Source organism: Lepus europaeus, chromosome 5 (assembly GCF_033115175.1).
Source record: "Lepus europaeus isolate LE1 chromosome 5, mLepTim1.pri, whole genome shotgun sequence".
NCBI lineage: Eukaryota > Metazoa > Chordata > Mammalia > Lagomorpha > Leporidae > Lepus > Lepus europaeus.
In genome coordinates this window covers 34,638,903-34,710,991 of record NC_084831.1, presented here as the reverse complement: position 1 = coordinate 34,710,991, position 72,089 = coordinate 34,638,903, and the positions used below count along the sequence as shown (strand labels likewise).

Below are 72,089 nucleotides of genomic sequence, written 5' to 3'. Positions count from 1 at the left end.
CCTGACAGGCACCTTCTGCTCTCCACCTCCTGAGCTCAGTGTTTCAGATTCCACCTGTAAGCGAGATCAGGCAGTGTGCACCTTTCTGTGCCCAGCTTATTCCACTTAACGTAATATGCTCTAGCTCATCCGTGTTGTCACGTGTCACAGACAGAACTTCATCTTTGTGCAGACTGAATAGTACTGCATTGTGCATATATGTCACATGTTCTTTATCATTCATCCACTGATGGACCTAGGCTTGATTCCGTCTCTTGGCTGTTACGAGTAGTGCTGTAACAAACACGGGACTGCAGATTTCTCTGTGACATACTATTCTCGTTTCCTTTGAAGATACACTGACTGGTGTGACTGCTCGGTTATGTGATTCTCCCACCTGTAACTTTTTTGAGGCGCCTCCAAACTGTTTTCAATAATGGCACTGTTAGTTGACATTTCCACTGGGAGTGAACAAGAGTCCCTTTTTCTCCACATCCTTTCCACCTAAGGGTAAAGCTAAAAACTTGCCATGGGACTCCAAATCCCATTCAGTTGGCAGGTACTAAGCCATCGTACTAGCTAAAGTGATTATTTTAAGTGCATAACTGTTCATAAAGATAGGAATTGGTGTCAAAGGGGTCACATAAAGAAGACCAAGTGTCTGCTAATAACAACCCTTCTTGTCTTTTATCTTTTTGATAACAGCCATAGAGTTCACATTGAGCTTCTTTTGGGTCATAGGGCTTATAGTTCTAATCACATTTGGAAAATTTTTAAGACATTTTTTCAAATATTTTTCTTTTTCCTCTACTGTCCTTTGAAAATTTTTGATAAACATTTATAGGCCATTTGAAATTGTTCCAGTGAAGTAAGCCAGTCCCAAAGACAGACACCATATGTTTTTACCTAAAACATAATGTATTGGACTGAAATGAACGTTTTGAGATTCGATGATTTTTTACAGCCCTTGTCTCTTCTACTGAAGAACAGTGTTTTTTTTTCCATGCTATTTGTTGAACTCTTACTTAGTATAGGGTTAACTTTATGATCATTAGGTAAGCTCAAAATAGATCTTTGTAAAAATTAAGAGTGGGATTGGGAGAGGGACGAGGAAGAAGGACTGAAGTGTGGACAGGAGGGAGGGTAGGTTGGGAAGTATCACTGTGTTCCTCAATTTGCGTATATGAAATATGTGAAACTTGTATAACTTAAATAAAATTTTAAAAAGAAAATATAAGAAAAGGAGGAGAGGGTTAGGAAGTGAAGTATCATTATGCTCTTAAATATGAAATTTGTAACATGAAATTTGTTCACCTTATATAAATAAAAAAAGAAAAAATAAAAAAAGAAACTGTTCCAGTCATGGAAACAATTGTCCATCAGTTCACTTATGCTTTGATCACTTTCAAAGTCTTTTTTCTCTGTGTGCTCCATTTTGGCTAGTTTTTGTTTTCATGTTATTACATTTATTAATATTTCTCATGCAATTTCACCCAGAGAATTTGTCATCTAACACAGTACAGTTTTTATCTACATCTCTACATATAGTGTAAGTCTTATATTCTTCATATTTCTTCTTAGTATGCTCAATTTTTCCTGTAACTTCTTTTTTTTTTTTTTTTGACAGGCAGAGTGGATAGTGAGAGACAGAGAGACAGAGAGAAAGGTCTTCCTTTTGCCGTTGGTTCACCCTCCAATGGCCGCTGCGGCCAGCGCATCATGCTGATCCGAAGCCAGGAGCCAGGTGCTTCTCCTGATCTCCCATGCGGGTGCAGGGCCCAAGCACTTGGGCCATCCTCCACTGCCTTCCCGGGCCATAGCAGAGAGCTGGACTGGAAGAGGGGCAACCGGGATAGAATCCGGCGCCATGACCGGGACTAGAACCCGGTGTGCCGGCGCCGCAAGGCGGAGGATTAGCCTGTTAAGCCACGGCGCCGGCTTCCTGTAACTTCTTAACCATATGGGATATAGACATAGTAATTCATATTTATTTATTTTATGTAGCAGGCAAACAGACAGTGATAGAGAGATACAGAAAAAAAGATCTTCTCCTTACTCGTTTTTTCCTACCACCAGAGCTGGGTCAGGCCGAAGCCAGGAGCCAGGAACTCCATCCAGGTCTCCCATGTGGCTGGGACCCAGGTACTTGAGCCATCATTGGCTGCCTCTCAGGGTGCACATTAGCAGCAAGCTGGAATTGAGAGCGGAACTGGGACTCGAACCCAGGTACTCCACATGGGAGGTGAGTGTTCCAGGTAGTGCCTTAACAACTAGGCCAAATGCCCACCCGGCTTGGTCAGTTTTAACTGAATGATTTCTCTCCTCACTATGGGGTGTATCCTCTTGTTGCATTGTATTCCTAATGATTTTTTATTTTTGACAGGCAGAGTGGATAGTGAGAGAGAGACAGAGAGAAAGGTCGTCCTTTACCATTGGTTCACCCTCCAATTGCCGCTGCGGCCGTACTGATCCGTAGCCAGGAGCCAGGTGCTTCTCCTGGTCTCCCATGCGGGTGCAGGGCCCAAGCACTTGCGCCATCCTCCACTGCACTCCCAGGCCACAGCAGAGAGCTGGCCTGGAAGAGGGGCAACCGGGACAGAATCCGGCGCCCTGACCAGGACTAGAACCCGGGGTGCCGTTGCCACAGGTGGAGGATTAGCCTAGTGAGCCGCGGCGCCGGCCCCTAATGATTTGTTATTGGATTCAATTAAGTTGGCTGTGTAGGAAGTTTTGGATTCTTAATAAACATTCTTAGTAAATGTATTATGTGCATATATTTTTATCCTTTTCAGTTCTGCTTTTAAGTTTGGTTAGGCGAGACCAGAGCAGTGAAAACTGGAAACGTCTCTGGTCCTGCACAAGCTCTGAGGATGGTTTCCCTGAAGTCACTGGCTTCCCCTCTTGTCTGTTCTTTGGTAGTTTTCCCACACATGCACAGAGCAGTACCAAACAGGAAACTTGAATGGGTTCCCTGCATAGCCCAGGGTTCTTTCCCTGTGTAGCTCTCTTTTTCCCAGCAGCCTGCTCTGGGAACCCTGGCCACTCCATCTCTTCAACCCAGGGGGATCCTTAGCTTCCTCAATGTCATCAACCCCTGTGGCACTCTTTCCAGCCTGCCGAGATGCCTTATTTAAGAGAACAAGTGACAATCTTAATTGTTAAAAGTATAGGGAGACCTTAGCTGAGGGAAATTGTAGGGCTCAACTCATTGGTTTCCCATTTCTCATGAGATCATTGTCTCCGGCTGCCTGAGATCCAGTGTACAGAAAAATATTTTTATCATATATTTTGTCTATAATTTTTTGTTATTTCAGATAGGAGGGTAATTCTACCACCACTTACTTCATCGTGGTTGGAAATAAAGTTGGAAACTGTTATATTAATATTTTATAAGTCTAATTCAACTCAATAAACTGTTGTATCAAGAAATCTGCTATATAGCAGTGGTATCAGTTTGGTATTCATTTGTAAAAGGGGGGAAATTAAACTAAAACTACATGTCAAACAATAGGTGAACAATTACCTGAAAATAATGGTTATAAAGAATATGTAAGCAGATAGCAAAATGTTTATCATATAATATTACTTTTTAAAAGGCAGAATCCTTAATCCATTAAGATTTCCTTGGGGCTGGTGCTGTGTGTGGCAGGTAAAGCCACCGCCTGAAGCACCAGCATCCCATATAGGCACCAGTTTGAGTCTAGGCTGTTCCGCTTTTGATCCAGCTCCCTGCTAATGCGCCTGGGAAGGTAGTGGAAGATGGCTCAAGTGCTTGGGCTCCTGCTATCATGAAGGAGACAGGGAAGAAGCTCCTGGCTCCTGGCTTCGGGTTGGCCCAGCCCTGGCCGTTGTGGCCATTTGGAGAGTGAACCAGCAGATAGAAGATCTCTCTCTCTCTCCTCTCTCACACTGCAACACTATCTTTCAAAAAAATAAAAATAAAAATCCAAAAAATAATTTCCTGACAACCAAAACAAAAAATCCAGCAAATTGTAGTTTAGATATATAGGAATTATTTTTCACATAAGAAGAAGTCTGGAAGTAAGTGGTTATTACACTGTTTCAAATGAACAATGTTATAGGAGAACCACTGTGAGTATCTGAGCCTTTTCCTCATGTATAGTGGTATTCATAGTGACGTAACAGCTGAGAGGAATCCCGGAACTTGCTCTTCCTGTGATGAAGAATGAAACCAACGAATGCACGAGAAAGTGATTTTAGCACAACAGTTTATTAGAAAGGAAAGATACTAAACTCCTGGGAATACAGTCAGGAGGGGAAGTGCTCCAGGCTTTCTTGTGCTGGGGGTTTATGTGTGTAAAACATCAAGCATTTCTCACAGAACACAGAAAAAGCTCTATTTGAGGGCCTGTTGGGGGAGCTGCTTATCTTCATCATACTCCCGAAACTGGCCACAGATAACTCCAGCCACCTACCCTTGTGTATGTCCTTGAATCCAAGCCTGCTTTTCTCCCTACTAAACAATGAAATTCTTTATGTCTCCTTCAGTATCAGAGTTGTTTCCTAGCTCAGGCTGGTTTCCCAGATAGGTTATGAAAATTTTCCACGAGATGGACTGCAATACAGTAATAGTGGGTGACTTCAACACTCCACTCTCATCAATGGACAGATCATCCAGATAGAAAATCAATAAAGATACATAGGAGTTGAAGCAATAAGCAAATGGACCCATCAGACACAGGACATTAAATCCAACAGTTACAGACTACATATTCTTCTCATCAGAACACGGAACATGTTCTAGGCTAGACCACACAAGTTTCGGCAAATTTAAAAAGATTGAACTCATACCATGTATTGTCTCATATCATAAAGGAACAAAACTAGAAATCAACAACAAGGACAATAGATCTCCTGGAAATTAAGCAACATGCTACTGAATGATCAATGGGTCATTGAAGAAATTAAAAATTAAGCCAAAAACATTCTGAGACAAATGAAAATGAAAACACCACATATCAAAATCCATGGGATACAGCAAAAGCAAATTTAAGAGGAAAGTTTAAAGCATTAAGTGCTTGCATTAAAAAAGAGAAATGTCTCAAATTAAAGATCTAATGGTGCATACTGAAGATTTGGAAAAACAAAAACAAACCCAACCCAGGGGCGGAGCCAAGATGGCGGATAGTGAGGACGTGCGCCGATAGTTTGGGAAAATAAAGTTTCATAAAAGTGGAATTACTGTAGCCTCAGGAAAAGACTCAAGAAAAAAACTGCAGAGGAAACACTTCCGGATCTAGTGGATGTGACACAGAGGACCTACAGGGAGCCCACTGCGTGGAAGCCCAGCCGCGGGAGCCCAGCCACAGAATCTCGCCAGCGCGGGAACTGGAGGGAAGACAAAAACCTCAGAAACCCGAGACATTGGTGGGGAAAGGCAGAAGCCTCTCTCTCCACTCACCTAAAAAAACCAAGCAAAACAAAGAGCAGGAGCCATTTTACATATGTAAAGCGGCAACGAGTACACAAACTCAGTAACTTTGAGTCTATGGTGAAACTTGAGAACACATTGAGGGCTGCATAAACTCTTTGTGTGGTCCCAGGGGTAGATCAAATGAATACTCACAGAGGCCAGATTTCGACGACCCTCAATTCTACTCATCTGTCGGAATTACTTCCCAACTGAGTCAAAGAGAGAGAGAGAGAGAGCGATCCAGCAAGGAGCAAGGGAGAGAACAATCTGGGTGAGTCACTTTTTGCACAGTCTTAAACCTGAAGAATCAAGCAGAGCTCTCTGGCCACACCCATCACAGCCTCTAAGGATCCATCGAAGCAGATAGCCCACTTAGAGGCATAGTATAACGAGAAAAAAAAAAACACCACAGCAAAAAAAAAAAAAAAAAAACATAAATTATCTCCAACATGCCAAACAACAAACGTAGAAACCGAGGTAACAAGAGCAAGGAAGATGCTATGATGCCCCCAAATGAACAAGACACCCCAATGCAGGATTATGAAGATGAAGAGATAGAGGAAATGCAAGAAGTGGATCTCAAAAAATTGATAAGAACATTAAGAAGTTCTCAAAAACAAATTCTTGAACTACAGAAATCCTTCATGGACAAGATAGAAAATCTCTCTCGTGAAAATGAAATATTAAGGAGGAATCAAAATGAAATGAAACAACTAGTGGAACAAGAAACTGTGATAGTGACGAGAAATCATAATGAAATGAAGAATTCAATAGATCAAATGACAAACACATTAGAGAGCCTTACAAACAGAATGGGTGAAGCAGAAGAGAGAATATCGGAATTAGAAGACAGAGAAAAGGAAAGGAAAACAGTCAAATCAAAGAAAAGAAGAAGAAATCAGAAATCTAAAAAATACTGTCAGGAATCTACAGGATACTATTAAAAAACCCAACATTCGGGTTCTAGGAGTTCCTGAAGGCATGGAGAGGGAGAAAGGATTAGAAGGCCTTTTTAGTGAGATACTAGCAGAAAATTACCCAGGTTTGGAGAACAGAGACATCCTAGTACAGGAAGCTCATAGAACCCCTAATAAACATGACCAAAAGAGATCCTCACCACGACACGTCGTAATCAAACTCACCACAGTGAAACATAAAGAAAAGATCCTAAAAGGTGCAAGAGAGAAACGCCAGATTACTCTCAGAGGATCTCCAATTAGACTCACAGCTGACTTCTCATCAGAAACCCTACAAGCTAGGAGAGAATGGCGAGATATAGCCCAGGTACTAAGAGAGAAAAACTGCCAGCCCAGAATATTATATCCTGCAAAGCTCTCATTTGTGAATGAAGGTGAAATAAAGACCTTTCACAGCAAACAGAAATTGAAAGAATTTGTCGCCACTGTCCAGCCCTGCAAAAGATGCTTAAAGATGTGTTATATACAGAAACACAGAAACACGGTCACCAATATGAAAGAAGGTAAAGGAAGGAAACCTCACAGCAAAAGATCACAGGAATCTCAAACCATATATTAGAAAGTATCTTTGGCAAATGGCAGGGCAAAGTTACTCCTTCTCAATAGTCACATTGAATGTTAATGGTCTGAACTGTCCAGTTAAAAGACACCGATTGGCTGATTGGGTCAAGGAACAAAACCCATCTTTTTGCTGCTTACAAGAAACTCATCTTTCCAACAATGATGCATACAGACTGAAAGTGAAAGGCTGGAAAAAGATATACCATGCCAACAGAAATGAAAAAAGAGCGGGCGTAGCCATCTTAATATCGGACAACATAAACTTTACCACAAAAACTGTTAGGAGAGACAAAGAGGGGCACTATTTAATGGTTAAGGGATCCATTCAACAGGAATTTATAACGATTATTAATGTATATGCACCTAATTACAAGGCACCAGTTTATTTAAAAGACTTGTTAAGGGACTTAAAGGGAGACTTAGACCCCAATACAATAGTTCTGGGGGACTTCAATACTCCACCCACAGAGACAGACAGAACAACAGGACAGAAGATCAACAAGGAGACAGTAGATTTAAATGACACTATAGCCCAAATGGATCTAACAGATATCTACAGAACATTTCATCCTACATCTAAGGACTTTACATTCTTCTCAGCAGTACATGGAACCTTCTCTAGGATTGACCACATACTAGGCCATAAAGCAAGTCTCAGCAAATTCAAAAGAATTAGAATCATACCATGCAGCTTCTCAGACCACAAAGGAATGAAATTGGAAATTAGCAACTCGGGAATCCCTAGAGCACGTGCAAACACATGGAGATTGAACAACATGCTCCTGAATGAACAATGGGTCATAGAACAAATTAAAAGAGAAATCAAAAATTTTCTGGAGGTAAATGAGGATAAAAGTACAACATACCAAAACCTATGGGATACGACAAAAGCAGTGTTAAGAGCAAAGTTTATATCAATAGGTGCCTACATCAAGAAATTGGAAAGGCACCAAATAGATGAGCTTTCAAGTCATCTCAAGGATCTAGAAAATCTGCGGCAAACCAAACCCAAACCCAGTAGGAGAAGAGAAATAATTAAAATCAAAGAAGAAATCAACAGGATTGAATCCAAAAAAAAAACATTACAAAAAATCAGCCAAGCAAAGAGCTGGTTTTTTGAAAAAATAAACAAAATTGACACCCCATTGGCCCAACTAACTAAAAAAAGAAGAGAAAAAACCCAAATCAATAGGATCAGAGATGAAAATGGAAACGTAACAACAGACACCACAGAAATAAAAAGAATCATCAGAAATTACTGCAAGGACTTGTATGCCAGCAAACAGGGAAATCTATCTGAAATGGACAGATTCTGGCCGGCGCCGTGGCTTAACAGGCTAATCCTCTGCCTTACGGTGCCGGCACACTGGGTTCTAATCCCGGTCGGGGTGCCGGATTCTGTCCCGGTTGCCCCTCTTCCAGGCCAGCTCTCTGCTATGGCCAGGGAGTGCAGTGGAGGATGGCCCAAGTCCTTGGGTCCTGCACCCCATGGGAGACCAGGAGAAGTACCTGGCTCCTGGCTTCGGATCGGTGTGATGCGCCAGCCGCAGCGGCCATTGGAGGGTGAACCAACGGCAAAAGGAAGACCTTCCTCTCTGTCTCTCTCTCTCACTATCCACTCTGCCTGTTAAAAAAAAAAAAAGAAATGGACAGATTCTTGGACACATACAACCTACCTAAATTGAGCCAGGAAGACATAGAAAATCTAAACAGACCCACAACAGAGAGAGAAATTGAAACAGTAATAAAGGCCCTCCCAACAAAGAAAAGCCCAGGACCAGATGGATTCACTGCTGAGTTCTACCAGACATTTAAAGAAGAATTAACCCTAATTCTCCTCAAACTATTCAGAGCAATCAAAAAAGAGGGAATCTTCCCAAATTCTTTCTATGAAGCCAGCATCACCTTAATTCCTAAGCCGGAAAAAGATGCAGCATTGAAAGAGAATTACAGACCAATATCCCTGATGAACATAGATGCAAAAATACTCAATAAAATTCTGGCCAATAGAATGCAACAACACATCAGAAAGATCATCCACTCAGACCAAATGGGATTTATCCCTGGTATGCAGGGATGGTTCAACGTTCGCAAAACAATCAACATAATACACTACATTAACAGACTGCAGAAGAAAAACCATGTGATTCTCTCAATAGACGCAGAGAAAGCATTTGATAAAATACAACACCCTTTCATGATGAAAACTCTAAGCAAACTGGATATGGAAGGAACATTCCTCAACACAATCAAAGCAATATATGAAAAACCCACGGCCAACATCCTATTGAATGGGGAAAAGTTGGAAGCATTTCCGCTGAGATCTGGTACCAGACAGGGATGCCCACTCTCACCACTGCTATTCAATATAGTTCTGGAAGTTTTAGGCAGAGCTATTAAGCAAGAAAAAGAAATTAAAGGGATACAAGTCGGGAAGGAAGAACTCAAACTATCCCTCTTTGCAGATGATATGATTCTTTATTTAAGGGACCCAAAGAACTCTACTAAGAGACTACTGGAACTCATCGAAGAGTTTGGCAAAGTAGCAGGATATAAAATCAATGCACAAAAATCAACAGCCTTTGTATACACAGGTAATGCCACGGCTGAGGAAGAACTTTTAAGATCAATCCCATTCACAATAGCTACAAAAACAATCAAATACCTTGGAATAAACTTAACCAAGGACGTTAAAGATCTCTACGATGAGAATTACAAAATAATAAAGAAAGAAATAGAAGAGGATACCAAAAAATGGAGAAATCTTCCATGCTCATGGATTGGAAGAATCAATATCATCAAAATGTCTATTCTCCAAAAGCAATTTATACATTCAATGCAATACCAATCAAGATACCAACAACATTCTTCTCAGATCTGGAAAAAATGATGCTGAAATTCATATGGAGACACAGAAGACCTCGAATAGCCAAAGCAATCTTGTACAACAAAAACAAAGCCGGTGGCATCATAATACCAGATTTCATGACATACTACAGGGCAGTTGTTATCAAAACAGCATGGTACTGGTACAGAAACAGATGGATAGACCAATGGAACAGAATAGAAACACCAGAAATCAATCCAAACATCTACAGCCAACTTACATTTGATCAAAAATCCAAATCTAATCCCTGGAATAAGGACAATCTATTCAATAAATGGTGCTGGGAAAATTGGATTTTCACATGCAGAAGTATGAAGCAAGACCCTTACCTTTCACCTTACACAAAAATTCACTCAACATGGATTAAAGACTTAAATCTACAGCCGAAACCATCATTTTATTAGGGAGCATTGGAGAAACCCTGCAAGATATAGGTACAGGCAAAGACTTCTTGGAAAAGACCCCAGGAGCACAGGCAGTCAAAGCCAAAATTAACATTTGGGATTGCATCAAATTGAGAAGTTTCTGTACTGCAAAAGAAACAGTCAGGAAAGTGAAGAGGCAACCAACAGAATGGGAAAAAATATTTGCAAACTATGCTACAGATAAAGGGTTGATAACCAGAATCTACAAAGAAATCAAGGAAATCCACAACAACAAAACAAACAACCCACTTAAGAGATGGGCCAAGGACCTCAATAGACATTTTTCATAAGAGGAAATCCAAATGGCCAACAGAGACATGAAAAAATGTTCAGGATCACTAGCAATCAGGGAAATGCAAATCAAAACCACAATGAGGTTTCACCTCACCCCAGTGAGAATGGCTCACATTCAGAAATCTACCAACAACAGATGCTGGAGAGGATGTGGGGAAAAAGGGACACTAACCCACTGTTGGTGGGAATGCAAACTGGTTAAGCCACTATGGAAGTCAATCTGGAGATTCCTCAGAAACCTGAACATAACCCTACCATACAACCCAGCCATCCCACTCCTTGGAATTTACCCAAAGGAAATTAATTTGGCTAATAAAAAAGCCATCTGCACATTAATGTTTATTGCAGCTCAATTCACAATAGCTAAGACTGGAACCAACCCAAATGCCCATCAACAGTAGACTGGATAAAGAAATTATGGGACATGTACTCCATAGAATACTATACAGCAGTAAGAAACAACGAAACCCAGTCATTTGCAACAAGATGGAGGAATCTGGAAAACATCATGCTGAGTGAATTAAGCCAGTCCCAAAGAGACAAATATCATTTGTTTTCCCTGATCGGTGACAACTGAGCACCAAAGGGGAAACCTGTTGAAGTGAAATAGACACTATAAGAAACAATGACCTGATCAGCTCTTGTCCTGACTCTAGATGTACAATGTAACACTTTATCCTTTTTAGTATTTTTTGTTGTTGTTGTTTTTCTAGTCCTAGTGGTTGAACTCTGTAATTAACACACAATTATTCTTAGGTGTTTAAATTTTAACTGAAAAGTGATCCCTGTTAAATTTAAGAGTGGAAAAAGAGAGGGAGGAGATGTACAATTTGGGACATGCTCAGTCGGACTTGCCCCTAATGGTGGTGTTAGAAATGTGCCTGGGGATTCCAATACAATCCCATCAAGGTGGCATGTACCAATGCCATCTCACTAGTCCAAGTGATCAATTTCAGTTCACAATTGATGGCTTTGATAGGTCTAAGAGTCAAAGGGATCACACAAACAAGAGTAGTGTCTGCTAATACTAACTGATAGAATCAAAAAGGGAGAGAAGGATCCAACACGGGTAGCAGGATACACAGCAGACTCATTAATGGCAGATGTCCTAAACAACACTCTGGCCTCAGAATCAGCCCTTAAGGCATTTGGATCTGGCTGAAGAGCCCATGAGAGTATTGTAGGCATGGAAAGCCAAGATACCATGGAAAAGAAAAAAAAGAAGAAGACCTAAATGAAAGATATCTGTGAGTGAGATCCCAGTGGAAAGAATGGGGCCATCAAAGAAGGAGGTACCTTTCTCCGAAGGGAAGAGAGAACTTCCACTTTGACTATGACCCTATCGGAATAAGATCAAAGTCAGCGAACTCTAAAGGCTTCCATAGCCCTGGCAACTCATGACTAGATCCTAGGGAGATTCCTGACGCCATGAACAGGAGTGTCAAATTGTTAAGTCAGCAACAGGAGTCACTGTGTACTTACATCCCATGTGGGAACTGTCCTTAATGTGTTGTCTAATGTGCAGTGATGCTATAACTAGTACTGAAACAGTATTTTTACACTTTGTGTTTCTGTGTGGGTACAAACTGATGAGATCTTTACTAATTATATACTGAAGCGATCTTCTGTATATAAAGAGAATTGGAAATGAAAAAAAAAACCTGGTGTTAAATTGGAAATGGCATAGAAAATTAATTAATTTTTTTTAAAAAAAATATTATGTAGGATCTCTATCTTTAATGTGCTGTACACTGTTATTTAATGCTATAACTAGTACTCCAACCAGTATTTTTTTTCACTTTGTGTTGCTATATGGGGGCAAACTGTTGAAATCGTTACCTAATATATACTAAACTGATCTTTTGTGTATAAAGAGAATTGAAAATGAATCATGAGGTGATTGGAAGGGGAGAGGGAGTGGGAAAGGGGAGGGTTGTGAGTGGGAGGGAAGTTTTGGGAGGGGGAAGCCATTGTAACCATAAGCCGTACTTTGGAAATTTATATTCATTAAATAAAAGTTTAATTAAAAAAAAAGAGGTTGGATCTAGACGGGCTCTGGTCTACTTGGAATGGCCGATGTTAGACACGTCATTGGAGCTCTCTGATCAGCAGTGCCCTCACTGTAGAGCAGGATGAGGCACTTCCCCTGCAGAGTTGTTGGAGAATGAAATGAAATCGCGCACAAGAAGTGTCTGGCACATAGGAAGCCAGCGAATGTGGGGTCCTTTCCCCTTTCCCTACCAAATCCCCAGGAGAATATCCACTGAGCCAAAGCCCAGGAGAGCCCACTGTGCCCAGAAATTGCTTTCTTTGGGTTCAGAGCCCCTTAGTCAATCACCTCTCCCCCCCCTCAACACCTCTACGTGTGACTCTGTCCTTCCATGAGACCCAAGATTCTCGTGGCCCCTTGTCTGGCCTGGCTTGTACTGGATGCCAAAGCTGGACTGAGGCCTGGTTAGGAGCACAGCCCATGCAGTCAGACAAAGTCCCCACGGGCTACTTCAGCTTTCCATTTCTGTGTCTGTAAAATGAGGATAAGAATGCTGCAAGGATTTTGTTCAACGGTACTAAAAAATCCATGTGTAAGTTCTTCTAGTGTTCATTTTCCATGAACTTTTTGAAAGCCCCTCTTGTGCATGTATTTCAAAAATTTTCACACCAAAATAAACTTATCTTTTAGTTCCATTTCCATGAACTTTTGGAAATACTCTCAGATGTATCAAGTGTCTCACTCATAATGCTTGTAGTGACTACTCAAAAGAAAAAAAAAGCCAAGTCCAGGTGTGACCGTATTGGCACACAGCTGCATTTTGCAGAGGAGATGGAGGCCCTGGGGGGCTCTGTGACTCGCCCAGGTCGGTGTCGCTGACCGAGTGTGTCTGCCTGCAGGTCCCCTGTCTTCTGCTTCCCCCAGGGCTTGTTCTTCAGGGTGATCACCCTGGCTGTCGGGGGAGATGCCTGCCATTAGAGCTGCTGGGAGGAAGAAAGGATCCAGCTTGGGGATTGTGGGCGGGGTCAAGACAAGAAGGGCTCATGAAGAGGAGCGAGGGCAACCCAGACAGCCCCACTCATGCTCCCAAGGAAAGGTAAGGGCGGAGAGGGGCTACTGCAAAGTGGTGGAGACTGGGGCTTCTGGTGGAGATGGAAGAGAGGGGTTGGAGGTGGAGGGCAGAATGCGAGGGAGTAGGGTTCTTTAGAGGACTCACTTTTGTTTTCAGAAGGGACCTGCTTGCTCTTGGCTCAGTTAAGAAAGGGCAGAGGCATAGCCAGCTCACTTGGGCTGGAGTGGGTCACCTGTTCCTGATGGTATGTGAATGGTATGGAGGAGCATCTGGTGCCTGGTGGGCTGCCGAGAAGAGGAGCTGGATTCTCCTAAATCACTTCCAACCTCGAAGTTTAGTGAATCTCCGCCATTGTCCAGAGCAGACCAGTGGAGTGTTGCTGAAGGCTCAGAGAGGGACCTGCAACACAGACCAATTGAGAGCAAGACCAGCTGTTCTGATGCTAAGCCTTCCCAGACCCAGAGGCTCCGGGCAGATCTAGGCTCTCCTCTGGGAGGTCAAGGCCAGGGTTGGGGGCTATGGACTGGGGCTGCCTACTCTGCAGGCTGGTTTCAGGCAGCCAGGTGAGGTATGAGGATCATGGGAGGGGGGCGACTGCGCTAACCCAGGGGCCAGCGCCCTGAGCACTAATATCCGCTCCCAGAGCCCCTGCTTCCGGCTTCTGACTGATCTCGATTCTGTCTTTCAGTTTCTATCCCTTTCCAGTCTCTAGGCTCTTTCCTGCCTCTGTGTTGGTCCAGGCCTCCTTGTGTGTCTGTGTGGAGTGATGCTTGCCATCTTGGCCTCTGGGTCTCTGTTTTACCCAATCTTGACTCTGGTCTGTACCCCAGTCCATCCTTGCTCCTCCATGAGCTGCCCCCTGAGAACTCTCCTCCTCTGCCTTGGCTTTTGTTTCCTGGGATTCTCAGGTGAACCCTGGCTCCCATGACTCACCTCATCTATCCCCTGGTACAGCAGACCCCAGGCCCTCAGAGGGGACACCCCCTGCTTCGTTTATGGCCCCACGCCAGCCCTCTCTCTTCCCGACAGCTGTGAGGACTCCTGGAGCTGCCTAGACCTGATAGGAGAAGGAGGTGCGAGAAGGATCCGCTCCAGCCCTACCTTCCCCAGGATGCCGCTTCCCTGGTGCTGAGAAGGACACCCGTGTGTGGAGGCAGGCGGCACCGTGGACACACAGGCTCGGGATGGGTAGCATATGGCCATTCCTCTGTGTGTGGGTGGCACCACAGCCCTGGGAACAGCCTGGCATTATCCCCGTCCTGCACTTTCCTGGTCTGATCCACACCTGCCCAGTGTCACTTCTCCAGCTTTTGGGCCCTGATCTCGAATCCTCCTGCTCCCTTTCATTAAGCTTCAACTCTGGAAGAGATGGGGATGAGTGAGCAAATGAGAAAGTGATGCAGGGAGAGAGAGCTCCTGCTTACAGACAGGTCAGCCTTCCACGTTCCTGCCATTCGTGCTCAGAGAGGTGGTGCAGGATCTGCCTCAGCTACAGCCTGGCAAGATACAGCATCTCTTTCTTTATCTGTAAAATGGGTATAGTAATAAGGCTACCTCACAGGCTGGTTATAGGCAGGAATCCTGCTCAGCTTGCAGGTGGACTGGTGCAGCCTTGCCTGTTTCCTATGGCTAATGCCTATTCTGACTGAAGGGTGCCCATGCTCATTGTTAAATCTTTCAACTGTTATGCCAGTTATTGTGATAAAATAAAATACTGAATATAAAGTACATGTTACAGTGCCTGGCACATAGGCAGCATCTACAATTAGAATTAGTATTTATTGGTTGGCCTTGAAGGAAAGTGTAGACAAGACTCATAATATTTAGCACCATCATTCCCCAGCCCTCCCCAAGGTGGACCTGTGCTTGGTGTCTCCTGGAGCGGGGAGGTGTGATGACCTCCGGCACAGGTGTATTTTTCTTCACCTCTGGGGAACAGGAGGAAAAACCACAGGGAGAAAGAGAATGCAGCCATTCCTCTCCCTTTGTCCTGGCTTCGCAGAGGTCCCCAGTATGTGGACCACGCAGGAAGCCCCTGTTGGTCCCCTGATAAGCCAGGCCCTGTTTTAATTAAGGAGACTGTGGTGGGAAGCAATAAAGTCACGCACAGTGGAGCCGAGTGGAGGTGTGTCTGACCCGCAGAATTTCCAAGTTGGCTCGGGCTTGCCTTGAGCTAGCAGCTCACGTTGCTGACCGCCTTGCAGCAAGGAGTTCTGGATGCTCATTTCGAGTCTGCCCCAAGCTCCCATTGTGACCAGGATGAGTGTCCCACTGTGAGTCAGTCTCCAGTCCCTGGAAACGGACTCCTAGAACGCTGGGCTTTTCTCTGTGTCAGCCCTTGCAGCCACTGGAGATCTCTCTAAAGCCGGGGGTGGGGAACCTTCTTTCTGCCAAGGACCATTTGGAAATTCATAACATCATTCATGGCCCATACAAACCTATCAACTTAAAAATTAGCCTGCTAGACATGGCATGAATTTTGAGTCTCACCTCTTGTTGCCTGGCAGGATGTGGGCTGGATGCCCCCAGCCCTGCTCTAATGTGTTGAGCCCATCAACCTTTCTGGGAAGAAGGGACTGAGGTCACAACTGAGTCTGGCTGTAAGGAGTGAAGCCTGGGTGTCCGTCTACGTGCTTGGATTTTTCCCTGCAGACAAGGGAGCCGGGAAGGAGTGGCTGGTCAGATTTTTGTTTGAGAAAGAACACACTGAAGGCTAGTGCAGAGGATGGACAGGGCAGGGGTCCAGTGGGAGGACCGAGATGAGACCAGGTGAGAGAAAGAGGCTGAGTATCCAAGACGAACAGTACCAGTGGGACTGGAGAGGGCCTGATGAGTGGGAGAGGCATTTGGGAGGTGGCAGCAGTGGAAGGTGGGGATGGACAGGATATAGATGAGATAGGAGTTTTCTCAAGTTTGGGGCAGGTGTGACTGCATGGATCTTACAGATGTCATCAACTACTGTGTGCATGTGGAGGGGTGCGCGTGCATGTACACACAGACACACACACACACACTCACACACACACCAGGGGACTTCAAAGAGTTTATGGCATATGGAATTAAAAGACATGACTTTTGTTATCTTTTTTTGCTGTGGAAAAACTTTGAAATGCATGCATGGTTTTTCCTAATATACATTTCCATGAACTTTTTGAAGACCCTTCTTATTCGTAGATTTAATTTTTGCACCAAAATAAGCCTATCTTTTAATTCCATTTCCCGCAAACGTTTGACACATCCTCACACAATTAAACCAAACCCAACACTCTTTCCCGTCCTGATTTGTCTTTTCCTCCAAGGAAACGTTCCAGGAAGTTGAGGACTCAGACCAACTGCAATTTTGCTGCACGTGGAACGTCCTGTCGCTGCTCAGGAATGAGTTGGCTCTCAGCTCCGAGCTGAATTCTGCTCATCTTGGCCCAGATGGAGCCAGAGAGGCCGTGGTAGGTAACGACTCCGCTCCTTGTTCTGCTCACACGGGGTTTCTGCTGCCCGGGCCTGAGGTTCGCACGGCTGCCCCCTCCTCCTCCCGGGTACTTCATAGAGCTGTTGTACGCTCTCAGCAGAATCAGGTTTGGTGGGTGGGTGGGGGCGAGGCATCAGGAAGCCTAGTTTCCCACCCACGGTCCTGGTTGTGGAAGATCGGCTGTGGACACTCGTGTCTGTTTACGGGCAGCTTTTCCCAGTTGGTCTCAGCTGCCCTCCCGGTGCAATCAGATAAACACTCCTGAGCATCAGACCCCAAAGGGAAGAGCTCACCCTGGGGGCCTGTGCAAAAAGACGAAAAGTGGGAAACAGCAGCGATTTCCTGCTCTAGACCCCCAGGCAGAACTGGATGACGTCAGGAGAATGTGGCTTGCAGAGCAGCTGCCTTTATGCCTGCTGTATAGCTGAGGAAGCTGGGGCCTGGAGAAGTGAGCTTACAGCCCGACTCACGCAGCAGGGAAACTGGAGGCAGCGTTCATGCCGAACCAGGTCTCTCTAACATGCCCCCTTCCACTTGCCACGTGGTCCGTCTCCCTTCAGAGCCCATGGGGCCCTAGCACCATTATCTTTTGTGCAGATGGAAGTAACAGGCCAACAATGAGACCGCAATGGGTGTTTGGTGAAAGGTGGGGAGTTAATAACAACACCTGTTTGAGAGCTACCTCACAGCTCTCACGTAAGCTTTGTGAAGGCCTGGAAAGGTACCCAGCACCTGGGGGGCTCATTCTGTGTGCAGTTGGCCAATATCAAGAATTTGCTTAATGTACTGCTCCGAAAGGAAGCAGACTGGCGAATAAGGAGGTTAGGGACAGACAAACAGGTGCAGGAGAAGGGGTAATACTTATAGAATTGAGACTGCTCCGTTCCCTAAGTGCTGACTGTGCAAGTGACATCTGTTTGGAGATGCTGTCCTTTCCCTGATCCCAAGAAAAACCAGCAGTTCGGGGGTCGGCGCTGTGACATAGTGGGTTAAGCCTCTGGCCATTGTGGCCAACTGGGGAGTGAACCAGCGGAGGAAGACCTCTCTCTCTCTCTGCCTCTCCTTCTCTCTCTGTGTAACTCTGACTTTCAAATAAATAAATAAATCTTTTTTAAAAATGCTTTACAAGAGAGGGGGCCGCTAAGGGGACTTAGAAATCAGCTGGGCCAATGCTTTCATTTCACAGTTAGAGACTGAGGCCACGGTGGGGACTTACTGATGGTTTAGAGGCAGAGCCATGCTGGTTGTGAAGCTCTCTACACGACTTTCCTGGGAGTTGTGGCAGTGGACAAAGGGAGGTAGAACAGGCCGTCTTATTAGGAGGACATCACATAACTGGACAGTGACTACTACCCAACCTCACCAGAACCCCGGTCTAGTAAGTACTTTAGCTGGTCTTCTGTCTGAATTTCTACCTTTCTTTTTCGTTGAGAGGCAGAACACAATGCAAGAGCCTAACTGGACCTTTGTGACTGAATTCATTCTTCTGGGATTCTCCCTGGGCCCCAGGACCACTCCTCTGCTCTTCTCGGCCTTTCTAATGATCTACCTGTTGATTATTCTGGGCAACAGCTTGATCGCCCTCCTCATCTTCCTGGACTCACGCCTCCACACTCCCATGTACTTCTTCATTGGCGTCCTCTCCGTACTGGACCTGGGATATACCACTACAACGATGCCCCACATGTTGGCACATCTGGCCAGTGAGAAGAAGACCATCTCTTTTGTGGGTTGTGTGGCCCAGATGTATATTTTCTTTGTGCTAGGTGTCACTGAGACCTGGCTCTTTGCCATCATGTCTATAGACAGATTTGTAGCCATCTGCCACCCACTCAGGTACAAGGTCATCATGAGCCCTTGGCTGTGTGGGGCAATGGTCATTTTCTGTGCACTTTGTGGTGTTGCCTCAGCCCTTGTCTACACCATCTTTGCCATGAGATTGCCCTATTGTGGCCCTAACAAAATCAATCATTTCTTCTGTGAAGTCCCTGCAGTTTTAAAGCTGGCGTGTGCAGATACCTCAGTCAATGACCGGGTAGACTTCATTCTTGGTTTTAGTGTCATACTGATTCCACTGTCACTCATCCTTGTTGTTTATGTCAACATCTTCATTGCCATCTTGAAGATCCGCTCAGCACAGGGACGGCTGAAGGCCTTCTCCACCTGTGCCTCCCATATCACTGTGGTGACCATGTTCTGTGTGCCGGCCATGGTCATGTACATGAAGCCTGGCACTAAGGCCTCCCCAGAGCAGGACAAAAAGCTGGCCCTGTTCTACAATATCATCTCAGCCTTCCTCAACCCCATCATCTACAGCCTCCGGAACAAGGATGTGAAGAGGGCGTTCCTCAAGGTCGTGGGCTGGCGCAGAGCTCCAGAGTGAGTCTCCAGAAGGCTATGTGGGGAACAGAGAAACAAGACTCGTGGTGCACAGTCACTGCCCTTCTCATTCACATGACCCAGGAGTAGAATGCACACTCCCTCTCGGCCCTCGATCTCAGCTCTGCACAGGTCCTTGAGAGACAGCCCTCTGGGTGATTGACAGGATGAGACACTATGACATGTTTTCCAGGCACATCAGTCCTTTCTTACCCTTTTGTCCTGGAGACTCAGTGTTTAGTAAAGGAGGGGATGTCTGATGCATCAACATCTAAGACTGAGACAAGAATGAGCTTTGGGGTACGCCAAGGGCAAAATCTATGCTCTGGAGACCACTCCCATGGTACCAGGTGCGCTGGAGAGAGGATCGGGGCACTGATGTTGGAGGATTCCTGGCCCAAGAGGAGGAACAAATTTCAGATATGCAGATTAAAGACTAGTTCAGATGGCTTGAGGCTAAGTGCAGTCTGGCCCCACTGACCTTCCCAGACCCATCTCAGGTCAATCTGTTCCTCCTTCTCTCGCTCCCCGTAAACTGGACTTCTATCATGGCCTTGAATGATTTATTTTCACATCAGGACTTCCACATATGCTATTCCTTCTCCCCTTGCCCTTAACCCCACCCCACCTCCATCCTATCCCTGTCAGTGGTAACTTCTGTTCATCCATCAGATCTTCTTAAACTGTAGTTCCTCAAAGAAGAATTTGTTGAGCCCCAAAGAGGTGAGAATGCGTTTGCTTTCCAAAGCATCTTTTATTTCTCTCTCATCAGAACAAAGGAATGTGGAACAACGTCTTCTCTCTTTTTTAGAAAAGATTTGTTTATTTGAAAGACAGAATTATAGAGAGTCAGAGGGAGAGAGAGCAGATGCGGTGGACAGAGCCTAACAAGTCAGGGGAGCACATTTTGGATTTTCTCCACATTTTGGACTTTTCTCCTCTAGAAAAGCATTTCCCAAGGCCAGTTACCCAAATCTCTGGTCTTATAAAATGTTCTGTGAAGCAAAGATTAAAAGAAAGAATAAGAAAGGAAGGAGGAGCGAGGGTGGGAGTGTGAGCAGGAGGGAGGGTGAGGTGGGAAGCATCACTGTGTTCCTAAATCTGTACACATGAATCACATGAAATTTGTTCACCTTATATAAATAAAAACTATTTTTAAAAGATTTCATATCAGATATGCTCAAAAACACCACTCCCTCTTCATCTCAGTGCATAGTACTATATTAAAGACTTTAAAAGGTCCAATAGAAGTAAGTAAATGAACAAGTGAACATTTGAAAACAAGAACACGGTATCTACCAAATTCACTGGGTGACAGAACCCCTTCTTTTTAGAACATTTATTAGTCAAAGAAACTAGTACTTTCTAAAATGTACTTTGAGAAATGCTATGGTACACATGGGCAGATTTGAGGGAGGAGGAGAAGTCAAACTTTCTCTCATTATAAACGTAATACATTCAGAAAATTTGGAAAACACACAAAAAATGAAGTGACTAAAACATACCATAAGTGATTAACCACTCTTAATCCTTTGTGTATTTTTTCACCATAGCCTGTATGTTTCTCATGCACTTATATTTTCCATACTTTTATTTCACTCTGTCTCAGTTTGTGCATGTTCTTCTGACATGATTTCCAATTTTCTAATTCTTCCGTTCAGCTGTATCTAATCTGCTGCTAACTCCAGTAATAATTCTTGGTCTTATTATTGGACTTTTACTACTAAAATTTCAATTTTTTTTTAATTTTTTTTATTTTTTTTTATTTTTTGACAGGCAGAGTGGACAGTGAGAGAGAGACAGAGAGAAAGGTCTTCCTTTTGCCGTTGGTTCACCCTCCAATGGCCGCCGCGGTAGCGCGCTGCGGCCGGCGCACCGCGCTGATCCGATGGCAGGAGCCAGGTGCTTCTCCTGGTCTCCCATGGGATGCAGGGCCCAAGGACTTGGGCCATCCTCCACTGCACTCCCTGGCCACAGCAGAGAGCTGGCCTGGAAGAGGGGCAACCGGGACAGGATCGGTGCCCCGACCGGGACTAGAACCCGGTGTGCCGGCGCCGCAAGGCGGAGGATTAGCCTACTGAGCCGCGGCGCCGGCTAAAATTTCAATTTTATTCTGTTTCAGTTTCAGCTTAATGTCTGCATCTTTTATTTTTTATTTTTATTTTTTGTGTGTGTGAACCCAGAAGTTTGAAACGGGCACCATTTTGTAGAGCTAGGCCTCGGCATTACTCCGAAATTCATGACGACTTGGGAACCAGGTGTGCAGTCAAAAATAACAGCTTTCATTTCTATGCACTTAGAGACAACAATGCTCATTTACATACATTATTTCATTCAATGCTAACAATAATCCTGTGAGGTAAGCAGGACATAAACTATCGTCATTTTCCAGATAGGGAAACCAATGTTCAATTCAGCTATTACTATTCAAACAATGGTAACCAATATCATATAACGTGTTTGGTACACAATGTGTTTTCATAGACAATTACTTCAAAAATTCATGGAAAATGGAATAGTTTGATAAAAAAATTTTGAAATCCAAGCATAGTTCTTCATAATATACATTTCCCACAAACTCTTGGAAGCAACCGCATCTGTTACCTACTTACATTGACAGCCACACTGCAAAGAAGTCAGACAAATCTGATATATGATTTCAATTTTTTTACCCCAAAATAAACATATCTTTTAATTCCATTTTTCCATGAATTGTTTGAAGTACCCTTGTATTATCCCATTGTACCGGATGAAGAAACAGAATGGATCAAGGATCATCTCTGCTAGCAGATATTTCTACAAAGCTTTTTCCAGAACACACCCCATCAGTTGCCCTCGCTCCTGGTGGGTGGCTTGGTGGATGGCTTACTGGGGCATGTTCTACTTGCTGGCTCTAACTCCTTCCCTTCCCTCCCACTCACTTCCAAACCCACTGGTGAGCCTCCACACAGCTGTGGAGATCAACTCAATTAGATATTTTTATTGATAATTTGAATAAAGATTACATAAATAACATGACTGAAATTTTGGAAAATAGAAAAAGAAAACCACTAAGAAGTCCTGTGACCTCTACCTCTGTTAGCATTAGGGCCAAGTTTCCTCTAAGGCAAATGGGCCTGCAGCATATTTGACATCAAAACCCATTTCTCCTTCCTATGATGATCACAAATAGGAGTAAGACAGATGCAAACAGTTATGTATGCATTTAGCTTTGCATTTTCAGTGGACATTGTATCCTAACCTTTTTAATCTTCTCACTACTTTTAATAGTAATTGATCTATCAAGTGAATGGTATATAAGCAATGTATCATTACCCTAGTGGACACTGAGTTTTTCATGTGTATCACATTCCTCATATTTTGGATTGCTCCCTAGAAATAATTCCCCAACATGGGATGGTAGGAAAAGGGCTCATGCTAATTGGAACCTAGGTCATGATAGCACCAATATACATTCCTAAGGATCTGTCCTAATTTAAACTATATGTAGCAAAACATGAGAGATCGATTTCACTTGGATAACAATTGAAATATAATTTTTGCAACTTGCTGCTTACTTTATTATTTTAATCCACGTTTCCATTTACTAGTACATTTCAATATTTTCTTCATTCTCATGCTCTTTTGCCAATGATCTACTCACGGCGGTTAGCCTTTGACAATATAGTTTCATTGAATAGATAAAGGTATTTTTAATTCCCAGAGCATGAAAGAAAAGTGTAATTATAAAAAAAAAATACTTCCATATTTCAGTGACTTGGAAGTTCTCCCTCCCAAGTACATAATGTATGAGAGGTCGATGCACGCTCATGATATGCAGGAATCATATCAAGGTCCATGAATGATCCTAAAACATGTTCCCTGTCTTCACACTTGGGTATTACTGTCATTAATTAGCACAAAAAGAATAGAGGTATTTATCTTAGGATTAAATCTAGACCGTATGTAACAACTGAGTTAACTTATCTTGAGCAAGTCAAGTAACTGTGCTGAGCCTGTGGCTTCATTTATAAAAAGAAAACTAATCCCTACACAGGGCTGCTGGGGGGAATGGTGAGACAGGTTTACAAGTGTGTATGAAGATGGAAGAAATGATCAACTCTGGCTTAGCTTTGAAACATAAAGTACATCTAGTAAGATAACCTTTAACCATAGAAGAGCCAAGACAGATCCTTCTCGGTTTCCCATCCCTGGGGACACATAGCTCAGACATACAAGAGATACTAGGTCATTGTACTTTTGTGTTCAAACTTCAATATTAAGAGATTTTATGAAATCTACTGACCCTCACTGAAGCAACCCAGCAGAGAGTGCAGGTACCAGACAAGAGTGGTTTCAAAGTAAATACCTTTTCTCGATTTTAGACTCTCAATGGGAACAGAAACTATTGTGTCTGCTGTTGAATCTCCAAGGCCTATTGCAATGTGTGGCACAGTGGGCATTCAATAAACACATATTGACTGAAAACAAACTAATTATATCAGAGAAACTAGAACTTATTGATGCCTGCCTCAAGATAAACAGGTTCACTGGAGGAATTTACTTAGGTTGCTCAAGACACCTGCTTGAGGGGAAGTGGGAGTTGAATGACCTAACTTACTGCTGTAATGGGGAAAAAGGACACAGATTTAAACACCAAATATATGCAGTTTGCTTCATGATAGCAGTAAAAGTCCTTGCTCCAGTGCCCTGAGTCCTTCCAAACATATGACAAGTGCAAGAGGCTCTAGCATCTGTTTGAAATCCCATCAGGGTATCCTCCTGAGAGTCTTCAAGAAAAAGTCTTCACGGTAGGGGACCTTTTTCAACTTAAGATGTTAAGCAGAGGCCTGCACCACGGCTCACTAGGCTAATCCTCCGCCTGTGGCGCCGGCTCCCTGGGTTCTAATCCCGGTTGGGGCGCCGGACTCCGTCCTGGCTGCTCCTCTTCCAGTCCAGCTCTCTGCTGTGGCCCGGGAAGGCAGCGGAGGATGGTCTAAGTGCTTGGGCCCTGCACCCGCATGGGAGACCAGGAGGAAGCACCCGGCCCCCGGCCTCGGATCAGCGCAGCGCCGGCCATAGCAGCCATTGGAGGGTGAACCAATGGAAAAAGGAAGACCTTTCTGTCTCTAACTCTGCAGTTCTGGAGGGCGGGGGGCCACCATCGAGCTGCAGGCATCTGGTGGGGACCTTCTGGCTGTGTCATCACTCGGCCAAGGCCATCATGCGGTGAACGGGCACTCGAGAGAGACAGAGAGCCGAGCAGGAGTGCAGAGCTGTCTGCATCTTATTATTCACAGTTATAAACTGTGAGTCATATAAGTTAATAAACTTATGTTTTAATTCTATTTTTCTACCAAGTTTTTGAACTGTTGTTGTATTCCTTCCAAGTGGACTTAACTTTTGCTGTGGGTATTTCTGATCCATTTTACAGTCCCCTGAGGGCTCATACTGGAAGTCTGAGATGGACTCTGGGGCCCTGTTCCTGAGACTGACATCAGTCCAGATTTCATTCTTACATTTCCTCAAGCTCAGCCTCTCTGTCTCTCAACGATTTTGTAGTAGAATCTCATGAGCATTTTCCTATAACATGAATATCTCTTTGACAATGACTATGTAGAGTGAGTTAACAAACCATCCACCTCCTATTTTTTTTTTTTGCTCTCTTCTATTTTAGTGATATAATGACCATCTCCCTGCATGAGTCATTAGCTATATTTTGATTTTTAGATAGATTCTTAGAAAGGAGAACACTCTTATTATTTCAATACCCATTGCCAAAGTTCCTCTAATATTAGAAAGTGATCTTGGGGCTGGCGCCGTGGCTCACTAGGTTAATCCTCCGCCTTGCGGCGCCGGCATCCCATATGGGTGCCGGGTTCTAGTCCCGGTTGCTCCTTTTCCGGTCCAGCTCTCTGCTGTGGCCCGGGAGGGCAGTGGAGGATGGCCCAAGTGCTTGGGTCCCTGCACCCGCATGGGAGATCAGGAGGAGGTGCCTGGCTCCTGGCTTCAGATTGGCGCATCGCTGGCCATAGTGGCCATTTGGGGAGTGAACCAACAGAAGGAAGATCTTTCTGTTTCTCTCTCTGTCTATAAACACTACTTGTCAAAAAATTTTTTTAAAAATAAAAATAAAAAAGAAAGTGATCTACATTTATTTTTCATGTCTTAATGCATTTGTTTGGAATCATATGAGATGCCAGCATTGCAAGAGACTGCTTAACCTGCTGTGCCCATTTCTTATTCTTTTAATAGCTTTATGGCCTCATCTCTACATCTCATCTTTATTCCTGATATTGGTAATTTGTGTTTTCTCTCTTTTTGTGCTTATGAATCAGCTAGAAGTTTGTCATTATTATTGAACCTTCAAAGAACTTTTGGTTTCATTGATTTTGTTCTTATGTTTCATATATAGAGCTTTAATAGCATAATGATTCTCCCTCCCTCCCTCCCTATTGTTTGTACACTCCTATTTTTTTAAGATTTATTTTAATTATTTGAAAGGAATTGTTACAGAGAGAGGTAAAGACAGAGGCAGAGGTCTTCCGTCCACTGGCTCACTCCCCAAATGGCTGCAATGGCTGGAGCTGGGCTGATCTAAAGCCAGGAGCCAGGAGCTTCTTCCAGGTCTCCCATGTGGGTGCAGGGGCCCAAGCACTTGGGACATCCTCTGCTGCTTTCCCAGGCACATTAGCAGGGAGCTGGATCAGAAGTGGAGCAGCCAGGACTCAAAACGATGCCCATTTGGGATGCCAGCACTGCAGGCTTGGGCTTTAATCTGATGCACCACAGTGATGGCCTTTAATTGATTTTTTAAGGACTATTTTAAGTTGTATCCATGGATTTTAATATTTCATATATTCATTATCAATCAGCTCAAAATATTTTCTAATTTCCTTTGTGATGTCCTCTTTGATAAATGAGCTATTAAAAAATGTGTTGTTCAACTTCCAGTTTTTGGGACTTTTCTATTGTTCTTCTTTTGCTGATTTTTAATTTAATTCCATTGCATTAAAATAAAATATTCTGTAAGATTTCAATATTTTGTGGCTCAACTTGTGGTCTACATTGGCAAATGTTTCATATACATTTGAAATATATATTGACTATAATGATTAATAAAAGTCAATTATATCAAGAGTGCTGACATTGTTGTTCAGATATTCTACATCCTTATTGGCTTTAACTTAGTCTATCAATTACTATGCTATCAATTTCCACTTTAATTATGTTAGTTCTTATCATGTATTATAATTCATATTATATTAAGTAAATAATATTTGAAGTCGAATGGGACTAGGGGTCAAAAAGGAGTGACACATAAAGACAGTCCTTAAAAAAATTGGAGAAATCTGAAATACAAATGACATTTCCAATAACCTGATTCAACTTGGTTTTTGAGTTCCCCCCAACCCATTACAAGAACTAGTATCAAGAGGTAAGAATGACTCTATTGATGTGAGTTGCACATAAGCAGAGTTGTAATATCAAATATCCTCAACTTATGTGAAACTTATTCCTTTCTGATATCACATGGCATGTTGCAGCTTTAAGGTCTTTACTAACTTTTTTTTTAAAGATTTTATTTATTTATTCAAAAGTCAGAGTTACACAGAGAGAAGAGAGGCACAGAGAGAGAGAGAGAGGTCTTCCATCCGATGGTTCACTCCCCAGATGGCCGCAATGACCAGAGCTGAGCTGATCTGAAGTCAGGAGCCAGGAACTTCTTCAGGGTCTTCCACACGGGTGCAGGGGCCCAAGGCCTTGGGCCATCTTCTACTGCTTTCCCAGGCCATAGCAGAGAACTGGATCAGAAGTAGAGCAGCTTGGTTTCGAACCAGTACCCATATGGGATCCTGGCACTTCAGGTCAGGGCATTAACCTGCTGCCCCATAGCACAAGCCCCTATCTTTACTAACTTTTCTTCTTTCTAGTATTCAGCTCTATTTGATGCCTCTTGTTTAATTTTTATCTTCTCCTTGGATCTTGCAAGTGTTATGGAACTGGACATCTCAGGTTGTGGAAATATTTCCCCAAACTTTATTTACTCCAGAGATGAGTGGCTTCTTCATAGCGGAAATCCTAAATCTGGGGAGGTAACCTGAGATTTCTTCCTGGGGGAGACAGATGCATGGATAGCTCTGAAGCTAGAAATAACAGCTTCTCTCTACAGAGAAACTGAGGCTCTTGGAGTCAGAATGAAGATTTCTAGACGGATGTCTAGTATCACAGGTAGTATTAAACACAGTAGTGTGTAATACGGATGGGGAGATGTAAGATGGAGGAAAGTTCTGTGACATTGGGGAAAGTTAATTCCAATTCCTGAATATTGGCATTCAGTATAATAAATCTTAGTCTTCTGTAATGTCGAACTTAATGAACATATGTCTGTGTCCACCTTCTTGACTGACATTCAACTTAATGTCTGCTGCAACTCAAATTCAGTGTTTGAAAGGAAACTCATCACCTTTCATTCAAATCTGCTCTCCACTTGGGTTCCCTACTTCAGTAAATAGCATCACCATTCACCCAACAGCCCAAAGCTATTAATATCTCACACCCAATTTAGTCATCATTTAGCATCTTTATTGCTTTCCAATCTTTCCCCACTTCCCCTCCTCACTATGCTGGTCCAATAGGGCCTAACAATCTCTTACTTGGACCACTTTAATAGCATCCATATTGGTCTATTTTCTGTTGCTGTACCAAAGTTCTTGATTATAGGTAATGTATAATGAAAATAATTTACTTAGCTCATAGTTTCCGACACTGAAAGCCAAAGATCTGATGATCCCATTTGCTTGGCCTCTGGTGAGGGCACCTCAGGTACATGACAACATGGTGAAGTGAAAAAGGAAATGGCTACGTGAAGGAGAGATCATGTGGCAAGACAGGAAGCCAGAGACTGGGAAGTTGCCTGTCTTGCTTTTTTATATAACAACCCACCCTCATGGAACTTACTAGAGTCCCACAAGAACTACATTAATCCCTTCCACAAGCAGTTGACCACTCAGTGGTATGTTGGTAGATATTTAACAATCATCTATCTAAGGGAAAGAAAAATCCTTTGTTTACAGTGTTTGTCAATTTCTTTGGTGTAAATATTCCGTCGATGGTCAATTTCAAGCTACCAACATGGTGTCACTGAACTTGAAGCCGGAAACACAACTGGATCTCAATAGCACAACTGGATCTCAATAGCCACTGTGAGCCTGTGTAACATGTCACTCTTGACAAACAAATCCCAGTAGCGCCTTAATGCCCTTGGTACATAATATAAATTCTTTAGGTTGGCCTACAAGATCCTTCATGATCTGGTCCTGATTGGATTTCTCCAACTTCATTTTCTATCATTTGCTGACTCCACCCCTACCTAACACCCATCTCACTCAAACACTTTGTGCTTTTAGTCAGTGGAGACAAAGATGGAAAGAGATTTACCTGGGGTCCATAGCAGAGAGCTGAAAGTGGGTGGGGATGATATAGAAATGGGGAGGGCTTGGTGGCAGGTTTGAAACCATTTCAGCCTTCAGTAGGGTACACCAATAGCTGGAGAGCCAAGAAAACACTACATAGTGGGATCAGTACACTTTAGTCCTAGTTCTGCCCATGAGATTTTCCAGTTACCTCTGAACAGTGAACCTCAGATGCCTCATCTCTAAAGTGTGAGTTTGAAAAGGCAGATTTGAGGTATTTCAAATTTTTATATTATTTTTCAGTGGAGGACCTTTATGAAGTTCAGATAAAGCCAGCAGAACAACTAATGCTTGGGTTCTGATTTTGCTCTCTTTGCCACACTCACCTCTGGATGCTGAAAGGGAGGCCTAACTTAAAGAACCAATTTCCACATCCTTCCTGGAATTCCAATTCCCCAGAATCTTAGGTTTCCTTTGACTCACATTCATCCCTTCTCTCTGTTTTGCTGGCTCCCTCATTGCTGAGCCTTCTCTGAGTAATGGGATCCCTCAGGACTGAAAGGTTCCTGAGTTTACACTCAATCCTATTTGGCTTCACCTTTAGGGACTCTTTGATCCCTAATACCCATGAGCCTTATTAAGAAAGGAAGTATCTTTTTACCCAACCAGGGTATCTCTCAGGGAGCTCTGGAGATGCAAGAGTTTCTGGAGAGTGGCTGAAACAGAGTTGTCTTATAGCCCAGAAAATAGATGTGGAAGCTGCTCAAGGCAGCCACAGGACACGAGTATGAAGGAGGTATGTGTATTAGATCTGAGACCTAAGGGTGGGGGCTAAGTAAGATACATGAAGAACAAAACCAGACACCTGAGAAGGCCACTTCCACTAGTTTACCATCAGCCACAGCTCTTGCTCAGGGACACCTGTGAGGGGTGCAGGAATTGCAGAGACCAGGAAGAGAGGTCTTAGGAGAAAGACAGGTCTAGAATATGCCCTTAATAGCTGTGCAACAACACAGGAGTTACTTATTCACTCTAAGTCTCAATTCCCCCTTTTTCCAAAAATTCAGAATTTGGGGAGGAAAAAACTTGCTATGAGGAATAATAACCACTGTAGCAATACTAACCATTCTTTGTTGAACACTAACTACTCTGCAGGCACAGTGCCAAGAAACATTATATGTAGTATTTCAATTAATAATCCATAACGATCCCTTGAGATGGGTATTACTATTATCATTGGTTTCTGGAAAAGAGATGTCAATACACAAAATTTAGGTAACTTGCACACGATCACTCTGCTACTTAGCAATGGATTCAGAACTAGATCCTAGGACTGATTCTAGTGCCCATGCTCTTAACCATTATCCTATAGTTGACATAAAGTAACTGGTACATACTAGACACTCAATAACTATGGGTTCTACTCCTGCTGCATCCCTCTCCTTCATGCCATTTCAAGAGACACAGACTGGAAGAGAAGCCCTGGAAGATATGGATTGTCCCTATGCTCCTGATTTTGTCTTCCCTACTTTCCACTTAACTTTGTTCATTTCAGTTAACAAATTGCTAAGAAGAGGATTTTGGTTGTGGTAGGAATGGATAATGTACATAGACATTTTCAAGGAAGAAGACATAGATTTGAAAGAGAAAATGTTGGAGAAGACATTGGGCAGGAAGTCCATTCTTACAGCTAATTTACTCTTATACATTTGGTATAACTTCATCAGGTCATTAATTCGCTATTCTTTTTTTGACAGGCAGAGTGGATAGTGAGAGAGAGAGAGACAGAGAGAAAGGTCTTCCTTTTTGCTGTTGGTTCACCCTCCAATGGCCACTGCAGCCGGCACATCGCGCTGATCCGAAGCCAGGAGCCAGGTGTTTCTCCTGGTCTTCCATGCGGGTGCAAGGCCCAAGGACTTGGGCCATCCTCCACTGCACTCCCGGGCCATAGCAAAGAGCTGGCCTGGAAGAGGGGCAACCAGGATAGAATCCGGCGCCCCAACCAGGGGTAGAACCCGGTGTGCTGGCACCACAAGGCGGAGGATTAGCCTGTTAAGCCACGGCGCCGCAGTTCACTATTGATTAGCTTCTACTCATACCCTGTGCTGGGAAGTAGAAATAAAAAGGGTGGGACATGGTTTTTCATCTTTAAGGGATTCTGCTCATCAATGTGTGTACCAGGGTAGGTATGAGTAGTAATAGAAGCACCTCCACATGCTACTAGAACCCAAGGGAAGGAGAAGTGTGATTGGAATCACAAAGACTTCCATGACTAGGATTTAAGCAAGAGGCAAAAACAGAGAAGAACATTTCAACTAAAGGAGTACCTTATTAATGGTAATAATGATAACTGATGCTTATTGTATAGCATTGTGTACCTGAAATTTAATTTAATCTTCAAGGAACCCTTCAAGGTATGTGTTATTCTCTTAGTTTTACAGATAATGAAATAGGATTTTAGTAAGGTTAATGACTTTCTCTAATTTATGCTATTGTTAAGTGGCAGAGTTGGACCCAAACCTACTTTCCTTTGACTTGAAAGCCATTCAATCTCCCTGAAATCTCCTGCCTCAGGGATTACAGCTTTGTGAGAGTACCTGGATTTTTGGGAGGGTGGTGAATGAATTGCCTTGTTTTTTGCCTCAGTCTACAAACTCTTCTTGTAAAGAGTCAGCTAATAAAAACTGAATTTTAGACTTTTAGGACACATATGGTCTATGTCACAATGTCTCAACTCCTATTGGAGAGTAAAAGCAGCCACAGATACAAGCTATACCTTCTCAATGTCTTCAAATTTTCTTATATAATATGGTTTCATGGATCCTTTATTGACAAACTTTCTTCTCCGGATAGATGAACTCTAGTTTGACATTTTTTCTTTTAAATTTCATATCTAAGAATTGAAAACAGTGCTCTGAGTAGTCATTGGACTCTTTAATTCTGATAAATTTCACTTGCAAGATGCATTTAAAAGTAAGTTTTGACTTTGTGGGATTATGATAAGACTATGTATGAAGTATGTAAATGGTCAGGGTCAGTTTCTGTTTATAAATCTGATAAGAGATATGTAAATCTAAAGGAAAGCCCTGGGACAAGGGTAGCACAAAAGGTAGCTGCTTAAGAAGCAAGGTTCAGCACCAAGGATAGCTCCACCATGAGCAACACCAGCGAGTTCACTTATTTACCCAACATATATAGATACCCATTATATTCCAGGCACACTTCTGGATCTGGTGATACACAATGAATCAAGAAGGGAAACATTCCTGGATTCTTGTAGGAAGAAATTTAAAATTTTTGAAATATACAGTACATTGGAAGATGCCAAGTGCTATGAAGAAAACCAAAATAGGGATAGCAATAGAAGTGTGGTGTGTCCCCATTTCAAACAGGATGGCCAGGAAAGACTCAAGTCTTCCCTAAAAAGATTACATTTAAGCAAATGTCACCTTGAGGAAGGTCATAGTGTGACAAATTAAGATATCTGCAGAAAGAGAATTTTCAGTAGTAAAAATAGTAAGCTCTGAAATGGAAGCATGCTTTGACTGAGGAGAAACAAAAGGCAATACAGCTGGAGTAGACCAAGCAAGAGGTGAGAATAAGGAAACAAGATTAGGGAAATGATGGGAGACCACAAAACCCACATCAGGACTTTGGCTTTTCCTCTCCATGAGTCAAGAAGCCACTGGATGGTTTTGATGAGATTTATATGATCTCAATTTTAACAGGACCACTCTAGTAACTGTGCTAAGAAAAGTGGCAAAAGAAAATGGAATCTATGGGACTAGTCAGGAGATGTTGCAATATTCCTGGCAAGAGAGATGATGATTTGAACTAGAGTAATGGTGAAGAAGGTGGGAAATGATCTTTTCTGGGACATAGCTTTGAAAGGGAAGCTGAAATAGTTGCTGATGCATTGTGTATAGCAAATGGGATAAAGGAGAAAAGTTTAAAAGGGCGTGAAGTTTTGTTTTGTTTTCACTTAATTACCTCAAAGGATGAGATTGCCATTAACTATGAGAAGGACAGGTGTAGAGAGGGTGATTGGACATTTGATTTTGGAAATGTTAAGTTTAACTTTCCTATTAGACTACCCAATTTAGATAGATATGAAGTAGGCAATTAGACAGATGAACTCAAAAAAGAAATCCATGCTGGAGATATATTTCTGAGTAATCAACATACAGTTAGCATTTGAAGTCTGGGTTGTATAAATAGAGTGATAATTCCAGTTCAAATACTGATAATTCCTATACTGTTGCATTACCGCTTTTAACTTTAACATTGACATGATGTTCTTCAGCCCTTTGAGCCTATGTTTTGTCTGTGGCCTCATGGGATGTATATTTTTTTTTTGACAGACAGAGTGGACAGTGAGAGAGAGAGACAGAGAGAAAGGTCTTCCTTTTGCCGTTGGTTCACCCTCCAATGGCCGCCGCAGCCAGCACGCTGTGGCCGGCGCATTGCGCTGATCCAAAGCCAGGAGCCAGGTGCTTTTCCTGGTCTCCCAGGCGGGTGCAGGACCCAAGCACTTGGGCCATCCTCCATTGCACTCCTGGGCCACAGCAGAGAGCTGGCCTGGAAGAGGGGCAACCGGGACAGAATCCGTTGCCCTGACCGGGACTAGAACCCGGTGTGCTGGTGCCGCAGGTGGAGGATTAGCCTATTGAGCCATGGTGCCAGCCATCATGGGCTGTATTTTAACTTAATTGATAGCTATCAGCAATTCACTTTCTATGAAATATGTCAGATATTGAAATTCTGACAAAAAGTTTTGGGTTTCCTGTGATAAATACCAACAATTTGTAATATTGTGCAATGTGTAGTTTTCACTCTATAAATCTGTGAAGGAGCAAGTGTTTGATGTGATGGTTAAGATGCCTGTATCCCATATCAGAATGCCTGGGTTTGAGTCCTGGCTCTGTACCTTATTCCAGCTTTCTGCTAATGTGCACCCTGGTACACAGCTGGTGGTAACTCAAGTAGTTGGGTCCCTTTAACTCACATGGGAGACCAGGATTGAGTTTATTATTCCTGGCTTTTCTGTGGGCCAGTCTTGGTTATTGGAGGCATTCAGGAAGTGAACCAGTAGATGGGGGACCTCTCTCTCTCTCTCTCTCTCTCTCTCTCTTTCTTTCTTCCTCCCTTCCTCATTCTCTTCTATCAATTAAAAATAAAGAAATAAATTTTTGAATGCATAGGTCAGTTAAGTGGGCCCATTTAATGTTTGATGTCCTAATAAAAACTGCAGGAAATTTGACAGTGTGGAAGATACATTTCAGCTAATGTGGTGGTAGGAGCGTGGGACTAGTTTGTTCTGGCTTTGCCATTTGCTATTTGTTATTGAACAAATATGAAAATGAAGATAGTAATCTTATCTCAGTGAGTTGTAATGTAATGGGATAACATTTACTGAAACATTTTATACAGTGCCATTTTATAAATGACCACTTCCTTCTTTGAAGGTCTGGAAAAGATGGCATATCCAGGTAATAGTATGCTCTTTCAATAATTTAAGAATCAGAAAAATGATAAAGAGAAAAGGTTTGGTCAGTTATATATTCTCTAGTCTGGGCTGCCAACCTAGGATGAAGGATTGAGACCAGGTCAAACTGAAGATCCATTCCCACCCAACACTCAACTGCCTACTGTAAACAGCATAGCTGTGGAAAATTATTTACTAATTTTAAAGAAAAGCTTCCAAACACAGAAGCACATCATTCCCAGGTAAATATGTTTTATCTTTTTGAAAAATACTAGAGGCACATGAATTTTCTCTAGGTTTTAGTTATTGTTTAGTTATTGTTTCTCTATGTCAACTTATTCTTTACAGTTGTAACCGGAAGGTGGTGATAAAAAAGGATTCTAGGTGAAAAATTCTCTTTCTCTTCTCAAAAGTTATTTTTGAAATTATCTTTTTTCCTAAAAATTTATGGTATGTGATTTCTCAAAGGTACAGCATCAAAAGGAGTAAAGCAAAGAAAATAAATTGGGATTTTTGGCTGGATGTTTTACATTTACACTCTTTTATAGCACCTATTCATCTAGATATTTGAAATAATGACTACAAGAACGACAGATGGGTCAAGAATGTTTTGGTTTACTGTTAAAGATTTTATATTTCTCTAGCCACCTCACTTTGACTGGATTATGGTGTGTGTGTGTGTGTGTGTGTGTGTCTGCACGCGCGCGCACGTGCATGTGCGCTCACATACACCCTTCAAAATAATTCTGTATTATTCTCACTAGGGACTCTTGGAATTTTATCAGAGCTAGTTAACTAGACAAAACAATAAGTATAGAGTTCTTACTAAGTACCTAGAGTTATGCTAGGCCAATTTGGATAGAACATTCTTTGGGCATGGAGGAGGGTATTTGGGCTTTGGTTCCCAAATTTGTGGATCTCACATTTCATTCTCTCACTGAGACTGCAAAGGAGTCAGAAATATGTCTTCTTTCCTCAGAAGGAAGACCAAGGCTGGAGAAATCACAGCTCTGTAACTGAGTTTATTCTACTGGGCTTCTCCAGAAATCCCAGGACCAACTGGATCCTTTTCTTCCTCTTTCTCTTTCTATACTCATGTACAGTCCTGGGCAATGGGCTCATTGTCACTCTAATCAGAGTAGACACACGTCTCCACACACCCATGTACTTCTTCCTCAGCATCCTTTCTGTACTGGATCTCAGCTATGCCACCACCACAGTGCCCCAGATGTTGGTTCATCTAGTAAGCAAAAATAAGACCATCTCTTATGTTGGGTGTGTGGTCCAAATGTACATTTTTCTGACCTTGGGTATCACCGAAACCTGGATTTTTGCAGCCATGGCCTATGACAGATACATTGCCATATGTTATCCACTCCACTATGGGGTCAAAATGAACCAAACCCTGTGTGTACTCCTGGTAGTCAGCTCTGCCCTCTGTGGTCTCACCTGTGCCCTTGTCTACACAGTCTTTGCAATGAATCTGCCCTATTGTGGCCCCAATGAGATCAACCACTTCTTTTGTGAAATCCCTGCTGTCTTGAAGTTGGCCTGTGCAGACACATCCCTCAATGACCAAGTAGACTTCATCTTGGGTTTCATCTTGCTCCTAATCCCATTATCCCTCATCCTGGCCTCATATATCCACATCTTCATGGCTATTCTGAGGATTCGCTCCACCCAAGGGCGGATCAAGGCCTTCTCTACCTGTGCCTCGCACATCACTGTGGTCACCATGTTCTGTATTCCATGCATGATCATGTATATGAGGCCTGGCTCTGAAGCCTCCCCAGAGGATGACAAGAAGCTGGCCCTGTTCTACAATGTCATCTCTGCCTTTCTCAACCCCATTATCTACAGCCTCCGGAACAAGGATGTGAAGAAGGCTTTCCTCAAATTAATCAGAATGAGTGAAGACACTCAATAGGCTATGGACTAAGACTTTGTACACTGTTTCTGGTCTCTGTTCATGCTGTCCACACTTTCACTGGAGTGAATGAGGACTCCCAGGGTAAAGGAGATGTCTAGAGAGAAAAAATATTTTTTTAAGATTTATTTTATTCATTTGAAAGACAGTTACATAGAGGTAGAGGTAGAGGTAGAGGTAGAGGTAGAGGTAGAGGTAGAGGTGGGGGGGGGGGTCTTTCATCTGTTGGTTCAAACAGCCACCAGTGGAAGGAGCTGAGTTGATCCAAAGCCAGGAATCAGGAGCTTCTTCTGGGTCTCTCACATGGGTGCAGGGACCCAAGCACTTGGGACATCCTCTGCTGCTTTCCCAGGCACATTAGCAGGGAGCTGGATCAGAAGTGGAGCAGCCAGAGCTCAAACCAACCCCCATATGGGATTCTGATGCTGCAGGTTGGGGCTTTAACCCACTGTGCCACAGTGCCGGCCCCCAGGAAAACATTTTAACACTAATCTACCAATGACGATATTAGAAAATGACTCAGAAAGCACTATATTCAGGCTGAAACACATCATTGACATTCTGTGGCTTTAGAAAAGCCATCTAACTTTTCTGGAACTTAATTTTCCTAGCTATAAGATTGTGTTTCCTGATATTCACTTTGCTTAAATAATAATAGCTAACTTTTTTGAGCTCTTTATATGCCATAGTCACTGTCTAAATACTTTATATGTCCTTATTATTTTAATAATTATCTCAGTTACACAGATGAAAAAAACTGAGGCACAATAAAATTAACCAAATTTCCAAAAGTCATCCAGTTGGAAAGTAACACAATTGGGGTTTTGAACCCAGACAGCATATATCCAAAGACCAGTCATTCCTCTACTATATTATGCCATATCTCAAGTATCCAATAGAGATTTGAGGCTTAGTTGAGATAATGGATAGGATGCTGTTGAGAAAAGTTGAAAAGATTTAGAGTTATTATTCTAATTTGCAACTGCAGGGACATATTCTTGAAGTTTAGCAGTCCCTTAGGTACCTCAAATATACCTCACCAGGATCCTAGAGTGTAGCCAAACAGCACTGTATGATGGAATATTCACTTCTCAACAAATGTTGAAGGATTTTCCCTCAGCTCCATTTCTGCCCTTCGTATAGTCTTAACTCATATTTCAGATCTTTACTTTCATGGGCTCCTCTCCTACTTCCACTGTATCTATTCCAACTGTGCCTTTTGGGCACAAAGACATTCCTTCATAAGGAAAGTATCTTGTTTCCCACAACTGACTCGCCCCTACATTTCCTCTGCCTCCAGAGAGAACATGGGGACAGTGGGGAAGTCTTGGACCTTAGACTTGACTTAATTTGTCGAGATATTGGAAAAACACCCAATCTCTATTGAGCTCAATTCTCTCATGGGCAAAACGGAAATGTGTATGACTCTGGCTATACCAGAAGATTACTTTCAAGTTCAAATGGAACCAGAACTTAAAACTGAAATCATTACAAACATTAATACAAGTCATTGTGCTCAAAACTAAATATCCTAAATTTTTTATTAAATTATTCATAGCAGCTTGTATTTGTCCATTTCATATGTTAAGATCAGACTTATTGTGAGGTCAGGAAGTATGGACTTGATACTCCCGGTGACAACTGACTGCGTACCCAGAGAGCCCTATCTTCAACACACACACATACTCCAAAATTACTGAGTCAGAAGCACAAAGTCCGCTGCCACGCTAACCAGCTATCAAAACAAACTCAACGTGCAGGACCTCTGTCCTCAAAGAGTCATGAGAGGTAACAGCAAAACTTGTTCTCAAAGAAAAAAATCAAATTTCTATCCCTCTAGTTTCAGTCAACTGTTAAATCACCTTGCAAAAGACGACACAAGATGAATCTTTTAAATCAATTACTTTTACATGTCTTTCTGATAGGATTCAGTGCACAAAATATTCCAGTTGTTCTTAACTTTCTTGAAATAAGTTTTATCTGTAAACCAAGTAACACCTGAGAGTTAAGAAAACCCAAAAGACAAATGAATGCTGAGCACGTGCTTTGCTCATTAGTAAATTTCCCCAAAAGATAAATTTAGGGGACTTGCCAGTGTAGAGAGCTCGTGGCACTAATGGAGTGCCAGCTGTAAGAATATTGGAAACATGAGAAGTGCCGGGGGGGAGCCCTCAGCACCAGAGTTCCCTCCCTAAGGCCACGGCCTCTCAGGAGGCAAACACTGGGGAAAGAGGAGCCTTGGCTTTCTGGATTCAGAAAGAGAATCAGCAGCAAGACCTGCTGATTATATTTCCTGGGGCTTGTTAGGGAGATTGCCCTGAGGACATTAAAGGGGGCCCATTGAGGAGCACCTGCTGGGACTAATGGGGCTTCCTTGTCTGAGCACTTCGTAAGCCCACCTGATTCCCCACCCCAAAACAGGTCCCACTACCCTGGCCAGTCCTGACTTCTCAGGTCTTTACCTAGGCTATTCCACCTGGGATTCGCTCTCCTTTCACTTCCCAAATGTGTCCTTACTCATTCAGAAATATTGCACATAGATCTCTTTGAAATTTTCCTAACTACTTTTAGCCCAGAGGAAAATCTTTGCAGGGCCGGCACTGTGGCATAACAGGTAAGGCTACCGCTATGCAGTGCCGGCATCCCATATGGGGGCCAGTTAGAGTCCCAACTGCTCCACTTCCAATCAAGCTCTCTGCTATGGCTTGGGAGAGACCCAGAAGAAGCTCCTGGCTCCTGCCTTCAGAGAGACTCATGTCCGAACTGGTCCCTTTTATTTATTTATTTTTTATTTTTTTCCCTCTCTCCTCTAGTTAGCCTGGTGAACTTTCCCCCAATGGGGCTTCAAGCCTCGTTCCCTCTAGGCTCTTCATTCTGCTTTCCCGCCAGTGTCTCGGGCTACTGAGGTTTTGCCTCACCTCCATTTCCAGCGCTGGCGCATGGATTTGGCAGCTGGGGTCCTGAGGCGTGGGCACCCGTGCCCTCCATTAGGTCCACCATGCCCTACTAGTTCTGGAAGAGTTTCCTCTGCTGTTTCTTTCCTAACTCTTCCCTGAACCTGCAATATCTCCACTTTTATTAAACTGTCTTTTCCTGGACTATCAGTGTGCTCCCTCCCTATTCCGCCATCTTGCCAGTCCCCCCTCCCCCCGCCCCCCCCAAAAAAAGATAATCCACCCAATCCACCCAGACCAAGTGGGATTTATCCCTGGTATGCAGGGATGGTTCAATGTTCACAAATCAATCAATGTGATATACCACATTAACAAACTGCAGAAGAAAAACCATATGATTATCTCAATAGGTGCAAAGAAAGCATTTGATAAAATTCAACACCCTTTCATGATGAAAATTCTAAGCAAATTGGGTATAGAAGGAAGATTCCTCAATACAACCAAAGCGATTTATGAAAAACCCATGGCCAGCATCCTATTGAATGGGGAAAAGTTGGAAGCATTTCCACTGAGGTCTGGTGCCAGACAGGGATGCCCACTCTCACTACTGCTATTCAATATAGTTCTGGAAGTTTTAGCCAGAGCCATTCGGCAAGAAAAAGAAATTAAAGGAATACAAATTGGGAAGGAAGAAGTCAAACTACCCCTCTTTGCAGATGATATGATTATTTATTTAGGGGATCCAAAGAACTCTACTAGGAGACTATTGGAACTCATAGAAGAGTTTGGCAAAGTAGCAGGATATAAAATCAACGCACAAAAATTAACAGCCTTTATATACACAGGCAATGCCAGGGCTGAGAAAGAAGTGCTAAGATCAATCCCATTCACAATAGCTACAAAAACAATCAAATACCTTGGAATAAACTTAACCAAGGACGTTAAAGATCTCTACGATGAGAATTACAAAATCTTAAAGAAAGAAATAGAAAAGGATACCAAAAAATGGAAAAATCTTCCATGCTCATGGATTGGAAGAATCAATATCATCAAAATGTCCATTCTCCCAAAAGCAATTTATAGATTTAATGTGATACCAATCAAAATACCAAAGACATTCTTCTCAGATCTGGAAAAAACAATGCTGAAATTCATATGGAGACACAGGAGACCTCGAATAGCTAAAGCAATTTTGTACAGCAAAAACAAAGCCGGAGGCATCACAATATCAGATTTCAGGACATACTACAGGGCAGTTGTTATCAAAACAGCATGGTACTGGTACAGAAACAGATGGATAGACCAATGGAACAGAATAGAAACACCAGAAATCAATCCAAACATCTACAGCCAACTCGTATTTGATCAAGGATCCAAAACCAATCCCTGGAGTAAGGACAGTCTATTCAATAAGTGGTATTGGGGAAACTGGATTTCCACGTGCAGAATCATGAAGCAAGACCTCTACCTTTCACCGTACACAAAAATCCACTCAACATGGATTAAAGACCTAAATCTATGACCTGGCACCATCAAATTATTAGAGAACATTGGAGAAACCCTGCAAGATATAGGTACAGGCAAAGACTTCTTGGAAAAGACCCCGGAAGCACGGGCAGTCAAAGCCAAAATTAACATTTGGGATTGCATCAAATTGAGAAGTTTCTGTACTACAAAAGAAACAGTCAGGAAAGTGAAGAGGCAACCAACAGAATGGGAAAAAATATTTGCAAACTATGCAACAGATAAAGGGTTGATAACCAGAATCTACAAAGAAATCAAGAAAATTCACAACAACAAAACAAACAACCCACTTAAGAGATGGGCCAAGGACCTAAATCAACATTTTTCATAAGAGGAAATCCAAATGGCCAACAGACACATGAAAAAATGTTCAGGATCACTAGCAATCAGGGAAATGCAAATCAAAACCACAATGAGGTTTCACCTCACCCTGGTGAGAATGGCTCACTTTCAGAAATTTACCAACAACAGATGCTGGAGAGGATGTAGAGAAAAAGGGACACTAACCCACTGTGGTGGGAATGCAAACTGGTAAAGCCACTATGGAAGTCAGTCTGGAGATTCCTCAGAAACCTGAATATAACCCTACCATACAACCCAGCCATCCCATTCCTTGCAATTTACCCAAAAGAAATTAAATTGGCAAATAAAAAAGCTGTCTGCACCTTAATGTTTATTGCAGCTCAATTCACAATAGATAAGACCTGGAATCCACCTAAATGTCCATCAACAGTAGACTGGATAAAGAAATTATAGGACATGTACTCTATTGAACACTATACAGCAGTAAAAAAAAAAGAAATACAGTCATTTGCAACAAAATGGAGGAATCTGGAAAACATCATGCTGAGTGAAATAAGCCAGTCCCAAAGGGACTAATATCATATGTTCTCCCTGATGGGTGACAACTAACCGAGCACCAAAAAGGAAACCTGTTGAAGTGAAATGGACACTATGAGAAACAGTGACTTGATCAGCCCTTGTCCTGACTGTTGATGTACAACTTAATACTTTATCCCTGTTAGTATTTTTTTCTGTTTGTTCTACTTAATACTATTGGTTGAACTCTGTAATCAACACACAGTTATTCTTAGGTGTTTAAATTTAACTGAAAAGTGATCTCTGTTAAATATAAGATTTGGGATAAGAAAGGGAGGGGATGTACAGTTTGGGACATGCTCAATCTGACTTGCCCCAAATGGTAGAGTTAGAAACATACCAAGGGATTCCAATTCAATCCCATCAAGGTGGCATGTACCAATGCCATCTCACTAGTCCAAGTGATCAATTTCTGTTCACAATTGATCATAATGATAGGACTAAGAGTCAAAGGGATCACATAAACAAGACTAGTGTCTGCTAATACTAACTGATAGAATTAAAAAGGAGAAAAGGATCCAACATGGGAAGCGGGATACACAGCAGACTCATAGAATGGCAGATGTCCTAAACAGCACTCTGGCCTCAGAATCAGCCCTTAAGGCATTCGGATCTGGCTAAAAAGCCCATGAGAGTATTTTAGGCATAGAAAACCAAGACACTCTGGCAAAAAAAAAAAAAAAAGAGGACCTAAATGAAAGATCTCTGCAAGTGAGATCCCAGTAGAAAGAACGGGCCATCAAAGAAGGAGGTACCTTTCTCTGAAGGGAGGAGAGAACTTCCACTTTGAATATGACCTTGTCTAAATAAGATCAGAGTCACTCAAAAGGCTTCCATAGCCTTGGCAACTCATGACAAGAGCCTAGGGTGATTACTGACGCCATAAACAAGAGTGTCAATTTGTTAAGTCAACAACAGGAGTCACTGTGCACTTACTCCTCATGTAGGATCTCTGTCCTTAATGTGTTGTTCAATGTGAATTATTGCTATAACTAGTACTCAAAAAGTATTTTACACTTTATGTTTCTGTGTAGGTGCAAACTGTTGATATCTTTACTTAATATATACTAAATTGATCTTCTGTATATAAAGATAATTGAAAATGAATCTTGATGCGTTTGGAATGGGAGAGGGAGTGGGAGATGGGAGGGTTGCAGGTGGGAGGGAAGTTATGGGGGGGGAAAGCCAATGTAGTCCATAAGCTGTATTTTGGAAATTTATATTTATTAAATAAAAGTTTTTAAAAAATCTACAAAAACTTCAGCTTAGATCACACATAATGGTGAAGGCCTAAATGCTTTGCCCCTAAAATTAGTCACTAAGGCACGGGTGTTTGCTCTCAGTACTCTTCTTCAAAACCCTACTGAAAGTCCTAGCCAGTAAGCCAATAAAAGAGAAGAGAAGATAAAACGGAATCAAAGAAATAAAACTACCAATACTGGGGCCAGGGTTGTGGTGTAGTGGGTTAAGCTCTGCCTGCAATACTGGCATCCCATATGGACATTGGAAGTCCTTTTTCCCTGTCTCTCATTCTCTCTGTCTGTAACTCTACTTCTCAAATAAATAAATAAATAAATAATCTTAAAAAAAACATATGGGATACAATAAAGACAACCTAGAAAGAAAACAAAATTTTTTGAGATTAAAATATGTTTATTTGGGGTAAAGAAAGTTTTTAAATCAATGCACAATTTTTCAAAATACATATTTTCTATTAAAGTTGGAAGTAATCTCGTTAAAATTGTGGCAGGTGTTTCTTTCAGTGAGTTAAACCACTTCCTGGGAAGCCAACAGTCCATATTGGAGTGCCAGACTCAAGTCTTGGCTACCCCATGCTTTCTTTCTTTTTTCTTTTTCTTGTTTTGTTTTTTGTTTGTTTGTTTGCTTTTTTTTTTTTTTTGACAGGCAGAGTGGACAGTGAGAGAGAGACAGACAGAGAGAAAGGTCTTCCTTTTACCATCCTCCAATGGCCGCTGCGGCCGGCACGTTGTGGCCTGCGCACCGCGCTGATCCGAAGCCAGGAGCCAGGTTCTTCTCCTGGTCTCCCATGCGGGTGCAGGGCCCAAGCACTTGGGCCATCCTCCACTGCCTTCCCAGGCCACAGCAGAGAGCTGGACAGGAAGAGGAGCAACCGGGACAGAACAGGCACCCCAACCGGGACTAGAACCCGGGGTGCCGGTGCCACAGGCGGAGGATTAGCCTAGTGAGCCGCGGCGCCGGCCACCCCATGCTTTCAATCCAGCTTTCTGTTACTGCATCTCAGAGGCAGCAGATGATGGCTTGAGTCCCTATTGAGGGAATTTAGATAGTGAACCAGTGGATCTCAGTCTGGGGCTGGGGTTGTGCTGCAGTGGGTTAAGTTATCATGTGCAATGCCAGCACACTACGTTGGAAGGTTGGTTCAAATCCTAGTTGTTCCACTTCTGATGCAGCTCCCTGCTAATGTGCCCAGGAAAGCAGAGCAAGATGGCCCAACTACTTGGGCCCCGTCACCCACATTGGAGGCCTGGATGGAGTTTCTGGTTCCTGGCTTCAGCCTGGCCTAGCCAAGGCCATTGAGCCTTTGGGGAGTAAACCAGCAAATGAAAGATATCCCTCTCCCTCTCCCTCTCCCTCTCCCTCTCCCTCTCCCTCTCCCTCTCCCTCCCTCTCTAACTGCCTTTCAAATAAATAAATAAATAAATAAAACTTTAAAAAAATCCAGAAAGTTAACCCTCTCCTCTCCCTCCTCTCCCTCTCCCTCTCCCTTCTCTCCTTCTCCCTCCTCTCTCTCTCCCTCCTCTCCCTCTCCCTCTAACTGCCTTTCAAATAAATAAATAAAACTTAAAAAAAAAATCCAGAAAGTTAACCCTCTCCTCTCCCTCCTCTCCCTCTCCCTCTCCCTTCTCTCCCACTCCCTCCTCTCCCTCCTCTCTCTCTCCCTCCTCTCCCTCTCCCTCTCTGTGTATACAGGTGTACATGTGTGTGTGCCTTCCTCTCTCTCTCTGTCACTCTGCCTTTCAAATAAATACATCTTTTTTTAAAAAATGAGTAAAAGAATACTATAAATAGTTGTATACTCACAAATCAAATAACCTAGAATATAGGGATATAGTTCCAAAAACTATCACAACTAACTTGAAAAGAGTTAGAAAAATCTGAATAGACCTATAACAGGCATACAAACTTTAATTAGTGGTTTATAAGCTTCCTAAAAGAAAAGGCTGGGATCAGATGGCTTCATGGTGAATATTGCCAAATGTTTTTAAAAAATCAACACCAGTCCTTTCAACTTCTTCTAGAAAAAAAAAAAAGATAGTACTTCCAACTCACTATATAAAGCCAGTATTACTCTCAACCTAAACCACAACAAAACATCACAGGAAAAGATAGAATGATATCTGTTATAAACATAAACACAAAACTCATCAACAAAATGCTAGAATGAACCTAGCAACGTGTAATATCACTATCATCATGACCAAGTGAGATTCACCCAAAGGATGGAAAGCCATTTCAACGTGGAACAATTGATGTAAACACCATGTTAATGGCATAGAAGTAAAATCCACACGATCATGGAGGAAATGCAAGAAAATAATTTCACAAAATCCAAAACCTCTTCATAATAAAAGCTTTTTAACAATCTAGGAATGAAAATAAACCTCCTCACAGCTCACATCATATTTATTTAATAAAAGATCGAAAGCTTTCCCCTTAGACCTGAAACAAGATATGAGCATCCATTTTAATAGCTGCTACTCAACAATGTACTGGAGGTCCTGATAAGGGCAACTAGGTAATAATAGAAATGAATTCTTCAAATTAAGATCAAAGAAGTAAGATTGCCTCTGTAATATATAAACAGCCTAAAGAATCCACACACACAAACAGAAACCTATTAGAGCTAATAAATAAAACTGGCAAAGTTTCCAAATAAAAGATCACTATACAAATATTTTTGCATTTCTATACACTAGCAATGAATAATTTTAAAATGAAATTAAGGAAAAATTCCATTTATGTAGCATTAAAAAAAATAAAGTACCCAGAGAAAAAAAATTAACAAAAGAAGTGCAAGACTTGGGCACTGAAAACTATAAAACATCATTGAAAGAAATGAGATAACCTAAAAGAATAGGAAGACATCCCATGTTCATTAATCAGTAGACTTAATATTACTAAAATGGTAATACTCTCCAAATCTTTCTACAGAGTCAACACATCCCTATCAAAACCTCAGCTAACTTTACTTGTTAAGCCTATTTTGCATCTGTCCTGCACACTGAGTTCTTCCCCAGCCCCTGCAGACAACCATGAGGGGTAGCAGCACCAGCACAAAGGTGCACAAATCGAAGGTTCTCTTTGTTCCAGTTGTCTGATTCCAAACTAGACCCGACCAACTGTCAGCATGACCAGGTGAGAACTTTGTTTAAATCGTCTTCAATGTTTAAAAGCAAAAGCAATTCCAGGGAAAGAGAACAATTTGGCAGGACCATGTGTGTTTACAAGAGTCTGCATGTGGCCATTCCTCAGGCTTAAGCACCAGGGGTTTGGAGAGCTGCCAGGTGTGGGTGCCAGTCTTTTCACCCCAGGAAAACCTGAGCTGAAAGAAGGCATCAGCGATGATGAGAGCAGAGAGCGGCAGGGCTGAGCACCCAGCATTCACTTCCCAAGCTGCCTCTGAGAGTGAGTGAATTTGGCTCCCAAACCCAAGAAGGAAGTCAGAGACTTTCCAACCTTACCTGATGGCTTCTTTTTTTTTTTTTTAATGATATATTTATTTGTTTGAAAGGAAGTTAGTGAGTCTTCCATCTGCTGGTTCACTCCCCAAATGACTGCAACAGCTGAGGCAGAGCCAGGCCAAACCAGGAGCCTGGAACTCCACACAGGTCTTCCATATGGGTACAGCGGTCCAAAGATTTGGGTCATCCTCTGTTGCTTTTCTCATCAACAAGGAAATAGATGTGAAGTGGAGCAGAGGAGCAGCCAGGACTTGAACTTGCACCCCTATGGGATGCCAGCATCACAGGCAGAGGCCTAACTTGCTGTACCTCAACTGGGTAGTGATGGTGCACAAAGGGTCTTGAGGGAGAAGAAGCAGCATCCCTTGATAAAGGTGGGGAGAAAGGTACTTGGAAAGCCTTGAATTCTTCACCAAAGGCCAATTTCAGAGGTGAGCAGTAGGGTTACAATCTATGCTTTGACCAAAGGTGGAGTGGAGGAGGAGGGTTTGGACGCTGGCTTGGAGAGGGCATCATGTAGGGCTCAGAAAAAGAAACTGGGGTGCAAACAGACACCCATGGCTGCCAGCTAAAAACCTCACCTTTATTTTAACAAGCAACCCCAAGCTAGAAGTCTGCTTTGGTGTGGCGGGGATGGGATAGGAAGAGGGGCAGGGGAGAAGGCAGATGCCCCACGCTACATAATCAACAGCAAGGTGACTGTGTGATGCTGAGCTAGCTGTGTCCCACCAGTTGTGATGGGGACTCAGCTTAGATATACTTTCTTGAACCCCAAAATTCAACTACACGGACAGTGGTTACACTTGGCAGGATGCTTTGTTATAGCACAGCTTACATATTTCAAATGGAGAAAAAGTTAGTGTGATTTATGGTGCCTTAAGATAAATTTCCTTTGGGTGGGAGCTTCTCTTCTAGTGCTTTGAGATCTACAAGATTATCCAGAAACTTTACTACTGTGGAAAATGAAGACGGCTTAAATCGAATGGGGTAAAGGTAGGCAGAGCGGAGGGTCCTGGGCTTTCTTTTCGGGTTAGTTGCTGTGACATTGTCCTTTAAGGGACTGAGAGAGCTTCTTTTTTCTTTAGACATCATCAGTCACGGCAGTTCTTGCAACGCGGCTTTGATGCGACATGAGTCCTGCCATTTTGCTAGCCTGGCTGTGGCTCTTGGCTCTACCACTTCATTAGAACTATTGACTCCATTCATATTAGTTTTTGTTACACATTGTACAAAGGGGGATACTTCTGGGTATTCCAGTCCACATTCTCTTTTAAGGCTGTATTTTTGATTTCTATAAATTGTTCTTGGAGGCCTGACTATCACTCCATCCATTTTTTTTCAAAGTCATTCATAAGATATTTATTAAAATAACACATTTAGGGAAAAATCAATACAATGTATACATCATTACTGAAAACTGTATACCATTATACAAAAAAAGGACTATATTTTGGGGAAATGACCTCTAATTTATGGCAAGTTTTACTTTTAGAAGTAAAACCACAGAACAACACAATCTAATTCAATCTTAAAGGCTGGCATGCTGAGCAAGGAATGTTCTTTGTAGGAGCTCCTTCTTCACACTGTCAGGTACCAGGGCTCTGCCTTTTGGAGTGATTTCAGCCACCAAGTCATCAACCTTAACGTGTTCTAGTCCTCTTTACAGTGTGCCTTCAATTGATCTTTTCAGCCACATTCAATTAATTTAGCTCTCAGCAACTCCTTGAGGTGTTCTCTTTCTGCAGTTTCTATCAACTCTGGGTTAATCACCACTGTTATCTGCGCATCTTTGTTCATCTTGCTAACCACCATTGCCACGGGTGAGGGCTGTCCCTTTCTAGGGACGAAATGACCCTTGTGCTGACGACCGTTACCTACCACACTCCTGGGCTGCCTGGACTTAGACCCCCAATAACTCAATCTTTTGATACCATAAGTAGTCAGGATGCAATGTAGGCCAGGACCCAGCAGGGCATGGTGGAGAGGGCAGGATGGGGCACTCTGGGGGTTGACAGCAGTGAGGAGTCCGACCCTGACCTCCCACCCCATGGAAAATCCCTATCCATCCCTTGTACTTCTCAGCCCATGCACTTTCTCTAATTGATGTTCACACAAGTGTCTCCACTGGACTGTGACATAGAATAGGACGAGTGTGAGAGCAGGAGGCATGAGGTTGGGAGACTTCAGTATGGAGGCCCTGGGTGCCAGGCTGAGAGGGTTTAAAGTACGCTCAGGGCTAGGGAGGGCTGTGGTGGGGCTTAGAGAATCCCAAGACACAGAAGGCTCATTAAGAAGCTGCCTGATTCATCCTCCCAGAGGATCAGAAAAAAAAATGGTAAAGGAGGACCCAGCAGGCTCCTGGCTGATCCCTCATGGAGAGCACAGTATCAGGTAAGGAGGGGGAGAGACAGCAACAGAGGCTGAGGCATGCAGTCCCCACACCTGGGCCATCCCTGCCTGGTGCTCCCCACCTGTCCCTTTCTCTGACTGGATACCTGCCTACCTCCATCTCCTTTCCATTCATACCAGGACTTTCAGGCCTGGCATCCGCTCTTCTCCCTGACCTCCATCCTTCTCTGTTCATTGATTTCTCTCTGCACTGTTGTCTTGTAGTCACTCTCCTTCTAGCATGTTCCTCAGGAGATGAGGGCGGTTGCTATGGAGCTGAGACAATGGCTCTCCCCTGCAACCCAGTAATCAGGATTTGGATCCACGGGTTGAGGGTGCAGGACCAAGGACAGATAGGACCAGTAAATGAAGGAATGCCTAGTTATGGGGGCTAGGAAAAGGGCTGTTTGGGAGTCAAGGAGGTAGGACAAGACACTGAAACTGAAAAGAGCTACAGAACCCTTGTTGCAGAAGGGGGAGAAAGTAATCAACAGGATACTGGATCCTGGATTCCTCTCTGGCATGGCCCCAGGCCAGGCTTTGGGATGGTCAGAAAGGAGGCCATAATGGGCTTGGAGATGCCCATTCAGTTGTTCTTGGCCCTTCTCTCTCCCCTAGGTACTCTCCTCCCATCCATTTCTCCATTCTGCATCATATCATCACATTCTGGTCAGTTTGGGACAGGGAGTGGAGTGGGATGCCTATGGAAAGACTGCTACAGTAATACAGTCATCAGGCCCAGGTGAGTCTGGAAGATGAGAGGACAGAGGGATGGCATTCCCATGTGGAATCTTTATCAGTTGCCTCATCTTGAGCCAGTTTCTGTGAAAGATCTCACCATTGTCTTGGGGCATTTTCCTTTACCTTAAAGGAGTCACAGTCTTTTGGTACCATAAGATGTCAGGATACAACACAGGCCAGGATGCAGTACGGCATGGTGGACAGGGTGGCGTGGGGGATGCTCAAAGGGTTGAAAGCAAGCAAGGAGCCCAACTCCACACCTCTTCCAGCTGGCATGGACCAGAAACCATCCTTCCCTACCATCTTTGCGATGTGGTCAGCTTACATTTGATACTCTTGTGGGGCTCAGGAAACTATCTGTAAGGACTGCCCTCACTAATGCAAGTTGGTTTTAGTATGCTAAAACTTGCTTTCTTGGTATAACTTCCAACCACCCCTCTTGAGACCACCCAAGTGTCTTCCATATGCCACATGAAAGATTCTCAGATAGTTGGTCCTGAGTTTTTCATTTCTGCAGGGGAACCATCTTTATTTGCTTCATCTCTCACTCAGATGATGTGGTTTCCAGACCCCTCTTTACAGCCTGTTTCAAATAGTCCAGTGTCCAGACACTGTTCCACACCACTTACACTGATCTCCCAGGATCGTTTCTCAATGATGGAGCCTCACATTGGTTTTTTCAGAAGTTTAGTTATACTGATCCATTTGAAGTTCAAAGTTACCTCCCAATGAACTCTGGTCCCATTTAAGACTAGTATAGTTGACTTTTTGAGCTAGAGAAGAGGACATGAGATTTCATGTCTGTGCTATTGTTGGCATTGTCTTCTTGTTCTTGTTGGCATTGACCTCTTGTTCTATCCTGTTAAAACTTGAAATTTGATTTTCAGCCATTAGATCAGATCTTCCTCACTGTGTTCATGAGCTGTTATTACCAAATAGCCCATGGGAATGTGATCTTGAGTTTCCTGGTTGTCACAAAAAACTGTCTGTATCCACCTCTTTCTAACCTTCCCCTTCAACATCTACTCGTGTTGAAGCTACCTCTCATGACTTGCACTCAGTCCTGTTGACACCTGCTTCTTTAGAGGTCTTGCTCCTTTGCTTCCCTCTATCTTTCTCTCTTTTGCTTTCCCATGCAATGTATACACATTCTGAACTTCTTCCATCTTAGGAAAAACAAAAAGCATCCCTGCCATCTTACATCCTGATCTGTACATCTCATCTCACCCCTTCCCTTTACTGCCTAGTTCACCCCTCAGAACCACTACAACCTGACTTGTCATCACAGAAACTTTTCATATCCAAGCCACTGACAATATCTACATTATTATGTCTGGGGATAGTTTTTGGTCCTCTTTCCCCTTTCTCTCTCTGTAGCATTCAGAACCACTGGCACTCCCATTTCCAGGAGATTCTACATCCCAAGGGTTGTGCATAAAATCATCTTGTAGCCCTGGTTGCTCTCTCTCAAGCCCCAACTCCTCCACTGCTGATTGCTACACTGCTCATGTTCCTGGGTAGTGTCTTTGGACCCTCTGCTCTCTTACTGAGAGTTCTCATCCATGCTCTGCTTTAATTATCCTCTGAATGCTGGTGCTGCTTAAATTTTGATCCTCCATTTGTATCTACATTTTGAACTCCAAGCCTACATGTGTAACTCCCTGTTGGCCAGAACTCAAGAATGTCCCATTTTTTCAAACTTTATCTATAACAGAATTAATCATTACCTCCCTGCTATTTCCTGCCCTGGTATGTCTTTCCCTCCTCTATCTTCACCTAGGTTTTATCTTGTTGAATGGTTCTAATGACAACGTTCCCAAGCCTGAAACCTCACACTCATCCTTGTCTTCTCCCTTTCTCATCATCTGCAGCCTTCAGTGAACATAGCTGTTGATTTTCTATACTTCTCTCTAACCTCTCTTCCCTTCTCCATTTTCTGAAGCCCTACCCTTCTTCTGCCTTTTCCCCATATCCCTTATCTGCTCTTTTTCTAATGACTTCTCCCAACTTCCACTCAAATAGTATGTTTCTGAGACGTAAGTCAGAAAAAATTCTGTTTATTACTCAGTGGTGGCTCACTACAGCTTAAAGGATCAAGTCCATGCTCACTAGCAAGGTATTCAGTACTCTTCCATATCCTTTTCCTCTGACATCTCAGGCTCATCTTCTAACACTCTCTTTTGCTCCTACCCCTGTGTAGACCAGCTTGCCATCATAATTTATTCCTTGTGCTCTCTGGTTGCACAGAGCACTCCTTTAATTATAGTTGTTCACACCTGTTGCTCTTTCTGTTTGCAAAATTCTTCCTGAGTTCTTTGACTAATTCCTTGCTCATCCTTTAGGGTTTATATCAGCCGTTCTGTTCTTGGGGAAGCCAGGCTCTGAAAGATTAGCTCAGTTGTTCCTTTTCTGGACCCTAATGACACCCAAAACTTAACTCCTATCATAGCACTTATCACCAGCTGCCATCCATTGTTTACCTGTCTCCTCACTTTGCGTGCTCTTCAAATAGATTTTTATTTCCACATCCATAGTGCTCAGTACACAGCTAAGACTGACGGCACGTGTTTTCATAATAGTGTTGATCCCATTAGATAGTTTTTGCATCTATTCTTCTACTTCCCAAACTAAACTGTAAGCTCCTTGAGGATTAGGAATACACCTTATCCTTGTCAGTGTTTTTCCTAGAACAGGTTCTGATAAGTAGTAGATGCTCAGTATTTCTTAACTATTCAATGAATAATACCAGGAGGAAGAACATTTGATGGGCTACATTATTGGGCTCCATTCCAGACTATCCACAGGGCTGGGTGCTTCATGCATATTATGAATTACTTGTCACAGGATTTATCCCTCGTAGATATTATGTCCATTTTACAGAAGAGGAAATTGAGGCTCAATGAGATTGAATTCCATGAACAGAGCCACAGTGGAAGTACCAAGACTTGAACTTCAGTGTTCTGATTCCAAATCCCATGCTTTTCCATTAGAAAATACCACTTATTTTGGCATGATGAACAAAGGAATCAGATTCCATCATTGATATTATAAACTAACTCCAAGCAAGGCTTTATCTGGGATCCTGGCCAGTTACAAATCTCCAGGAGACAAATGGATAGATTATCATTACTCCCACTAGTCTGGAGGGTTACACGATGCCTTTAAGCAGTGAAGACTATCATTATTCAAGTAGAGCCAATTTCTAGAGTCAATCCTGTCCCTTTCTGAGTCAATTTCTAGAGTCAATCCTGTCTCTTTCTGGGTAAAGCCAGAGACAGGACTGGCAAGAAACATCATCTAAAATAAAATCAGTTAGAAAAATGCTTCCAAGGGGCCAGTGCTATGGCATACTGGGGTAAGCTTCTGCCCATATGGACACTGCTTTGTGTCCTGGCTGCTCTTCTTCCCATTCAACTCTCTGCTTATGACCTGGGAAAGCAGTAGAAGATGGTCCAAGTGCCTGGACCCCTGCACCCGTGTGGGAGACCTGGAAGAAACTCCTAGCTCCTGGCTTCTGATTGGCCCAGCTGCAGCCACTGCAGCCATTTGGGGAGTGGACCAGTGGATGGAAGATCTTTCTCTCTGTCTCTCACCCTCCTTATCTGTAACTTGACGTCTCAAATAAATTTAATAATAATAATTTTATTTTATTTTATTTTCTCTTTATATACACAAGATCAATTTAGTATATATTAAGTAAAGATTTCAACAGTTTGCACCCACATAGAAACACAAAGTGAAACATACTGTTTGAGTACTAGTTGTAGCAAATTTAATAATAATAATTTTAAAAATGCTTTCAGAAGCCCAAAGAAAGCCAAGAAACACAGATGTTAAATTTTCTAAGAACATTTCATATTTATGCTGTCATATGTTTTCTCATATTTCTGACTACTCCTATTTATAGTGATCAAGGTAAGAAAGGGTTCTGACTACTTGTTTCCAGATAAGAGGAAGGGAAATTTCAAATATCCATCATCCCAGTCTTCAGCTAGGATCAGGGAAGACAGTCCTAAGAAAGGTACCATATGATGAGTAGCTCCCACAAGAGAAGAAATCAGGTGACCTTGCTGGGGCTGTTAGAAGGAAAGGATGAGACCCTTGGAGTCCTGAGAAAATGGTTTTTCCCAAGAAGCTGAATAGGTCATGAAGATTTCTTTCTCTTGTCAAAAGCTATCTGTATCACAGGTCTTGGGACTGACATGAATCCTAAACAGGATCCAAATAACCACTGGCTTTTCCAGCAACCGAATGGCCATCATATCTGAATATGCATCTTAAGCTGGGCTACTAATATGACCATTTCTCTTTCTGCAGCTGAAGCAGAATGCAGGACTTCCCCTGGAAAAACCACAGTTCTGTGTCTGAGTTCATCCTTCTGGGCTTCTCCAGGGATCCCAAAGTTAACATAATCCTCTTCAACATCTTCTTCTTCCTCTACCTCTCTACACTTGTGGGCAATGGGCTCATTGTCACCTTGATCCACCTGGACTTCCAGCTCCACACACCCATGTACTTCTTCCTCAGTGTTCTTTCCATGCTGGACATGAGCTATGTCACCACCACTGTGCCCCAGATGTTGGTGCATTTGGTCTCTCTGAAAAAAACTATCTCTTATGCTGGCTGTGTTGCCCAGATGTACATCTTTCTGGTGTTGGGCATCACTGAGGGCTGGCTTTTCTCTGTCATGGCCTATGATAGATATGTGGCTATCTGCCACCCACTAAGGTACAAGATTATCATGAGTCCAGGGTTGTGTGGGGCAATGGTAGTCTTTTGTGGACTGTGGGGTATCAGCTGTTCCTTAGTCTACACTGTCTTTACCATGCGCCTGCCTTACTGTGGTCCCAATGAGATCAACCACTTCTTCTGTGAGGTCCCCGCAGTTCTGAAGCTGGCCTGTGCAGACACATCTCTCAATGACCGAGTAGATTTCATCCTGGGTTTCATTCTTCTACTGGTACCTCTCTTCTTCATCCTGGCCTCATATGTCCGCATCTTTTCCACCATCTTGAAGATCCGCTCAGCCCAAGGTCGACTCAAGGCCTTCTCCACTTGCGCATCCCACATCGCTGTGGTCACCATGTTCTGTGGACCTGCCATGTTTATGTACATGAACCCTGGAGCCAATGCCTCCCCAGAGAGAGACAAGAAACTGGCTCTGTTCTACAATGTTATCTCTGCCTTTCTCAACCCCATAATCTACAGCCTCAGAAACAAAGATGTGAAGAGAGCTTTCCTCAAAGTAACAGGCTGGGGCAGGGCCCTTGAGTGAGGTCCCTGGAACATAGTCAGCCACAACCAAACCTGGAGGTGCAGGATCTGTGGCCCTTCCACTCAGTTCCCTCCCATAACAGGGTAGGCAGGCTGTTGGTTAAGAGAGATGAGGTATGAGGGTGAGTGCTTGGTATGGACCTACGGATGGCTCCAGCAGCTGGGCTATCCACAAACACTAGGACACCCAACTGCAGGCAGAGTGCCAAGCAGGACTCATGTCTGATTTGTTTGTTTCCCCAGGGCCCAGCAAAGGGTCTGGCACAAAGTATCAGTAACATTTGTTAGTTGAGTGAGTGCATAAGGACTGATTCTATTAAATCAACTCAAGATGGCTGGAACAAGATGACTCAGGACCCCAGAGAGTAATATTATTTTATTTCTTTTTTTTAATTAAACTTTTATTTAATGAATATAAATTTCCAAAGTACAGCTTATGGGTTACAATGGCTTCCCCCTCCCAAAACTTCCCTCCCACCCACAACCCTCCCCTTTCCCGCTCCCTCTCCCCTTCCAATCACATCATGATTCATTTTCAATTCTCTTTATATACAGAAGATTAGTTTAGTATATATTAGGTAACGATTTCAACAGTTTGCCCCCATAATATTATTTTATTTCAATCAGGAGTATGAGCAGTAAAGAAGCAGTTTCTCAAAAGAAAGGAAAAGTGACCACTGTTCATCCAGCATTGTTGAGAGGAGTGTGGACCTAAGAATACCCAATTCCTCCCCCTGGAAAAGTGAAGAGACATGTTGAGGGATCTGTCACTGTCAGGACCCAGATCAAACATTTCCCAAACTGTATCATAGTGGTTAAGAGCTCATACTTTGGGGCCAGTGCTGTGGCGTAGCAACATAAGCTGCTGCCTACAGTGCCCACAACTCCATATGGGCTCCAGTTCAAGCCCTGGCTGTCCCATTCCCATCCAGCTCCCTGCTAATGTATCTAGGAAAGCAGTAGAAGTTGGCCCAAATGCTTGGGCCTCTGCACCCACGTGGGAGACCGGGAAGAAGCTCCTGGCTCCTGGCTTCAGATCTGCCTAGCTCTGACCATTGAGGCCATTTGGGGAGTAAACTAGCATATGGAAGATCTCTCTCCCTCCTCTCTGTAACTCCACCTTTTGAGTAAATTAAATAAATCTTTTAAAACAGAGCTCATACTTTTCAGACAAACTGTCTCCTTAGCTATATGGACTTATGATAATAATAATACTAGCAAACCACCGCTTTGTAGGATTGTTGTGAGTAGTCAGTGTAGGTTAGTTCTTAAACTAGGATTTACACATTGAATTCTCTATGTAAACACTATTATTCTTCTTGCTGTGTTGTGTTTCTTTTGCCTAATACTACAGTTTCCAAACACACATTCAAGACCGTTTCAACTTAGAAGAAGGGGCCATTTTGCTCTCTGGAAAAGGGTAGCTAACATGGAAAATGAAAAATTTGGCATCTATGTATAATTCAGTTGGTGGTCTTTTAATCAGTGTGAGGAAGCTCAGGAACTCAGAATCAGCAAAACCTTAATACATGACAGTCCCTTGAGATACTGCAGGAAGAGGTCCTGATTACAATCAGCCAGGACCCTTCAAATATCTCTTCATCAATATTCCTACATAGTTGAGTTTTTAACAAACATTTGTTCAAGCCTTAATTGAGTAATAACAGTGTTAATGGGGTCCAGCATTGTGGAGTACCAGGTAAAACCACTGCCTGAGATGTTGGCATCCCATATTGGCGCCAGTTTGAGTCCTGGCTGCTCCACTTCCTGCCCAGCTCCCTGCTAATGCACTTGGGAAAGCAGCCGGAATATGACCCAAATCTTGGGCCCCTACATGGGAGATCTGGAAGGAGCTCCTGGCTCCTGCTGTTGTGGCCATTTGGGGACTGAATCAATGAATGGAAGATCTTTTTCTCTCTCTCTGTCTCTCCCCTTCTCTGTAACTCTGTTTTTCAAATTAATAAATCTTTAAGAAAAATAATAGTGTTAATAAGTGATTTAATCCAGAGGTTGCTAACAGGAATGGTGGACTGACATGTTCATAATGGTGCTGGCATCTCTCACCAGTGTCCAGATCCTTCACCCACGGCTTTAGCTCCTTTATGGTCCTAGCACCTTGGAAGAGGCACAGATGAGTTGCCCCACAGAACCTTGGGAAACTGTTTTGACCACACTGCATCTATTGTACCAAGAAAAGTAGGGGACATGAGAGTGAAGCCTGATTCAGAGAAGGAAGCTTTCACATGGGGCCGCTACCCAACTTTCCAGAATCTTCTCCCCCACCCCCAAATTTTTCTCTCACCCTTTCCACCACCAGAAGCAGAAGTTCCTAGCGTTTGCTTAACTCTTGTCATCATTACACTATCCCTAGGCTCATAGAACTATAATAGGCTTCCTTACTTCAAATTTGACTTTGACTTTTGAAAATTCAAATAACAGGTTATTCAAGGAAATAATGAAATACTGTCTGAGTCTTCTTTGCACACAAAGGAAATTTTAAAATTCTTAATAGTCAACCTCTTAAGATCAGAATTTTTGAACTCATAGTCCTTAGGAAAACACTGCTGAGTCCAGTGAAGGTGATATAGACTCGGTCCAGCCACGTGTCAGTGAAGGTACTTTGAATTCAATAGGACAGTAATGGTGATGTGGTCTTGATGCTGACTATAGCTGCTATAAGAGAAATGATATTTGGCTTCACATTTCACAGCTGGGTCTTGAGCATTTGCTGAGCATGTTTTACAAAGTAATGAGGAAAGGGGCAGTGGGAGAGAGAGCTGGCAGCGGTCATATAGAAGGATTGGTTGACACCGTAAGGACAAAGAGAAGACAGCAGAGGTATTTTAGGAGTTGATCATACGACCCAGCCTGTATCAAGATAATGGGGGTACAATGGGACGAGATGGAGAATGAAGGGAATTGGTTAAGTCAGAGAACAGATAAAATGGAAACAAGGATGGGAAAGAACTACAGGAATCATTGGAAGATAATGGGATGCAGGACACTTAAATTTCAGAATGGAAAACGCAAGGGCACTTCAAAAAGTCCATGGAAATGCATATTATGAAAAAACAGCACAACTTCAAAGATTTGCACCAAAATACATTTATCTCTTAATTCTATTTCATCCCTGAACTTTTTAAAGTATTCTTGTATTCCAGGTGATTATGAAAAAGCCTATTCAACAATACTGCCCCTGTGGAAAATGCAGATTTTGTTAAAGAGGTAAAGGGAACAGCCAGGGAAGGAATTTTTGATGTGTCTTCACTTGGGGAAAGGAGATTTCAAAGAGAAGCTGCAAGAAGAGGAAATAAATCTCGGTATGGGAAATCATGCATGGGCTGCAAGGGTGCCCTGGGGGTGAACGTTTGGGAAGGCAATGGCCAGAGATAGAGCAGACACAACAAAGTTAAAATCCCAGCTCCTTCTTGTACAAGGTACAGGACTTTAGATATGGCCCCTAATCACTCTGAGAGCTGGTTTCCTGAGCTTCTGTTTTGCTCTTAAGAAAATAGACAACAATCCTCACTTTGGAACCTTAGAGAAGCTGTAACTCTATAGATCTAATCAGGAGACCAAAACTACCCAGTAGGCTCACCAGGGGAAGTTTAATAAAAATAAGTGTTGCCCATGAATGGTATCCTAGGGCTAAGGAGGACAAACTGGGAAGGGGTTTCGACCTCATCGGAGAAGTTGTGGTTCAGATGCTGAATCGCAGGAGCATTTGCTGGTTAGCCAGGCCAGACTGCTCTGGAGCTGACAAGATACGAGTCTCCCGCCCAAAGTGCAGGTAAGAGAACAGGCGATCGGCAGCCAGTGATGTGGACGTGCTGCTGGATGCAGGGTGCTGCTGGGAGCAGGATGCCTTCACTGTGTGTGAGGCTTGCAGAAATGATTTCCTCACGTGTGACCCTGCAGACTTCAGGCGTGGTGTGGGGCTTGCTGAGTGCACCAGGTGATCGCATGCAGGACACGCAGGAGTCCAGCAGGTGGCGTAGCTGTGTGGGGCTCCAGTTTCCACGCTGAGAGGGCGGCTGGACCCAAGGTTGTAAAGTCCCAGTGCATTCTGATCCTGTGGCTCAAACAAAAGTGGTAGGAAATCTCATTCTCCTGCAGTGTCCCTCCAGTGCCTCTACTGCGAAAGTTTAGCATCAAGCTCACCTCACTGAAGATGTTTAAGGGAATGCTGGTGTTTCTTACAGAGCACGCGTTGAAGGCTGCATTCTGAACTGAGAGGCGATAAATGGGTAATGGATAGAGTCCACCCCTTTGGCTACTTAGCACCCTTCTATGAATGTTCAAACCCTCCAACAGAAAAACAGACAACTCATATTTTTACATCACAAGTTCATTGATCTTTCTTACAAATGGAGTTGTCACTCTTCCTGTGAGACGATGTGTTGTCCCAGTACTCACTGTATCCATAGGCTACATTAACTGCTCCTCAAATTCAGTCACAATCTCACTGAATATTCTGTGACCTGAAGACGAAATTGTAAAGCTAACTTGCAACAACGTGTGAATGAAATAATTTAAATGGGGATGAAAAAGATAGAGTGATTATTACGTACCAATAAACATATGCACACAAGCATAGACAAAATATGCAACACAACTACAGTCCTTGTTTCTGTAACTGAACATGATATCATTCTCAGCTTTCTAGAATAATGTGATAATATGATAAGCTGATGGATGGTTGACCTCTATGGCTTCCTTTTTCACCCCTTCCATATATCCCTTGTCCTCAGCCAGAAACTCAGCTGTTCTGCAGTATTCACCTGATGGAGTGACCCAAATGTCCATGCCTGCGGGGCTTGAATCCTCAGTCATGCTGGGGCTTTCTTTTCTATGTCCAGTTGGGCATGGAAGCTCTAAGAACTGCCCCATAGAGAATCCTGTTGGTTCCAGTCATAGCTTTGGCTCCAGCTGTGTATCAGCTTCCCAGATTCCCCTTACTGCTCAGAATCAATTACTCCAGCCATAGATCAGCTCCTAATTTTTTCTATTAGCTGAGTGGTGTAGAAAATCCAAATTAGCCAGATGGGAATCTCATTTTGCGATTCACTGGAACCATTGTTTTATCCATGGGTAGAAGCATTCTTAGGGATTTTGATCTCCAAACCAGCAGAGATCCCAGTTGCTGGGTGAAGAGGAAAATATTCTGTGAGTTTTCAGGCATAATAATGAGAGGATCCACTCACACTTTCACCACGTGGCTCCTGAACCCAAGTATTCTGGCTCACTGGGAAACACCACCATACAACGGGCTTTGATTCAACAGCACCCTTTCATGGACACTGGCATGGGATACAGTCTGTGCCCATTCTGAGAGGTCCGTCCACAGACTGCTCCCTCCTCCCCAAACTTCCTTGTCATCAGTCTCCCAGGCTTGTGGGGTTTGTTGCAGTCTGAGTCCATCTGGGCTGCTACAATAGAACACACCAAACCAGGGGCTCACAGAGAACGTTTCACTTCTCCCAGTTCTGGAGGCTGGGAAGACCAGAGCGCCAGAGGGCCAGGGTCTAGGAGGATTCAGTTGCTTCAAACGTGGGTGTCTTCTCACCGCAGCCCCACACGGTAGAAGGGGTGCCAAGCTCCCTGGGGCTTCTTGTATAAGGGTAATACTGATCTAATTATGGGGCAGAGTCCTTGTAACCTATTCACTACCCCCAGGTTCCACCTTCTAATATCATCACCTGGGAAGTGGGGAGGGGTAAGATTTCAAAATATGAATTTGAGTGGGGCACAAACATCCACACCTAACAGTTACTTAATACCTAGCTATTTTTCTTATCCACCTATGAAAACTGTCTCTTGAAACTTTCTACCTTTAAGGGGTTAATTTTAGTAATCTGCATTTCCCTAGGAAATTATTCATGTCATCTAAAATTTTTGAGTTTACACAGCGCTTTGCAAAGTAGTCACTTGTGAGTTTTTTTTAGATTTCTTGTGTTCCAGTAGTGTCCGTTCATTCAGGGTACTACTACAGAATATCACAGACTGGGTGGTTTATAGCCCAGAAATTTATTTCTCATAATTCTGGGGGCCGGAAAGTCCAAGATCAAGTCCTGGGAAGATTCCATGTCTAATGAGGACCTACTTCCTGGTTCACACATGGCCATTTTCTCATCCTCATTACCTCCCATGGAAGAAGGTACAAGGAAGCTCTCTGAGTCCCTTTGGAACAAAATAGGTTGCTCATTGCCTTCAAGATGAAATCATTTAACATCCTTAATTTCAAAATCTATTACACTCTGTCTTGGGAAAGAGACAAATAAGACCTCATCACACTCCACAGACTGATCAGGACAGACTGGCCATGTCCTGGAGAGCCCAGAACCACCATTCTGGTTTGAATCCCAGTACCTAGAGCTCTCAGGTGCATCATCTGTCCCCACCCACCCAGATTGCCTGCCTAGCCCAGTCCTGCCGTATCTCTGGGTAAACACTTCAGGACCATCTCACCAAGTCTAAATTCATGCATAAGTAGCAGAGACAAATTCAGAGCTCTCAAGCTTTCGTCATCCCCAGACCCCATCTCTCACTGGTCACTCCACTCACCCCCTCCTTGCCCAACTCCTCATTTCTTCCTTTCCCTGGTTATTCCTCTTTGACATCTAACTTCCAGCAGCATAGGAAAAACACACCCTCCCTCCAATAGCTTCCAGCTCAAATTCTCCCCAGGGTTCTTCCAAAGGGGGGTGTGTTAGCCTCACTGCTGGTCTGTGAGTCTCCTGAAAGTCTTCTTTCTTTTCTGCCTCCCCCTTTCCAGTCACCTTTCCTAAAGCCAGAATCACACTGGGATCTGCCATCCCTGAAACTGCACCACTTCCCCGGTCAGAATCCGAGCACTTCCGTTGTGCGCAGCACCAAGTACGCACTCTCCAGGACTTGGCCTTTGTCCACTCCCTACTAGCTCTACTTCCGATCACTTTACTCTGACCACACAAACCTTCCTCCAGCTCTTCGAACAATGCCAAGTCTTTTCCTAATTGTGGCCTTTGTACCTGGTGTACCCTGCCTGAAATTCCCTTCTCTTGGCTGGTTCCTTCTCATCCTTGGGTATAAACTAAACCTTACCTCTTTAATTCCTTTTTTTTAAAAAAAGATTTTCTATGCTTTTTTTAAAAAAAATTATTTATTTATTTGAAAGTCAGAGTTACACAGAGAGAGAAGGAGAAGAAGAGAGTGAGAGAGGTCTTCCATCTGCTGGTTCACTCCCCATTTGACCGCAAAAGCCAGAGGTGTGCCAATCCAAAGCCAGGAGCCAGGAGCCTCTTCCAGGTCTCCCATATGGGTGCAGGGGCTCAAGGACTTGGGCCATTTTCTACTGCTTTCCCAGGCCATAGTGGAGAGCTGGATCAGAAGTGGAGCAGCCGATTCTCCAACTGGCGTCCATGTGGTATGCTGTCACTGCAGGCAGTGGCCTTACCTGCTATGCCTAGTGCTGCCCCCCTCCTTAATTCTGAAACCTTGTTAGTCTTTTTTAGCAGCAGGGACCTGGGTCTGTGTTATTTTGTGGGGTGGACTGAGGAGCTGGGACTCAAGCACTCAGAGGCCACAGGAGTCGTGCTGGGCAGTGAGAAGGAGCTTCCCCCCAGCTGCTTTTGGGTCCTGTCTGACTTCTTGGAGCTCTTGGCGCCGGCCCTCTTCTCAGGTGGCTGCAGCTCCCTCTTGTGCTGGGCGACATAATCCTCACGCCAGCTGGCCTGATTGGAAATCCAAAACACAGCCATAGGGAACGTGAGGCACAGGGTCATCCAAAACACCTCCAGCTTCGCCCCCATCTCCATTTCTCCAGCTCTCTCCTAGTAAGTACTTCCCATCCTCCATTTTTCTCTATCCCAGAAATCTGGGTTTTTTGTTTTTTGTTTTTTCCTTCAGAGTTTTTCAAATTCACTTTCTTTTTTTTTAAATTTTTTTATTTTTTTGACAGGCAGAGTGGATAGTGAGAGAGAGAGACAGAGAGAAAGGTCTTCCTTTTTGCCGTTGGTTCACCCTCCAAATGGCTGCTGCGGCCAGCGCATCATGCTGATCCGAAGCCAGGAGTCAGGTGCCTCTCCTGATCTCCCATGCGGGTGCAGGGATCAAGGACTTGGGCCATCCTCCACTGCCTTCCCAGGCCATAGCAGAGAGCTGGCCTGGAAGAGGGGCAACTGGGACAGAATCCAGTGCCCCAACCGGGACCAGAACCCAGTGTGCCGGCGCTGCAAGGCGGAGGATTAGCCTGTTAAGCCATGGCACCGGCCTCAAATTCACTTTCATAATTGAACTTGATTTCTGTTTCAAGCTCTCATTCTACTGCTGGTAGAAATAATACTACTTTTCTTGCAGCTGGTCTGTATATGAACCAGCTCAGTCTGCCATAACAGGTAGCTTAAATAACAGAACTTTATTTTCTCACAGGTCTGAAGGGCAAAAGTCTGAGCTCAGGATGGCAGCATGGTCAGATTCTGGTGCAGGCTCTCTTTCTGGTTCACAGCTGGCTGCTTTCTCCTGGGTCCTCACAGGCTGGAGCAGTGGGACAAGCTCTCTGGTAACTCTTCTTCTGAGGACATTTTTTTTTTTTTTTGACAGGCAGAGTTAGTGAGAGAGAGAGACAGAGAGAAAGGTCTTCCTTTTCCGTTGGTTCACCCTCCAAATGGCCGCTATGGCCAGTGTGCTACAGCTGGCACGCGATCTGAAGCCAGGAGCCAGGTGCTTCCTCCTGGTCTCCCATGGGGTGCAGGGCCCAAGCACTTGGGCCATTCCTCCACTGCCTTCCCGGGCCACAGCAGAGAGCTGGACTGGAAGAGGAGCAACCGGGATAGAATCCGGCATCCCAACTGGGACTAGAACCATGTGTGCTGGCGCTGCAGGCAGAGGATTAGCCTAGTGAGTCGAGGCACTGGCCCTGAGGACATTAATCCTGTTAGATTAGGGCTCCAAATCTGTGACCTCGTGTCACTTTGATTACATCCTTAGTCCAGCAACAGTCACATTAGGAGTTAGAGCTTCAACATGTGAATTTTGCAAGGATGCATTTCTGTTTATGTCACCCTGCACCTTCCCTACCGCCAAGCTTTGGAGAGCTTACAAATGGTGAGCTCACAGTGGGGGATTGATGTGGGATCCTCCATGTCTGCCACCTACAGAGAGAACCTCAGTCCCATTAGATCATTGGTTACCTCAAAAAACTGCAGAATCTTCTGGGTTGTGCTATTATAATTTCATGACTGTCTCACCACTCTCTCTCTTTCTGGGACTTGTGACTAGCTGGACCATAATGAATGTTCCAGTGGAACTGGAGCAGGTGATTGGTGCAGTAGTTAAGATGCCACTTGGGACAACATCCCATTACGGAAGATTGAGTTCGGGGCTCCTGGCTTCAGCCTAGCTCAATCCTAATGACTGCAGGCATTTAGGGAATGAACCAACAGATAAAAAATATCTCCATCTCTGTGTCTCTTTTAAATAAATAATTTTAAAATAATAGTGCAATGAAATTGACCCATCTCCACAACCTCCAGGCCACCAATGAGGCCTAAAAGGGAACCAGATGTCCATGCTAACTCCAAGACCTGTGCTAAGACTCTCAGAGAGCCTTGTGTATCATTTCACTCTCTTGAAAGAGTAAGAGTCACTGCCATGAGTGCCGCCCATCATGGTTTCTGTGCCTCTTGCTTCTCTGTGTTTCCCTTATTCCTGTTGTGGTTGACAGAGGACTTAGACAAGCTTCTCGCTTTTGAGTTTCACATACCACGCCCACTTCGCCTACTGTAACATAGACTTTTAGAGGTACAAGAAGCTTTGGAGAACATTAAATTCATGGTGTTAATTTTATAGATGAAATTTATGAGGCCCAGAGGGAGGAAGTAAATTCACACAAACAGCAAGACAGCAAGGCTAGGAGGAAAATCCGGGTCACTGAACATTGAGTCCTGTGTCCTTCACAGCACAGTGCAGAGTATGCCAGGTCAGCCCCATGAACCATGTTGGACTCTACGCACCAAGCAGGTCCAGGAGCTGTACTGGTCCCACATATCACTGGGGTAGCTTTCAATACTGACACTTAGGGCTCAAATGTTTTGTGTTGGTTACAGGTATCCTACCCATTTCTGTGATACGTGGCAGATTGTATTATTATCCTTGTCATTTGTTTGCCCTCCCTGTAGAGAAGTTACACATGCCTGCCCATTGATTGTGACCTTTTTCATTATTTCTACATAGGAAGAAAAGGTTTCTTGACCTTTGCTATGAAGTTTGACCACAAGACTCATTTTGGCCAATGAGACATGAGCAACTAAATGTATGTCACTTCTGCTCAGAAACTTTAAGAACAACACATATTTTGGCCATTGTTCCTTTTCCTCTGTAATAAGAATGGCATGTTCCACATGAGGGCTCCTCCTTCAGGGTGGATCTGAGACTACAGAAGCCACTGCCAACCTACAACTTTCCTGGAATACAAGCAATAAATAAATTACCACTGTAAACCACTATTGCAGTTGTTTGTTACACAATTTAACAGCTTGATCAAGGCAGCCACGTTTGTTTGTGTACATTTGTTCTGTTGAAAAGTACTGTGTTGGTTGAAACGCACAATGTTGGTTGCATGCATTACAAATTGTGTCCCTTTCTTCAGTGTTGCATATTCTGTCTCCAGCCTCTCCTGGCTCCCAGGTCACTAGGCAACACTTCCACCACCTTGAGAAAAGCTTCCTTAATATCCTTGTTCCTCAGGCTGTAGACCACGGGGTTGAGCAGGACAGTAAAAACATTGTAAAAGAGGGACACCTGCTTGTCTTGCTCAGGGGAGTAGCTGGAGTTGGGCCTCATGTAGATGTAAGTGGCTGGAACGTAGAAGAATGTGACCATGGTCAGGTGGGAGGCACAGGTGGAGAAGGCCTTCCAGCGTCCCCAGGTGGACTTGATTTTGAGAATAGCCAGGGCAATGTGAATATAGGAGGCCAGGATGAGGGAGACGGGAGTAACAACCATAAAGACACTGATGACCAGGTCAACCAGTTCAATGAGGTGGGTGTCCACGCAGGCCAAGCTCCACACCGAGGGGCCTTCACAGAAGTAGTGGTTCACCACATTGGGCCCACAGTATGGCAACCTCATGGTGAGAAACGTATGGATCAGAGAAAAGATGAAACCAAAGACCAGCATTCCCGCTGCCAGCTGCATGCACAGGCCCCAGCTGAGGATGACCATGTAACGCAGTGGGTAGCAAACGGCCACGTATCGGTCGTAAGCCATAACTACAAAGAAGAGGCACTCCATCAGGCCCAGGGCACCAAACACATACATCTGCAGCCAGCAGCCAGCAAAAGGATGGTCTGAGCGTAAGACAGAAGATGTACTAGCATCTGAGCTACGGTGGTGGTGATGGCGCTACGTCCAGCAAGGAGAGGACACAGAGGAAGAAGTACATGGGAGTGTGGAGACGGGAGTCCAGGTAGATCAGGGTGGCGACGAGCCCATTGCCCAGGACTGAACTCAGGTAGAGGAGAAAGAAGACCATGAAGAGGAGCCTGTTGGACATGGGGTCACTGGAGAAGCCCAGCAGGACAAAACCCAGCTTTCGTTTTGCCCTGGAAGAATCCTCATGGTGGGCCCTGGAAGAGAGACGCACTCGTGTCCTTGTCATCCCAAAGATGATGTCGCCTAGTAGGGATGCAGAGGTACCCAGGGGAGGAGTTGATTGCAGCCACACTGCTCTCTCGTGTGTACTCTTGGACAAGTTACTTAGCCATCGATGCAGTAAACACCTCATAAAGTGTGAGTATACAATCTCCCCAACCCTCAGCAAACCACTGGCCATTCACGGGTCTCCCAACAAGCAATGTACGCCTGCACCACATCAGCCCAGCCCCCAAAACTCTTAGAGAAGGCATGCCCCTCTGCCTGGGAGGCACTCTACTCTCAGTGTTAAACATTCCCCCTCGGCAGCTGGTGCAACGTGAGGTTTGGTCAAGAGAGGGCGATGGAGAGCACCCTACTGGGACCGCCGCAGGAAGCGCGTCTGCCGCCGGCTTCAGTTGTTCCACCCGCCTCCTTCCTCATTCAGCTTGACAGCTGGGGGCTGCAGGCACCAGCAGCCCCTCCCTCAACTGATCTCTAGAGGCCAACAGCAGGCCAGGAGTCTGGAGCCCTTCCCTCCCCCCACCCCGCGCCCCTTTCCACTCAGTGACACTCCATGCCCAGGACTTTATCCATTCAGATCACAAGCTCCCGGCCATCTCTATGTGGTCTCTCCCATCCCACCCCCACCCCCACTCCCAATCTGAGTTCGGGTTTCTTCTGGGCTCCAGTGTCCAGACCCCAGCAGGCTGGCCCAGATACCCTAGAGAGCTCTGGCCCAGGATAACCCACCCTGGAAGGCAGCTCCAAGGCAGCAAGGGAGTTGGGCGTCTGGTACGAACCTGAAAGCTCAGGAGTAGCCGCTCCACGCACCCCACACAAGAAGATGGAAAAACGCAGAGAGCTCAATGCGTGGATAGGCTTGGCTGCGGACAGCCGGAGAAAGAAGCCCAAGAAGGGCGCCAGCAGCCACCGCCTGCTTCGCACGGAGCCTCCGGACTCGGACACGGAGTCCAGCTCTGAGGAATAAGAGGACTTCGGTGCGGCTGGAAATCGCTCCCGCTTTGTCAGGGGAGACTGCTCACGATGCTGCAAGATCTGTTACCCACTCTGTGCTTCGGGCGTCCTCGCTGCCTGTGCTGCGGCCTGAGTGGGCTTGGTGTGGATGCAGGGTGCTCTCAGGGAGCAGCTGGAGGCCCTCAAGGAAAAAAGTAGAACAATGGAATCTAATCAGAAAGTTCATTTCAAGAAATCCCCAAACTTAACAAAGACCTACTCACCAAGCACAAACAACTTGAAAAGATTGCATCTGGGAGCTGGGCTTAAACAAAGTCTGGATGAACATCCCGGAAATGAATATAAACAGATTTCGCTGTTGACCTCTGCAGTAAACCACCTCGAAGCCAATGTTCAGCCAGCTGCAGACTTGATTAGCCTGCCGGCCACTGTGGAGGGACCTCCGACAAGTGTAGCGTCCATCGGCAACACTTTAAACAGTGTCCATCTTGCTGTGGGGGCGATACAGAAGGCTGTGGATGAGCATAAGAAAGCCAGGGAGCTACTGCAGAACGGTATGCACCAGCACTTCTCAGTGGAGACCAGTGGAAGCTACCAGACCATTCCATCACCTTCGCTTACATCAGAACTGGACCCACAAAGTGAGAACCTGAAACAGAAGGATGATAGAGCTGCCACTCTGAAAAGAGAATCTTTGGGTCAAGTGACCAACAGAACAGAACCACTAAAAACCCAAAGCGTAAAGACAGAGGACAGTTCAAACTCTCAGAGCAAGCCGATCGGTGCCCTCGCAAACAAACCTGAGAGCAGCAGGCCTCCAGAGAACCCTGAGGAAGGGCCAGTTCAGAGCTCCACAGCAAAGCCATCAGCCTTGCCAAAGTGTTCACAGCCTGGTGGTGACCAGCTTAAGGAAGCTACCCACAGGACCTAGCTCCCTACCAGGAATTTCTAGCACTGAAGATCTTCAGGACTGATTCCACAAGTCTGGCCAGGACGTGGATGGGAGGCTGCCCTACCAGGAAATCTCACAGGCCCAGGTTCTGCCCTGCCAGAACCAGAGTGCTTGAGGACATTTGATTCTGACGGAGATGGGAGATACTCGCTCCTGGAGCTGAGAGTCGCTGTAGGTGTCTAGCGTCATCAGGCTTGTTTCAGAAATGGAGATGCACCTGACTACCTAAAGTCTACTCACCTCACAAAGTAACCCCCACCTACCCATCAGTCCTCCCGACCACTGCAGCAGACACATTGCCTCCTTGTAACCTGTTTGAAGAAGCTATAGAAAAGTTATTTTTTTAAAAAAAGACCATTTTACTTATATAATGATGTTCAGAAATCTATGATTTCCTGAAGCCAGATATTACATTTTTAATTTCTAAGAAAAAAGAAATAAAACCTTCATTTTATTTTCTCTCTCTCTCTCTCTTTTTTTTTTTTGTTTGTTTTGAGAAGGAAACTTTACCTTTTAAAACTGGGAAATGTGTATGTAGAGAGACTAAGCCACCTTTTATATTTCACATAAATTTGCCTTAAATTAGCTGCACTTTATATAAGAGACTCAGAAAATGTCTTTCCTTTCAAAGACAGGCCTTTTCTGTTTGTAAATATTTACAACAAAAGGAAGGACTGTGCGTATTGTGTGGAAAATAGGAACAGTGGTTTTGAACAAATGATTTGTTGTAAGAATTGCTTATCTGGGGAGAGCGGCAAGATGGTGGAATAGGAAGGGAGTACATTGATAGTTCGGGAAGACACAGGTTAATAAAAGTGGAGATACTGCAGGGTCAAGGAAGAGTAGGGGAAGAAACAGCAGAGGAAACTCTTCCGGAACTAGTTATTCACGTTAAACCTGCGTGGAGAGCGTGGGAGCCCAAGTTCGGGACACCAGTGGCAGACTCAACACACCGGTGCTGGAACGCGAGGTGAGCCGAACCTCAATAGCCCGAGACACCAGCGGGCAAGAGGAAAGAGGAGACTAGAGGGAAAGAGGCTTGAAACTCCATGGGAAAAAGTTCACCAGGCTAACTAGAAGAGAGAGAGGAAAAAAAAAAGTGACCTATACGGACACGAGTTTCTCTCTCTCCACTCACCCCTCAAAGGCAAGCAAGACAAAGAGCAGGCGCCATTTTGGACATACGTCATAAGCAGGGCGACCTCAGGTCTGCACCGGCCCTGAGCCTAGCAGAAACACCTGACTCGGGGGGGGGGGGTGAAATAACAGGAGATTAGGATCTAACTTGGCAACCCAGTGGGAGACTGCAGGAGAATTGGAGCCCACACTGAGGGCAGCAGAGATTCCCTGTGTGGTCCTTGGGAAAGAGCTTCCGATCTCTGGCTCCTGTGGGTATATCATTTGCCTGCTAACTACCTCCAATTACGTTCAGCTGTGTGGAAGTACTTCCCTTTTGAATCAAAAAGAAAGAAAGAAAGAAAGAAAGAAAGAAAGAAAGAAAGAAAGAAAGAAAGAAAGAAAGATTTACCACGCCTAACCTGGGAGTGTCATCTTTGACACACCCTCAATCAACCCTGAGGAACCAAACACAGCTCTCAGTCCACACTCATCTGAAGCCTCTAAGGCTCCACTGAAAGCAGACAGTACACTTAATATAGAGCCATAGTGTAACAAGAAAAAACACCACAGTGAAGAAACCAAATATCTCCAACATGCCAAACAACAAATGCAAAAACCTAGGTAACAAGAACAAGGAAGACACTATGACGCCCCCAAATGAAAAAGACACCCCAATCCAAGATTATGAAGATGATGAGATAGAAGAAATGCAAGAAGCAGATCTCAAAAAATTGACAAGAACATTAAGAAGTTTTCAAAAACAAATTCTTGAACTACAGAAATCCTTAATGGACAAGATAGAAAATCTCTCTCGTGAAAATGAAATATTAAGGAGGAATCAAAATGAAATGAAACAACTAGTAGAACAAGAAACTGTGATAGTGACGAGAAATCATAATGAAATGAAGAATTCAATAGATCAAATGACAAACACATTAGAGAGCCTTAAAAACAGAATGGGCGAAGCAGAAGAGAGAATATCAGACTTAGAAGACAGAGAACAGGAAAGGAAACAGGCAAACCAAAGAAAAGAAGAAGAATGGCCAGCGCTGTGGCTTAACAGGCTAATCCTCCGCCTTGCAGCGCCGGCACACCGGGTTCTAGTCCCGGTTGGGGCGCTGGGTTCTATCCCGGTTGCCCCTCTTCCAGGCCAGCTCTCTGCCATGGCCCGGGAAGGCAGTGGAGGATGGCCCAAGTCTTTGGGCCCTGCACCCACATGGGAGACCAGGAGAAGCACCTGGCTCCTGGCTTCGGATCAGCACAATGCGCCGGCCGCAGCGGCCATTAGAGGGTGAACCAACGGCAAAAAGGAAGACCTTTCTCTCTGTCTCTCTCTCTCTCACTATCCACTCTGCCTGTCAAAAAATAAAAAAAAAATTAAAAAAAAAGAAAAGAAAAGAAGAAGAAATTAGAAATCTAAAAAATATTGTCGGGAATCTACAGGATACTATTAAAAAACCTAACATTCGGGTTCTAGGAGTTCCTGAAGGCAATGAGAGAGAGAAAGGATTAGAAGGCCTTTTTAGTGAGATACTAGCAGAAAATTTCCCAGGTTTGGAGAAGGACAGAGGCATCTTAGTACAGGAAGCTTATAGAACCCCTAATAAACATGACCAAAAGAGATCCTCACCACAACACGTTGTAATCAAACTCACCACAGTGAAACATAAAGAAAAGATTCTAAAAGGTGCAAGAGAGAAACATCAGATTACTCTCAGAGGATCTCCAATTAGACTCACAGCTGACTTCTCATCAGAAACCCTACAAGCTAGAAGGGAATGGCGAGACATAGCCCAGGTACTAAGAGAGAAAAACTGCCAGCCCAGAATATTATATCCTGCAAAGCTCTCATTTGTGAATGAAGGTGAAATTAAGACTTTTCATAGCAAACAGAAACTGAAAGAATTTGTTGCCACTCATCCTGCCCTGCAAAAGATGCTTAAAGATGTCTTACACACAGAAACACAGAAACATGGTCACCAATATGGAAGAAGGTAAAGGGAGGAAACCTCACAGCAAAAGATCACAGGAAGCTCAATTTCTCTTTGACATAGAATTAAACTCTGATGCTCTGTTAAAGCAATGTGTTAAAGTAATCTATTATGTTCTCTTGATGTCTGTTAAATTCTAATTGTTCAAAAACAGCTGAATTTTTATTAAGAGCTATGAGTTATTTAAATATGTGCTTATTTTCAAAGATTTGAATAATCACCTTGTAACAATGATCAAATTTGGTCTATGTTATGTCATGATTTTAAGGAATCTTATTTCAACCAGATATTTTGGATTTTGAGCCTTCTTGGCATTCTTGACAGGCATTCAAAAAATCAAAGTTTCAAACAATCTGGACTCTAAAAGTCCAGTAAATCCTGGACTTTGGTTTTTCCAGTTTGGGCCCAACTGAAAAAATCAAAGGACCTATGTCTCTCATCTTATAGAGACACCAACTAATCAGGCTATTTGGATTATATTAGAAGGACTGTCAAGATGTGATGTGGTACCAAACTTTAAGTTTCTATAATGGAAAATGCTATTAATACAAATGTTTGAGAATTAAAAAGTCTAATGATTTTGTGTTACTAGACATGATAGTTATCTTAATGAGAAAGCCCCAGAGGCCTAAAGGGTTAAATACTTGTAAAATCCTACAGGTGCTTTCAAAAATACTGTGAAGTAAGCAAGTGCCTCTTGATGGTTGATGAGTTTATAATTTTAAACATGGCGACTTAAAGTCT

At 43.7% G+C, this 72,089-nt stretch overlaps 4 protein-coding genes and 2 pseudogenes across 4 annotated transcripts; 4 read left to right on the top strand and 2 right to left on the bottom strand.

Annotated features, from left to right (window-relative positions):
* Positions 1-18,529: 18,529 nt before the first annotated feature.
* On the top strand, positions 18,530-19,468 carry LOC133760713 (olfactory receptor 2A2-like). Its single transcript, XM_062193297.1, has one exon. The coding sequence runs from the start codon at positions 18,530-18,532 to the stop codon at positions 19,466-19,468; it is 939 nt and encodes a 312-aa protein (XP_062049281.1).
* Positions 19,469-29,646: 10,178 nt separating this feature from the next.
* LOC133759065 (olfactory receptor 2B6-like) lies at positions 29,647-36,271 on the top strand. Its single transcript, XM_062190068.1, has 2 exons — positions 29,647-29,655; positions 35,324-36,271. The coding sequence occupies exons 1-2, from the start codon at positions 29,647-29,649 to the stop codon at positions 36,269-36,271; spliced, it is 957 nt and encodes a 318-aa protein (XP_062046052.1).
* An 11,487-nt stretch (positions 36,272-47,758) lies between these two features.
* LOC133760712 (transcription and mRNA export factor ENY2-like) lies at positions 47,759-48,104 on the bottom strand. Its single transcript, XM_062193296.1, is given in 2 exon segments — positions 47,759-47,951; positions 47,954-48,104. Coding segments are annotated over 2 exon segments (282 nt in total). The 3' UTR covers positions 47,759-47,820.
* Positions 48,105-53,748: 5,644 nt separating this feature from the next.
* On the top strand, positions 53,749-54,696 carry LOC133760711 (olfactory receptor 2A12-like). The gene has a single exon (XM_062193295.1). It carries the CDS (start codon positions 53,749-53,751, stop codon positions 54,694-54,696), a length of 948 nt encoding a protein of 315 aa, XP_062049279.1.
* A 3,699-nt stretch (positions 54,697-58,395) lies between these two features.
* On the bottom strand, positions 58,396-66,293 carry LOC133759064 (olfactory receptor 2A12-like; annotated as a pseudogene).
* An 859-nt stretch (positions 66,294-67,152) lies between these two features.
* LOC133760710 (EF-hand calcium-binding domain-containing protein 14-like) lies at positions 67,153-68,550 on the top strand (annotated as a pseudogene).
* Positions 68,551-72,089: the final 3,539 nt, after the last annotated feature.

Coding starts and splice junctions, on each gene's coding strand:
- LOC133760713 (XM_062193297.1), top strand. CDS start 18,530: ATGCAAGAGCCTAACTGGACCTTTGTGACTGAATTCATTCTTCTGGGA.
- LOC133760711 (XM_062193295.1), top strand. CDS start 53,749: ATGCAGGACTTCCCCTGGAAAAACCACAGTTCTGTGTCTGAGTTCATC.